Below are 71506 nucleotides of genomic sequence, written 5' to 3'. Positions count from 1 at the left end.
GACTCTTTTTGAATTATGGGTTTCTCAGGGTATATGCCCAGTAGTGGGGTTGCTGGGTCATATGGTAGTTCTATTTTTAGTTTTTTAAGGAACCTCCATACTGCTCTCCATAGTGGCTGTATCAATTTACATTCCCACCAACAGTGCAAGAGGATTCCCTTTTCTCCACACCCTCTCCAGCATTTATTGTTTGTAGATTTTTTGATGATGGCCATTCTGACTGGTGTGAAGTGATACCTCATTGTAGTTTTGATTTGCATTTCTCTAATGATTAGTGATGTTGAGCATCCTTTCATGTGTTTGTTGGCCATCTGTATACCTTCTTTGGAGAAATGCCTATTTAGGTCTTCTGCCCAATTTTGGATTGGGTTGTTTGTTTTTTTGATATTGAGCTGCATGGATATTTTGGAGATTAATCCTTTGTCTGTTGCTTCATTTGCAAATATTTTCTCCCATTCTGAGGGTTGTCTTTTCGTCTTGTTTATGGCTTCCTTTGCTGTGCAAAAGCTTTTAAGTTTCATTAGGTCCCATTTGTTTATTTTTATTTCCATTTCTGTAGGAGGTGGGTCAAAAAGGATCTTGCTGTGATTTATGTCATAGAGTGTTCTGCCTATGTTTTCCTCTAAGAGTTTTATAGTGTCCGGTCTTACATTTAGGTCTTTAATCCATTTTGAGTTTATTTTTGTGTACGGTGTTAGGGAGTGTTCTAATTTCATTCTTCTACATGTAGCTGTCCAGTTTTCCCAGCACCACTTATTGAAGAGGCTGTCTTTTCTCCATTGTATATTCTTGCCTCCTTTATCAAAAATAAGGTGACCATATGTGCGTGGGTTTATCTCTGGGCTTTCTATCCTGTTCCATTGATCTATATTTCTGTTTTTGTGCCAGTACCATACTGTCTTGATTACTATAATTTCTTTCTGTGTCTCCAAACTCCCTGTTTATTCATGATCTGTATTTGACACTTCCTATGTGTTTTGTCTATGTCTTGGGCTACCAGCTTACTTTACTTCTATGCTTAACACTTATTATGAGTTTCATTCATCCTGTTTTTCTTTCTTTCTTTTTAGGATTAGAATTGAATATTCTTAAGTAATAAAGCAAGCACCCATTACCTCAGGCTTCTGCTTTCCCATCTTTACAATGAGTAAGAATTTTTGCCCCATCTGTCTCTCAGGAATGCAGCTTCAGGTATTTTCAAGAACCATATGACTGGAAATCATTAAAGTGTGAGTGGGTCAAGAGACGCAAAGGGAGAGATACTCAGGGGTTGCTATAAGCTTTGTGATATGTGGACTGTGGTGGTTTGTTGACAAGGGATGAACTTGGCCTTGGAGTCAGATTTGAATAGACTTGGATTTAAACAAAATTGGATTTGAGTTGAATTGAATTAGAATCCCAGCTCTGTCTGCCACTGAATGTGGGCAAATTGCTTAATTAAATGCAGCTTCTGTTTTTTCATCCATAAAAATAGAATTAATAGTGTTTCTGTTTCTGGAACTCTCCCTACCCAGCAGTCAAGTGCTCTTTGGGACCTGGGATAACATAGTGGAGACAGAGGCTGTAGAATCTGAAGAGATTGGAGTCCAAGATGGTTTCAAAGAAATAAACTTCACACAGATTTCATGTGTGTTTTCTCCAGACTTTTTACAATTCCATCCCCTCTCATTTCCACCAGCACCTGTAACCAACAATACACACAACCAAAGCAGCAAGAGAACGAGTTGTCTATATTACCCTTGTGAAAAAACTGAATACACAGAAACCTCAATTAAATAGAGTCAGGAGACCAGAAGGGGAAGCTCTCACACCTTGTGATGATAGTAGAGCCCAATAAGAAGAAGAAGGAGTGCTTTTCTTTCCTGGCAACAAGCTATAGACTCTTTGTTTACTATAGCCCTCCCAACTTCCTTTTCCCTGCTGTAAAATTTTGAGTTCCCTTTCCCTTGTTGTGTGGAATTTTGCTCATGGCTCACCGTGGTTACAGACCCTGAGTTGCAATTCTTTGCTGATCCTGAATAAACCCACTTTTGCTGGGGAAATAACTGGCAGTCTATTTATTTTCGTCAACAGTTTGGTGGCCAGTACGGGGATCCAGAGAATACCCCTGATGATTCCAGGGCTGGTGGGTAAACTGGTGCAGTACCCACACTGAGCCCATTGTCACTCTCTGCTTTTGTCACCAACCCTGGAGGTGGAATGCTACTCTTTCTCCTGAATCTGAGCTTCTGCCCTCTTTGTGTTTGGAAGCTCTCCAGGTTTAATTCGAGATCTATTTTAAGATTATGTCTTTCCTGGTCAAGGTCTTGTTCTGTATGCAAGTGCTTGTTTGGCATTTTGGTCTGATTTTGAAATCAGACTGTTTCATTGGAACTGGCTAGCCTTTGACCCATTCCTTCAGGAACAGGGGCTGTTTCATTGGAACTGTGCCGGTTCAGCCTTGGGCCCATCCCTTTGGAATAGGAGCTGGTCTATGGGAACTGGGCTTAGAAACCTTCAGACTGGCTCCTCAAGGACCATGTTGTTCCCTTAGAACTGGCTGGTATTAAGCCTACAGTTTGTTTGAGGTATTTGAGCTGCTGGAGTTGCCCACTATTTCTCTTATTTGAATTGTTTAAATTGTTTTGAGATGTAAGCTATTTATGCTGTTTGAAAATTATTCTCTTTCTCTAGAGAAAGTCTTCTGAGAAATGGGATCCCAGTTATCTACATATTTTGAGGGTACCCTCCCTACAGGTACTCTAGCCTATTATATATTTAATAACCACCATCCTTCCTCATTCACATTTCTAACTAAATGGACTGACCTAGCCAAAGGCAATTTAGACTATCAATGGCTATTACAGGGAAGTTGTGAAAACCTCAAAATTACTTTTCTTAAAACTGAATTGGGGACTTCCCTGGTGGCCCAGTGGTTAAGACTTTGCCTTCCAATGCAGGGCATGTGGGTTCAATCCCTGGTCGGGGAGCTAAGATCCCACATGCCTCACAGCCAAAAAAACAAAACATAAAACAGAAGCAATATTGTAACAAGTTCAATAAAGACCTTAAACATGGTCCACATCAAAAAAAATCTTAAAAATAAAAACTGAATTGGACTACCATAGCTCTAAAATTTCCAAAACTGAATGGAATGCCTATTTCAGTTGGTATTTAGAGGATTCCATATGTTATCAAAACCCAAAATTGCCTCTCTGAAAAATAAGATTTTAAGATTAACTGAGGCAAACAAACAATTAAAGAAAGATCAATGGCTTCTAAAGTCTCAGGCTCCATTTCATTGGCTTTTAAATCTCAGGCCATACCTCCAGCGCCATCTTCCTCATTCCCTTCTATGCTGCCTACATCTCCTCTATACCCTTAGCTCCCATTACTAATTCTCTCAGCCAGCCCTTCTTTTTCTGTGAAACTCTTCCCATTCCATTTTCCTGTGAACTTATCAGAGCCTGTCCTTTTTTTAAAAAACACTTTTATTTTTTAAATTGAAATATAATTTACAATGTTGTGTTAGTAACATAATATTTTATTAATTAACTGCCAAACATACATCTTTGATAATTTTTTCTTCTAAATTTCTTGACTGCATACTCTTTTTTTAAAAATTAATTTTTATTGGAGTATAACTGCTTTACAATGTTGTGTTAGTTTCTGCTGTGCAGCAAAGTGAATCAGTTATACATATACATATATCCAGTCTTTTTTAGATTTCCTTCCCAGTTAGGTCACCATACAGCATTGAGTAGAGTTTCCTGTGCTATACAGTAGGTTCTCATTAGTTATCTATTTTATACATAGTAGTGTATATATGTCAATCCCAATCTCCCAATTCATCCCACCCTCCTTACCCCTTTGGTAACCATAAGTTTGTTCTCTACATCTGTGACTGTTTCTGCTTTGCAAATAAGTTCTCCTGTACCATTTTTCTAGATTCCACATGTAAGCGATATTATACGATATTTGTTTTTCTTTCTGACTTACTTCACTCTGCATAACAATATATAGGTCCATCCACGTCAGAGCCTGTCCTTTAAAATGAAGCCTTGCAAGCATACAGAGGCTAACCCCTTAATTTCTTATACTCCCAGGACTAAAGCTGAACTCCAACCATAGTCAAAGATTTTCCCAAAGTAACCAAAGATCCTCACAGTTTTGCTGAGGAATTTAATATAGTTATTCAAATTTATCAATCTGGTTTCTCTGACTTATATCAGCTAGTTCATATGCTTGTTGGTGAAGGCCAGGTCAAGCATTGGATGAAAACCACTAATGGCAAATATCCTGAAAGGTCTGTAAGTACAACCAAAAGACCAGCCCACTAACTTATATGATCAGGCTCAGGGAATTACTAGGCAACTTCACTGGGCAATTCCTGGGGATTTTCCAAAGCCTGTGGATTGAAACCAGATTTAGACTTCCTCACAGAAATCTGATGAACCCGTTCATGACCATTACAATGGATGTCAGGTTATTTTAAAAGAAAAGTCTGGTCTTCCTTCAGATATTGATTCCACCTGGATAGCTTTTAACCCTGTGTTTATTGATGTGCTGAACTGGGACCTTTTCCTTCTAGTAAAAAGGATCAGGATGGAATGGAAACTATGTCCATACCAGGTTTAGTTAAGTTGTCAAACCAGCTCTCTCTCATTCTAGATGAATCACCTCAAAGGAAGACTACCAAAGTTCTTAATCTTCAACACCAGCAAATGAAGGCACCCGCCCCCCTCCCCAAACCCAAAGGCTTCTAGTTTCTGCTATTATTGCAAAGAGCCAGGGCATTGAAAAAGAGATTGTTATAAAATTTAAGTGCTTCAGGCGCTTTCAGTCTTCTAACCAGACTTTCCAGTGTCCTCCCAGTTCTCAATAATGGGGCTCTGAGGAACTACAGGGGCTCTTTCCAGTCCTTCATCTTAATCAGCCTGGAGAACATTTCTCCAAGTTGAAGATGAATCTCTTCCAGTCCTAACTAACAGTGGAGCCACACTCTCAGTGCTCAACCCCACTACTGTAAAACTCCCTGCCATGGAGTCCTAAAAGAGCTCCAATAGTGGAGCTCTCTAATAAATCTGAAGAGGTTCCTGTCTCTGAACCTATTCCCTTTGGTTTAGCCCTTTGAGAGATGCACACCCTTTTCTCCTTAGTTCTTCTACCACTTTCCATTTATAAGGCCAAGACTTTTTAGATAAGTACCATGCCAACATTTCTTTCTCCCCAAAGGGGGAAATAATTCTAGGAATTGACAGTAGTCATAAAAACATCCAACCAGGTAAATTAAATGACCCTTTGATATCTTTTATTTGCTGTCTCTGATGGTACTAGAGCTGATTCTGGAAACACTGCTCATTTGTCCCTAGTGCATCAGCTACCAAGGCAAAATCTCCAACTGATTTTGGCACAATGCACAGCACATCTCCCATAAAAATTCAAAAAGGTCTCTTCAAACCTCTTTCCAGAATTAATCAATACCCAATAAATAAGGAGCACTTCAAATCCTAGCATCCATAATTTATTACAACTCTCAAGGCCTCATTATCTTGCACTATTCCCTGTTAATATTCCTATTTTACTGGTAAGAAACTTAAGGACCAAGGATGGAGGTTTTTCAGGGACCTCCACTCAATAAATATCATTGTCATCACTTGAAACCCTGCCGTTCCTACCTCCCCGACACTACTGACATCTATTACTACCGGAAGCAAATTCTTTACTATAATTGATTTATGCAGTACATTCTTCCCTATTCCAGTTGGTAGGGTTAGCCAATACCTTTTTGCCTTCACCTGGCATGGACAGCAATGCACCTGGACAGTAATGCCTCAGGGTTTTACTGAGAGTCCTTATTTCTCACAAGTCCTGAAGGCTGACCTATGATATAAACCTCCCTAGGAGTTCTATGGTATTGCAATATGTGGATGGTTGCTTTCTTTTTTTCTTCTTCTCAAGCTTCCTCACAGGAAGATAGCATCTGCTCGCTAAAGCTTTTAGCCATAAAGAGATATAAGGTCGCCAAAGGAAAATTGCAGCTTGACCAAACCCAGGTTCAACATTTAAGGTTTATGATATCAGAACAAGGGATACACCTAGATCCAGAGAGACTTCATGGTGTTTTAAGTTCCCCCAAATCCAAAACTAAGCACCAATTGTGAGATTTTCTTGGGCTGGTTGGTTATTGCTGAAATTGAATCCCAAATTTCTCTCATGGTAAAAACTTTGTATGTTTTACTAAATAGTAACAAGCTCAACTTATTTTTTAATGGGAAAACCAGACAACATAGCTTTCAAGGTCTTAAAGGAAAGTTTGATGAACCCACCTGCCCTTTGGCCTCCCAATTATCAGATTCCCTTTTCCTTTTTGTATATAAAAAGGAAGGGAGGACTTCCCTGGTGACACAGAGGTTAAGAATCTGCCTGACAATGCAAGGGACACAAGTTCGTTCCCTGGTCTGGGAAGATCCCACATGCTGCGGAGCAACTAAGCCTGTGTGCCACAACTACTGAGCCTGTGCTCTAGAGCCTGCGAGCCACAACTACTGAGCCCATGTGCCACAACTACTGAAACCCACACGCCCTAGAGCCCATGCTCCAAAACAAGAGAAGCCACCGAAATGAGAAGCCCACACACCACAATGAAGAGTAGCCCCCACTCACCACAACTAGAGAAAGCCCACACACAGCAACAAAGACCCAATGCAGCCAAAAATAAATAAATAAATAAACTTATAAAATAAATAAACAAATAAAGGTCTGAGCCTTTAGAATGGGCTATCCTGTATATTTACAAAAAAAAAAAGAAGGGAAGGGAATGCCCTTGGGGTACTCACCCCAAAACATGGAGACCATCACAGACCCCGGGGCACTGGGATACCCCTTGCCTTGGAGCTATTATAGCCACTGCGCTTTTGGTTAGGACCATGGAGAAAATTGTGGGATTCCCTTTAACCATTTTCGTACCTCACGCATTAGAAGCTCTCCAGAATTGCCATCACCCTCCACATTTCTCTTTCAGCCTCCTCACCTCCTATGAGGTCCTTTTGTTAACTGCTCCTCACATAACTCTTTTGCGTTGTAATAACCTCAACCCTGCTACTCTTCTCCCCTCTGTCACTGAGGAAATCACTCACAAGTGCTTGATGCTAATGGATCACATTCTGACTCCTTGTGGTGATCTACAAGAAGCTTCTGTGGGTAACACTGAGTTCTCATGGTTCACTGATGGTTCTTATTTAAAGGTGACGGTATTGTGCTAGGGATGTTATTACAGCTCCTTTTGATGCTGTTGAGGCAGCATCTTTACCGGTGGCTGCTTAAGCCCAACAAGCTGAATTACACAGTTACACAGGCGTGTGCCTTAGCCAAGGACAAAACTGCCAATATTTATACTGATAGTAGTTATGATTTTGGAGTAGCCCATGATTTTGGAATGTTGTGGAAACAACATGGTTTCCTTTCTTCCTCAACCTGGGCACTCCGTCTGTCATGGTTGTTAGTGAGAAGGGGCAGTTGAGGATGGCTGGCAAAGGAAACCCACTAGCCTTCCTAGCTTGAATGTTTCAAACCTTTCATTTTCTAGAAACTCACCATGGCTTACGCTGTCATTTGTGCAAGGAGAGTGACTCAGTGCTTCTAGCAGTTGGGTGAGTAAGGGGAAGATGGGGAGGTGCTGGGATTCCAGGAGTGCCGGGGCAATGATGGGGAGGGAGGCTGGGGCTGGGGGGACAGCAGGAGCAGGGGATGGGCTGTGAGAATCCAGTGAGCAGGAAGGCAAGGAAGAGGGAGAGGAAGGGAGAGACAGGGAGAGGCAGAGATGGGGCACTCCTTCCTGCGGGTGGCCCTTAGGTATGTTTCAAGGATGCCTTTTGAGCACTGCATCATCTGGAAACTGGACGGGGTCGGGGGGTGGTCTTCGTGAAGCAGATACAGTGCAGAGCTTCCCACCAGTGCACATCTCTTCATTGAGCAGAACAGCCTTGCACATTCCGGACTCTCAGCACCTCCCTCCGCTAAATGCCCACAGTGCCCTGTGCTGTAAGCCCGACAACTTCAAACACTGCTACATCATTTCCAAGTGCTCCCAAGAGGGAGGTCCACCCTGGTGAGAGCCACAGAAGGAAGCAGGAACAATTAAAAAGCCACTCTCTCTCTTAACCAATCTGGGAGTGTCACCCCACAATCTGGAGCTCGAAGGGGCAGGAGAGACCGGGGACGGGCCCTCCCTGGGTCTCCACATCAGGCAAACTGGACACATATGAGGAGCATACTGAACACTGTAGTGGTGTGGGCTCGCCCTCCTGCCCTGCCGCCTGACACATCGTCACCAGGGCCAGGGTGGCTCCTCCTGATCAAGCACTTCCTGAAGTTTCATTTAAATGCAACATGCCATAAAGAAATACCCACTGCCAACGTCTTCGTGGGAATACAGCCAGTGGAGTAAGTAAAAATTACAGAAGTCAGTCCTGGATGAGAGAGAGACTTGGAGAAACTCCTCACTCTACAATTCTTGGCTCCAAAACTATTTCTGCAATGGGATGGAAATCTTGAGCCAGTTGTTGTCCACTATATGCCCTACCGTTCTGGTTGTGCTGAAACAAGAGATCATCAGTAGAATGTACTAGCAAATCCCTGCAAGAAAGTTATTTTATGACTCCAAGGGAGATGACGTTTTGGAGTTGAAAGCGTTGTTGTCCCAGCCTGAACCTAGGGTAGCTTAGAACAGGGAGCATCAGAATAGAAATGGTTGACAGAAGATTTGTTGAGTCCATAAAGTATTTCTTTTTTTTTTTTTAAATTAAATTAAAAAAAAAAGTGAGGCCAGCACTTAAAATGGTAAAATTTCTTGCCAACCCCAGATTTCTGGAATCTCTTGAAAGATGAGGCGGCCTAGCACTGCCAAGCTGGCATAGCCGCATGAACATGGAGCCATGGTCTGGAGTGGGCATGGCTGATCGGGAGGGACGGTATGTTAGCTGCTAGCCCCTTCTGTTATTTAAGTCTTCAAGATCCTCCCACAAAACTTGTGAGCATGGCAGGATTACTTAGAATCTACACCCAAGCAAGCCTTATAAAAGAATAAAAACAGGTGTGAGTCAGGGAAGCAGCATCAGGTAGGTTCAGAAAGCTGGGGATCATGTTGGCGATAGCTAAGCTGTTGACCATTAGGTGGATGACAGGGCTCTTGTGGTCACAGACTGTCCCCCCAGTTGGCATCGAGACAGTGGGAATAGCACACCACTTTCTGAGCCTACGTGCCCGGCACTGAAGGCTTTACGTTTGTCACCTAGTTTAAGCTTTCTACCTTAACGTCACCTGCCCAGGCTTCAGAAAAAGAAGTTAATGGAAGAAATCTGGGCTGAAGGATGTTAGACACAGGTGTCTTTGGCTCTGTGGTGAGTGGAAACTGTGTTCCTTACTTCCTTTTCTGATATCACAGGATGCTCAAGCATAGGTTTCCGGTGATAGTAAGAGACTCCATGGTGGCTACCATCCACTTCTTGAAGTCCTTGAATACATATGGGGCAGATCCAGCCTGGGTCATGGTCTGTGGTGACAGTGTGGGTGGGGGCGTGGCAACAATAGTTTGTCAAAACCTTGTGGACAGTTCTGATCTCCCCAAGATCCGTGCTCAGATCCTGATCTACGCCGTTCTCCAAGCCCTGGATTTCCAGCCTCCTTCTTATCAGCAGAACAAGGACATTCCGCTGCTCAGGCAGAATTTGGCCTTCTGCCGTTGGTGTGGTTACCTGGACATCAGCCCCTCCTGGAAAAGCACCGTATTGAAAAGAGCCCACTTGCCTGCCAAAGTCTGGGAAAAGTACAGAAAGTGGTTGGGTTCAGAAAACATTCCAGAGAAGTTTAAGAAGAGAGGCTACATGCCCCATGAGCCCCTGAATGAAAGTGCCTATCTGGAGACAAGCGTCATCCTCGATTTGACGAACTCACCCCTGCTTCCAGATGATGAGGTAGTGTCTCAGCTCCGCAAAGCTGGCATCGTGAGCTGTGAGTATGATGTTCTCCAGGACCATTTGCTGCTGTACAAGAAGAGGCTGGAGGACCTGGGAGTCCCAGTGAATTGGCACCACATGGAGGATGGTGCTCATGGGATGTTGGTCACCCTTGACCTGGGCTGCTTGTACTTGCCCTGCTCCGTGAGGACTCTGAATGCTGCAGTCCATGTTGTGACCATCTTTCCTTCCTGCCGCGGTTGCAAGAGTGTGAATTCCGTCACCATCCGGTTCCCATTGGGGCTCCTTGTTGCCAATGTAGGTGACGCTGAGTAGGGCTGGGGAGAGTGTTGAGGATGCCATCTCCTCTCGCTTCAGGTTCTAGAATCCTAGAATGCATGTTTCTGATATCTAGAAGGAGTGCAGTAGAAGAGACAGGTTTGGGAGGAGGGTGGGGCTCTCTAGCCACGTTCACTGTAGGGAAAATTTGAGCTGACATTCTTCAGTGACCATTTGCAAGAGTGAATGAACATATAAAGACTGCTCATGGCCTCCCCAAGGGAGAGTCCAGGCTGCTCAGGCTGACCAGGCTGTGGGCAACAGGAGTGTCTACTTGGCTGGGTCTTGGAATAACCCAGGAACGTCATGTGCAGTCTCATGGGCCTCTTCCAATCTGGCTCAGAGGGCAGGGCTCTGACGTCCTAGTGCTGGGTGGACGTGGAAAAACTGATTTCACCCTCTTCCTCTGGGTACATGGTGACACTTCTCCCGCCGTTCCTCTGCCTCTGAGTTCAGAGTCTCAACTGCTGAGCTGCAAGACTGAAGATGGATTGGGTAGGTTTTTCATAATGGTGGACACCTAGTGGCAGATGAAGACGGGAGCCACCTGATTGATTGGCAGAGCTCTGGAGCTCTTGGAGTCAAAGTCAGGCTTCCAACCAAGGCCCCGGAAGCAACATGTTCGAGGAGCGGAGTCCAGAGGGAAGCTGAGTCCTGAGTCAGAGACCCATGAAGACAAAATCTGGCCAAACTCAACCATGTCCACAGTGGAAATCAAAGGAGGGCCCAAAGGACTGAAGATGTGTTAGTGAGAACTGTATCTGTTTTAAGACACAGAACCAACTCAAACTGGCCTAAATCAAAGAGAGAATGTATTGGCTAACGTAGCTACAAATTCCAGGGATAAATCGGGCATGATTTGATCCAGGAACTCAAACAGTGTCACCAGCTACCTTCTCTTCTTTTCTCTAGTCTATGCTCTTCTGTGTGAACTTCACCTTCCTCTCTCTATATTGTGGCCCTGAGTACCTCCATGCTTGTATTCTTCCGGAGTCAAATCCATTAGTATGAACCTAATTCTCAGCAGTCGCAGTGGAAATCACATTGCAACTCGATGGCTTTCTTGGCTTTCTGAGTGGCGTATCTAGTTGCTAAAACCAAGAGGACGGGATGTTACGACTGACTAGCCCCAAGTCCCATGTCATCCCTGGGGTGGAAGGTGGGGTCAACTCCACCTGGTGCTTGGATGGGCATGGAGGATGGAGTGAGTACTCCCTCACATTAACACTTACTCCACTATACAAGCTAAACTGAAGCCTGAGTCAAGGTCCTTGGAAGTGGCAAGAGATGTCAAGGACCACTGGGCAAGTTGACCACCTGCCACTTAGGAATAAAAATTCCTTTGAAGGGGATGGCCCAGGCTCTCATGCTGGCCCCACCTGGCCTTCAGGAGGCTCTGCTCCTGGTTGGCCAGTGGCTTTTATAGGCCAATATCCAAGTCAACTGCACAAAGGACCCCATGTTTGCCCTTACCTTGCTTTCATCCCATTGGGTGGCTTCTTGGTCCATTCGCAGCAGGAAGACCAGCTTTGTTGGAGAAATAGGAACACTCACGGAAAGCACATACTTTGGTGGCCACTCAGCTGTTGGGGAGCACTGTCCCTTCTGAGACAGGCCTCCGAGTTGAGTCTGGGTGGGTTCCCCTCCTGGATTGCTGTGTGGATTCACCCCTGCCTCTGGAGGTAGGTAGAGGGACATGAGCTGGCCTTCTGGAAATTTGGGTGGTCAGCCCTTCTACAGAGGGGTGGTGTGGAGTGGGTGAGCCACAGGAAGATGGTGCCCAGTGGAGATGAGTGGGTTACACTTTAGTGTCTGGAAGAACTGTTGGGTGGGCTCATTTCTGAAGCTGCTTCCTACTGCAGATCATGGGAGAAATAAAGCACTTTCACCCCCAATGGCTGGTTTGATCTGGAGACCCAATGCTCATCTCTTCTCCTTTACCGATTCATTGCTATCCTTCCTGCAGCCCGTCATGAGGCTCAGGGAATGGAAAAGGGATAGGAATAAATGTTCACTGAGAGCCAGCTGCATGCTAGGCTCCATACTGGGCTGTTTAAATCTACCACCTCATTGTGATGAGAAACAGATGTGCTGGGTTGCTGCCTAAGCATTTTATAGTATGACAGCCCTGCTCACATCGAGAGTCTGGACATTTTGATAAAGACGAGCTTAGGATTCCTACCACAAGTTCCTGCTTTGCTTTGCCCTGGTCACCTTTTAAAATAACCACTTAGAGTTGAGCCTGTGAAAAGTTAGTGACCTCCACCCCAGTCACCTTAGAAGGAACAGATGCTTGCTTGCTGCCCTGCTGGCCATATCCTGCTCACTCATGACCTGGAACAGAGGACTCTCCCCACTGCTCATTAATAATAATAAATCTTGTTACTTTACCTCCTTTGTGTGAGTGTATTGAAACTGCACCTTCAGTTGAAATGACCCCTGGGTTTTTGCTTCCCCAGAGTAGGAGTTCAGATGCGGGGCGGGGGAGCTCCCTGCTGACCCCGTGTGGGTGGCTTGTGCCCCCTCATTCATCAGGTCGTCATCTGCATAGTCTTAATTTAATACACCAGCTACACCGGCCCCCCCACCCCCACCCCCACCATATGTGCCTCACACGGATTCTACAAAGTGGGTATTCTTTTTAAAATTATTTATCTATTTTATACATATTAGTGTATATATGTCTTTTTTTGTTTTTTTTTTTGTATTTTTTTTTGCGGTACGCGGGCCTCTCACTGTTGTGGCCTCTCCCGTTGTGGAGCACAGGCTCCGGACGCGCAGGCTCAGCGGCCATGGCTCACGGGCCCAGCCGCTCCGCGGCATGTGGGATCTTCCCGGACCGGGGCACGAACCTGTGTTCCCTGCATCGGCAGGCGGACTCTCAACCACTGCGCCACCAGGGAAGCCCTCCGGGAGTGTTTTCTCAGTAAGTTCCCAGGACTTCCGCTGGAAAGATCTGCCAGTTAGCCTGGGGCAAGTGCCATCAGATAGAAAATAACGTGTTGCATCCCAGATTGCTTTCTTTTGTCAGAAGGCAATCGAGGACAAGATCTTAGGGCAAAGTAGAAAAAAACTGTGTCCTCCTCAGGGTACTCCTCACCCCCACCCAGGAACTCCTTGACTGTCTGACCCCAGACTTTGTCTCCCTTTATGCCTGCATCCTCTGCTCCAGAGTGCCTGCTCTCTCCTCCTGTCCTAGTACAGGTTAGGCTCCACTGCAGTGACAAATGGCCCGGAGGTCTCAGTGGCTTATGACAGTAAAGGTCTATTTCCTGCTCAATTACCTATTACATGACCCTCAAAGGTCAGCGACAGCTCTGCTCCACATTTGTCTACTCCTGGATACAGGCTCTATTTGAAATATCTCCAGTCTCATGGCAGAGGGAAAAAGAACCTGGCAAATCACACACTGGCTCCCCAAGCTTCTGCTCAGAAGTGATGCTCACCTTTTCTGCTCACCTTTCGTTGGCCAGAGCAAGTCCTATGACCAAGCTTGATGTTGACAGAACAGGGAAGCATAATCCTCCCTGGAGAGGGGCGACAATTACTTTTGGACAACATTACAGCTTTCCATACTCTCATTCATAATATTTTCATTTCCATTCTACCTTAAAAATTAATTTTAAATTATGTAAGTGATACACAAATATATTCTCCTTTTATTTATTTATTTTGGCCATGCCACGTGCACAAATATATTCTCCTTCTATTTATTTATTAATTTTGGCTGTGCCACGTGGCTTGCGGGATGTTACTTCCCAGACCAAGGAGAGAACATGTGTCCTCAGCAGTGGGAGCGCAGAGTCCCAACCACTGGACCACCAGGGAATTCCCTTTTTTAAAAAAATTCTCCATTCAGAGATAAGGCTAAAGTCCCTTTTGACCACCCTCCCTCAACTCTATTCCTTTTTATCTGGATTCATCCACTGTTACCTTTTTTAGGGGGTGGAGGGTAGGTTTTCCAACCCTTCAAAACCTGTTTCTATGCTTTCACATATGCAGATATGTACCCACAGAAAATATAGAGTATTATTTTGTGGGGTGACTATGACATATATTGTATATAACAGATACTATTCTGTACATGTTGTGCCACTTGAGATTTCTTTTTCACTCAACAACGTATCTTAGAAATCTGGCCTAGTAAACAGCATAGATATATCTTGCTCTTTTTAGCTACTGCATGGTATTCCAAGGTATGGCATATTACGATTCTTAGCCATTCCCTAGTGGTGGACACATTTAGTCTCTTTCCAGTTTTTCACAAACAATTCTGTAGTGAACATTTCTGCACATGCCCCCTTCCGCACTTGTGATTCTCTGTGATAGATTCAAGAAGGACTTTTGACCCTGCACAATTTTACGTGTTGATAGATGCTACCAAGAAGCCTGTCCCATTCCCTTTTTTTCCTAGCAGGTCTCAGCTTCGGGGGAAGTAGTTGGATCGTAACCACCAATGCCAAAAGCAAAAAGAAAATTGATTGGCTTGACAACTGGTCGAGTGGGATGGAGTTGGCTGGCAGGTCTGTATTTGAAAGGGAAAATTTCTTAACTCAAATGAACCTTTCCAAAAATCAGTTGAGGAGTTTGGGCAGGCTGCAATATTGCTGGTGTGTTGCCTCTAACATCCTTGTCTCCATCTAACAAAGCAAAGGATGCCAGAGTCAGCAGATTGGCTCCTGGTTCCCAGGTTGTCAAGGCTTGCTCTTGGCTAGAACACCCCTACTCCAACATTGTAGCTGGTTTCTTGCAAATTGCTGTGCAAGGTTGAATCAATTAAGGCAGTGCCTGGGGCTCAGTTTTCAAAGCACTTATGGTAGGAAAACCCCCACAAGAGTCTGACCTCCTTACAGTGAAACAACTCCCTGCTATGTCATCACCAAAGGATAGAACAGTTTTAATTTTAAGTTAAAGAGACACATTCTGGGTTTGTTATTGCTGCTTGTGCAAAGCCGCTTCTGCAAAGCCGCTTCCGGGAGGCAGAGTGATGGAGGACACACGGTCTGGAATCAATTAGAGGCCCAATATACCTCCTAGTCCCTCAGTTTTCTTGCCTTGAAATGGGGATAATCATATTGAATGCATAGGGGTGTTTGTGTAAAGCAGGCTGAATCCATGTAAGTTGTGATTAGGCATTTGCTGTTCAACAGACACAGTTACGGAGGTGCTGGTTATCAGACTCGCAGCATATCCGCTGATGGGGATAACAAGCTGCTTTTGTGTTCAGGAATCCCCTCTTCAAAGAGAATCTAGAATTGTTCCCTTTGGGATATTTCTGCCCCAATTTCCCAGATTTACTCCTCTAATATAGGGAAAGGAATGGATTTTGTTATTAAAATAAACTTGGTTTACGCACGAAGGGAAGAGAGGTTGAACATTTATTGATTCCTTATATGTGATAGACATTTTACGAAGTGCTTTGTAGGTGACATTTCACTGAATTCTCATCATCTTCTCTTATGAAGTACATGATATTTACTCCCAATTTACAGATTAGGAAACCAAGGCTGGCTTAACCCAGGAACTTGGCCAAAGTGAAACAGCTGGTAAGAGGTGGGACTGGAAGTGGAAGCCAAGTTTGTCTGAGTACCCAGCAACCCCCCACCCCATCCCGTTCCTTGTGCAATAACCCAAAGCTGATTGCCCACCTTTAAGAAGTATTTCTAGGATGTACTAGACCAGGAGAAGAGAAGTCAATTCGTTATCCATCTTTGAGGTCTCACCATAGAAGGGTGCCACCTTCTGTGGAACTAGACCCTCGTCCTATGGGCACAGAGTCTGCTGTAGCTCCTCCAGTGTGGTGCTGAGCACACAGTATTGTGATTATTCAATGACCAAAAGTGTCTGCTCCTAAACTAGATTAAAGTGAGCCCCAGTTTCTAATATGCACAGGTGATTGGAAAAGCAAGTGACAATCATCTCTGATGGAAGATAATATCATCCTAGACCTTACCATTTAGTTTTTCAGATACCAGGCATACAAGAAGAGAAGCGCTAGCAACAGAAACCCACAGAAACAACAGTTAAAAAAAAAAAAAAGGAAGCCACTGTAAAATAGCTCTGTTTATTATATAGATAAAATAGCTGTGCTGAGAATTTCCTAAGATGATTGAATGATTAAGTATTAAAAAGTATTTTATACTTTTCAACATACTTATCTTTATATACTTTTTAAATATATTTTGGGCAAAATCCTTAAACCATAAAATATTGACACAATAGAGGTGATCAACAATGCCACATCTTGGTTCTCTAAAAAGACTGATAAAATTGGTCAATATCTGATGAGACCAATAAGGAAGAAAAGGAAGAAGCACAAAGAGTAAATACTAGGAATAAAAAGGGACTTCAGCACAGATCCTAGAGATACTAAAAAGATGATAGGACATTATGAACAACATATGACCCCAAATTTGAAATTTACATGCAATGTGTAAATTCCTAGAAAAATACAACTCACCAAACTGACAAAAAAGGAAAGAGAAAAATCTGATTAGTTTTGTAACTAATAAAAGATACTAAGTCTACAATGAAAAGCCTTCAAACAAAGAAAAACAAAAGAGAAATCTCCTGGCCCTGATGCCTTGACTTATTTAATATTCATGGATGAAATACATTAATCTTATGTAAACTTTCCTAGAGAATATAAAAAGTAGGCATATTCTTTTATGAGGTTAACTTAATATTTTTAAAATTTTTATTTATTTAGTTTCCTATTAGTCATCCATTTAATACACATCAGTGTATACATGTAAATCCCAATCGCCCAATTAATCACACCACAACCCCTACCCCCTGCCGCTTTCCCCCCTTGGTGTCCATATGTTTTTTCTCTACTTCTGTGTCTCAATTTCTGCTCTGCAAACAGGTTCATCTGTACCATTTTCTAGGTTCTACATATATGCGTTAATATACGATATTTGTTTTTCTCTTTCTGACTTACTTCACTCAGTATGACAGTCTCTAGATGCATCCACGTCTCTACAAATGACCCAATTTCGTTCCTTTTTAGGGCTGAGTAATATTCCATTGTATATATGTGCCATATCTTCTTTATCCATTCGGCTGTTGATGGACATTTAGGTTGCTTCCATGACCTGACTATTGTAAATAGTGCTGCAATGAACATTGGGGTGCATGTGTCTTTTTGAATTATGGTTTTCTCTGGGTATATGCCCAGTAGTGGGATTGCTGGGTCATATGGTAATTCTATTTGTAGCTCTTTAAGGAACCTCCATACTGTTCTCCATAGTGGCTGTATCAATTTACATTCCCACCAACAGTGCAAGAGCGTTCCCTTTTCTCCACACCCTCTCCAGCATTTGTTGTTTGTAGATTTTCTGATGATGCTCATCTAACTGGTGTGAGGTGATACCTCATTGTAGTTTTGATTTGCATTTCTTTAATAATTGGTGAGGTTGAGCAGCTTTTCATGTGCCTCTTGGCCAACTGTATGTTTTCTTTAGAGAAACGTCTATTTAGGTCTTCTGCCCATTTTTGGATTGGGTTGTTTTTTTTTTAAATATTGAGCTACATGAGCTGTTTATATATTTTGGAGATTAATCCTTTGTTTGATGATTCATTTGCAAATATTTTCTACCATTCTGATGGTTGTCTTTTTGTCTTGTTTATGGTTTCTTTTGCTGTGCAAAAGCTTTGAAGTTTCATTAGGTCCCATTTGTTTATTTTTGTTTTTATTTCCATTACTCTAGGAGGTGGATCAAAACATATCTTGCTGCGATTTATGTCAAAGAGTGTTCTTCCTATGTTTTCCTCTAAGAGTTTTATAGTGTCTGGTCTTACATTTAGGTCTCGAATCCATTTTGAGTTTATTTTTGTGTACCGTGGTAGGGAGTGTTCTAATTTCATTCTTTGACATGTAGCTGCCCAGTTTTCCCAGCACCACTTTTTGAAGAGACTGTCTTTTCTCCATGGTATATCCTTGCCTCCTTTGTCATAGATTAGTTGACCATAGGTGTGTGGGTTTATCTCTGGGCTTTCTATCCTGTTCCATTGGTCTATATTTCTGTTTTTGTGCCAGTACCATATTGTCTTGATTTGTAGTATAGCCTGAAGTCAGGGAGCCTGATTCCTCCAGCTCCGTTTTTTTGCCTCAAGACTGCTTTGGCTATTTGGGGTCTTTTGTGTCCCCATACAAATTTTAAGATTTTTTGTTCTAGTTCTTTAAAAAATGCCATTGGTAAGTTGATAGGGATTGCATTGAATCTGTAGATTGCTTTGGGTAGTATAGGCATTTTCACAATACTGATTCTTCCAATCCAAGAACATGGTATATCTCTCCATCTGTTGGTATCATCTTTAATTTCTTTCATCAGTGTCTTATAGCTCTCTGCATGCAGATCTTTTGTCTCCCTAGGGAGGTTTATTCCTAGGTATTTTATTCTTTTTGTTGCAGTGGTAAATGGGAGTGTTTCCTTAATTTCTCTTTCAGATTTTTCATCATTAGTGTATAGGAATGCAAGGGATTTCTGTGCATTAATTTGTACCCTGCAACTTTACCAAATTCATTGATTAGCTCTAGTAGTTTTCTGGTGACATCTTTAGGATTCTCTATGTATAGTATCATGTCATCTGCAAACAGTGACAGTTTTACTTCTTTTCCAATTTGTATATCTTTTATTTCTTTTTCTTCTCTGATTGTCGTGGCTAGGACTTTCAAAACTATGTTGAATAATAATGGTGAGAGTGGACATCCTTGTCTTGTCCTGATCTTAGAGGAAATGCTTTCAGTTTTTCACCACTGAGAATGATGTTTGCTGTGGGTTTGTCATATATGGCCTTTATTAAGTTGAGGTAGGTACCCTCTATGCCCACTTTCTGGAGATATTTTTTTTTATCATAAATGGGTGTTAAATTTCTCAAGCTTTTTCTGCATCTATTGAGATGATCATGTGGTTTTTACTCTTCAACTTGTTAATATGGTGTATCACATTGATTGATTTGCGTATATTGAAGAATCCTTGCACCCCTGGGATAAATCCCACTTGATCATGGTGTATGGTTCTTTTAATGTGTTGTTGGATATGTTTGCTAGTATTTTGTTGAGGATTTTTGCATCTATATTCATCAGTGATATTGGTCTGTAATTTTCTTTTTTTGTAGTATCTTTGTCTGGTTTTGGTATCAGGGTGATGGTGGCCTCATAGAAGGAGTTTGGGGGTGTTCCTTCCTCTGCAATTTTTGGAGAAGGATGAGTGTTAGCTCTTCTCTAAATGTTTGATAGAATTCACCTGTGAAGCCATCTGGTCCTGGACTTCTGTTTGTTGGAAGATTTTTAATCACAGTTTCAATTTCATTACTTGTGATTGGTCTGTTCATATTTTCTATTTCTTCCTGGTTCAGTCTTGGAAGGTTATACCTTTCTAAGAATTTGTCCACTTCTACCGGGTTGTCCATTTTATTGGCATAGAGTTGCTTGTAGTAGTCTCTTAAGATAATTTGTATTTCTGCAGTATCTGTTGTAATTTCTCCTTTTTCATTTCTAATTTTATTGATTTGAGTCCTCTCCCTCTTTTTCTTGATGAGTCTGGCTAATGGTTTATCAATTTTGTTTATCTTCTCAAAGAACCAACTTTTAGTTTTATTGATCTTTGCTATTGTTTTCTTTGTTTCTATTTCATTTATTTCTGCTCTGATTTTTATGATTTCTTTCCTTCTGCTAAGTTTGGGTTTTGTTTGTTCTTCTTTCTCTAGTTGCTTTAGGTGTAACATTAGATTGTTTATTTGAGATTTTTCTTGTTTCTTGAGGTAGGCTTATATTGCTATAAACTTCCCTCTTAGAACTGATTTTGCTGCATCCCATAGGCTTTGGATCGTTGTGTTTTCCTTGTCATTTGTCTCTAGGTATTTTTTGGTTTCCTATTTGATTTCTTCAATGATCTCTTGGTTATTTAGTAACGTATTGTTTAGCTTTCTTGTATTTGTGTGTTTTACTTTTTTTCCCCTGTAATTGATTTCTAATCTCATAGCATTGTGGTCAGAAAAGATGCTTGGTATCATTTCAATTTTCTTAAATTTACTGAGGCTTGATTTGTGACCCAAGATGTGATATATCCTGGAGAATGTTCTGTGTGCCCTTGAGAAGAAAGTGTAATTCACTGTTTTTGGATGGAATGTCCTGTAAATATCAATTAAATCTATCTCGTCTATTTTGTCATTTAAAGCTTGTGTTCCCTTATTAATTTTCTGTTTGGATGATATGTCCATTGGTGTAAGTGAGGTGTTAAAGTCCCCCACTATTATTGTGTTACTGTAGATTTCCTCTTTTAGAGCTGTTAGCAGTTGCCTTATGCATTGAGGTGCTCCTATGTTGGGTGCATATATATTTATAATTGTTATATCTTCTTCTTGGATTGATCCCTTGATCATTATGTAGTCTCTTCCTTGTCTCTTGTAACATTATTTTAAAGTCTATTTAATCTGATATGAGTATTGCTACTCCAGCTTTCTTTTGATTTCTGTTTGAATGGGATATCTTTTTCCATCCCCTCACTTTCAGTCTGTATGTGTCCCTAGGTCTGAAGTGGGTCTCTTGTAGACAGCATATATTTTATTTTATCTATTTATTTATTTTGCCATACGCGGGCCTCTCACTGTCGTGGCCTCTCCCGTTGCGGAGCACAGGCTCTGGACACGCAGGCTCAGAGGCCATGGCTCACGTGCCTAGCCGCTCTGTGGCATGTGGGATCTTCCCAGACCAGGGCACAAACCCGTGTCCCCTGCATCGGCAGGCGGACTCTCAACCACTGCGCCACCAGGGAACCCCGACAGCATATATACGGGTCTTGTTTTTGTATCCATTCAGCGAGCCTGTGTCTTTTGGTTGGAGCATTTAATCCATTCACATTTAAGGTAATTATCGCTATGCATGTTCCTATTATCATTTTCTTAATTTTTGGGGGTTTTTTTTTAGTAGGTCCTTTTCTTCTCTTGTGTTTCCCACTTAGAGAAGTTCCTTTAGCATTTGTTGTAGAGCTGGTTTGGTGGTGCTGAATTCTCTTAGCTTTTGCTTGTCTGTACAGCTTTTGATTTCTCCATTGAATCTGAATGAGATCCTTGCTGGGTAGAGTAATCTTGGTTGTAGGTTCTTCCTTTTCATCACTTTAAGTATATTATGCCACTCCCTTCTGACTTGTAGAGTTTCTGCTGAGAAATCGGCTGTTAACCTTATGGGAGTTCCCTTATATGTTATTTGTCGTTTTTCCCTTGCTGCTTTCAATAATTTTTCTTTGTCTTTAATTTTTGCCAATTTGATTACTATGTGTCTCAGCATGTTTCTCCTTGGGTTTACCCTGTATAGGACTCTCTATGCTTCCTGGACTTGGGTGGCTATTTCCTTTCCCATGTTAGGGAAGTTTTCGACTATAATCTCTTGAAATACTTTCTTGGGTCCTTTCTCTCTCTCTTCTTCTGGGATGCCTATAATGGGACTGTTGTTGCGTTTAATATTGTCCCAGAGGTCTCTTAGGCTGTCTTCATTTCTTTTCATTCTTTGTTCTTTATTCTGTTCTGCAGCAGTGAATTCCACCATTCTGTATTCCAGGTCACTTACCCGTTCTTCTGCCTCAGTTATTCTGCTATTGATTCCTTCTAGTGTAGTTTTCATTTCAATTATTTTATTCATCTCTGTTTGTTTGTTCTTTAATTCTTCTAGATCTTTGTGAAACAGTTCTTGCATCATCTCGATCTTTGCCTCCACTCTTTTTCTGAAGTCCTGGATCATCTTCACTATCATTATTCTGAATTCTTTTTCTGGAAGGTTGCCTATCTCCACTTCATTTAGTTGTTTTTCTGAGGTTTTATCTTGTTCCTTCATCTGGTACATAGCCTTCTGCATTTTCATCTTGTCTATCTTTCTGTGAATGTGGTTTTTGTTCCACAGGCTGCAGGATTGTAGTTCTTCTTGCTTCTGCTGTCTGCCCTCTGGTGGATGAGGCTATCTAAGTGGCTTGTGGAAGTTTCCTTATGGGAGGGATTGGTGGATGGTAGAGCTGGCTGTTGCTCTGGTGGGCAGAGCTCAGTAAAACTTTCAGGTTAACTTAATCTTAATAATAAAATCCCACAAAAACTGAGGAAATGAAAACTGCAGGCTATGAAAATCTTACTCATGTATACAGAGACAAAAAAATTTTCTAAAAAATATTTGGCAAGCAGAATCCAGGAATATTAGAAAAAGGATACTGTATCATGATCATATATACTAGAGTTTATACTAGAAATGTAAGATCAGTTTAACTTTGCAAAATTAATCAATACAATTTATCACATTAATGGATTCAATGAAAGAAAGTGTGTGATTATCTTAATAGATGCAAAAAATCAAACATTTATTTATGGAAACTGTCTAAGCAAATTTAGAATAGAAGGAAACTTCTTGAACTCAATAAACGGCATTTACAAAAACATCATACTTAATGGTAAACATTAAACATTTTTCCTTTGGTATTAGGAACAGGACAAGAGTTGCTCACTACCATTTTTAATCAACATTGTTCTGGTGGTCTTAGCCAATGCAAAAGACAAGTATAAAACCAGTTAGGGTTGGAAAAGAGGAAATAGAATAGGTATTATTTGCAGATGCTATACTCTCAAAGAATCTACAGGGAAATTATTAGAATTCATAAGATAATTAAGAAGGTTGATGGACATAAAGTTATTGTTTTAAAAAATTAATTGCATTTTAATATATAGGGAAGAATCAGAAAATGAAATAAAAAATAATTCATTTAAGTAGCATAAAATACAAACTACATAGGAATAGATGATATCAAGAGAGTGAAAAGACAACTCACAGAATGAGAGAAAATATTTGCAAATCTTATATCTGATAAGAGATTAATAGCCAGAATACAAATAACTCCTACAACTCAAACACACACAGAGATACACACACACACACAATTAAAAAATGAGCAAAGGACTTGAATAGGCATTTCTCCAAAGAAGATATGCAAATGGCCAATAATCACAGGAAACGATGCTGAATATCATTAGCCATTGGGAAAATATAAATCGAAACTACAATGAGATACCACCTCACACCCATTAGGATAGGCTATTACAAAAAAAAAAAAAAAAAGAAAGAAAGAAAGAAAAAAAGGAAAAATAACGTGTTGGCAAAAAATGGAGAAACAGGAACCCTGTGCATTGCTGGTGAGAATGTAAAATGGTGTGGTTGCTGTGCAAAATAGCTTTGTGGTGCTGATTCCACTCTTAGGTGAATACTCAAAAGAGTGTAGCTCAAACAGCTATCTGTAAACCAATGTTCACAGCAGCATTATTCACATAGCCAAAAGGTGGAAGCAATCCAATTGTCCATCAACAGATAAAGTGTGGTATATATATACACACAGTAGAATATTATTCAGCCATAAAAAGGAATGAAATTCTGACATATGCTACAACATGGATGAACCTTGAAAACATTTGGTTAAGTGAAATAAGCTATAAGGTATCTAGAGTAGGCAAATTCATAGAGACAAGAAAGTAGAATAAAGGTTACCAGGGCTTGAGGGAAGAAGGAATGAGGAATTATTGTTAATGGGTACATAATTTTTGTTTCAGATGATGAAAAAGTCCTAGAAGGTGTGGACTAATGTAAACAAACACTCATACACTGTTGGGGGAGGATGTAAATTGATATAACTCTTTGGAAAATAGTTTGGCATTATCTAGCAAAGTTAAGACACACATACCCTATGACCCAGAAACCCCACTCCTAGGTATATATCTAAGAGCAGAGGTTTTCAAAGCATAGTCCACAGACCCCCAGAGATCCCCAAGCTCCTTTTAGGGGATCTTCAAGGTCAACACTATTTTCTTTTTTTTTTTGGTGTGTATGACTGTTTGTTTATTGGGGTATAGTTGTTTTACAATGTTGTGTTTGTTTCTATTGTACAGCAAACTGAAGTAGAGTTCCCTGTGCTATACAGCAGGTTCTCATTAGTTATCTATTTTATACATATTAGTTAGTGTAGATATGTCAATCCCAATCTCCTAGTTCATACCATCCCCCAACCCTTTGCCCCCTTGGTGTCCATATGTTTGTTCTCTGTCTGTGTCTCTATTTCTGCCTTGCAAACAGTTTCATCTGTACCATTTTTCTAGATTCCACATATATGCATTAATATATGATACTTGCTTTTCTTTTTCTGACTTCCTTCACTCTGTATGACAACCTCTAGGTCCATCCACATCTCTACAAATGACCTTATTTCATTCATTTTTATGGCTGAGTAATATTCCGTTGTGTATATGTACCATATCTTCTTTATCCATTCATCTGTTGACGGAGATTTAGGTTGTTTCCTTGTCCTGGGTATTGTAAACAGTGCTGCAATGAACACTGGGGTGCATGTGTCTTTTTGAGTTATGGTTTTCTCTGGGTATATGCCCAGTAGTGGGATTGCTGGGTCATATGGTAATTCTAGCTTTAGTTTTTTAAGGAACCTCCATACTGTTCTCCATAATGACTGTATCAATTTACATTCCCACCAACAGTGTAATATTAAGATGTTATTTGCCTTTTTCCACATTGTTGACATTTGCACTGATGGTGCAGAAGTGATGGAGGTAAAACTGCCAGAGCCTGTGCATAAATCAAGGCAGTGCCATTAACATTTGTATTCTTCACCACCACACACTCGCAGCTTTTTAAAAAAATTGCTAGTTTCACTTCGTCCCAGCTTACCCTTCACCCCTCCCCCATGCCGTGTCCTCAAGTCCATTCTCTACGTCTGCGTCTTTATTCCTGTCCTGCCCTTAGGTTCATCAGAGCCATTTTTTTCTTTTTTTTAGATTCCATATATATGTGTTAGTGAAGTGAGAGAGTAGCATTGACATATACACACTACCAAATGTAAAATAGATAGCGAGTGGGAAGCAGCTGCATAGCTCAGGGAGATCAGCCCAGTGCTTTGTGACCACCTAGAAGGGTGGGATAGGGAGGGTGGGAGGGAGGCACAAGAGGCAGGGGATATGGGGATATATGTATACATATAGCTGATTCACTTTGCTATACAGCAGAAACTAACACAACATTGTAAAGCAATTATACTCCAATAAAGATGTTAAAAAAACTGCTAGTTTCACATAGAGTGTGCTTGATGAAGAAGTAAAAATTATTAATTTTATTAAATCTTGACCCTTGAACAGATGTCTTTTTCACATGCTGTGTGATGAAATGGGAAGGACGCATGAGAAAGCTCTGCTGTTGTGTGCCCAAGTTCAATGGTTCTCTTGAGAAAGAACGCTGTGTGTGTGATTGTTTGAATTATGAGTGAAATTAGCTGGGTTTTTTTTTTGCAGCTTGTGGGATCTTATTTCCCTGACCAGGGATCAACCTGGGCTCCTTGCTGTGGAAGCTCAGAGTCCTAACCACTGGACCACCAGAGAATTCCCAGGGTTTTTTTGTTTTGTTTTTTAATGAAACACAATTTTTACCTGAAAGAATGACTGGCAGACAAATCATGGTTATTCGGATTGGAACATTTGGCAAATGATTTCTCAAAAATGAATGATGGAAGGCTGTCACTTCAAGGAAAACAATGGTCAGTAGTTGTTGCCAATGACAAAAATTTTGAGCTTTCAAGCTAAAACTAGAATTTTGGAAAACCTGTATCTACCACTGTGAGCTTGTCAACTTCCTAATAGGTGCTTTTCTGATATCAGTAGGGATATTAGCAAATGTGATTATTTTGGGATGTAGTATAATGAAACATGTCAACATTTGGAAGATCTGCTCAGTAAAATTATCTTTTCCAAATGACCACCATGATGTTACAAAATTACAAAAGGGTTAAAGATCTATCCAAAGCATAAGATCAATCAGTGGATTTTTTTTTTTTTTTTTGCGATACGCGGGCCTCTCACTGTTGCGGCCTCTCCCGTCGCGGAGCACAGGCTCCGGACGCACAGGCTCAGCGGCCATGGCTCACGGGCCCAGCCACTCCGCGGCACGTGGGATCTTCCCGGACCAGGGCACGAACCCGCGTCCCCTGCATCGGCAGGCGGACTCTCAACCACTGCGCCACCAGGGAAGCCCCAATCAGTGGATTTTAACGTAATAGGGCTCAAAGAGTTCACTGAATAGTTTCAGATCCCACACTGCAACTAAACTTTAAAAACTGCCACTTGTTGAGTTTTGGTGTAGTAGCAAAGAATATCCATGATTAACTGCAAAGGCTAGTAAAATAGTTCTCTCTCTTCTAACTACATATCTATGTGAGACTGATTTTCTCCTTTAAACAAAACAACATATTACAACAGACTGAAAGTTTGTTGTTACTTATAAATTAATAAACACTAATTAATATATAATATAATTCATTGGGTCGGGCAATTCTGTGGTGTAATATTCCTGTCATGACTGATGTCAAGCTACCAACATGACTACAGAATGTAGTGTTGGCTCTCATGAACTGGTACAATCTGGCTCCAGACCACTAATATAATCCACATTTTAAAAAGCCCTTGGGGTCCTCAATAGTTTTTAAGAGACTAGAAATTTTGAGAACCAGTGCCCTAGAGAAAGGGCTATATCTGGCTACTAGGAGACATGTTCTGTGTCCAAAAATATTTAGGAACCACAGCTACGTGCAACATGGATGATTCTTAAAAACATTAACCATATTGAGGAAAAGAATTCAGACTCAGATGAATACATGCTAGGGGATTCCATTTAAAGTCCACAATCAGGCAATACTAAGCTTTAGTGTTTAGGAATGCATCCTTTGGTGCTAAGCATATACAGAAAATCAAGGAAGAGATTGCCACAGAAGTCAGGTTGGAGTGGAAGAAGGCATATGGGAACACTTCTGGGGTGCTGGGAACGTTTTATTTCTTGACTGACATGCTGGTGGGGTTTTGTTTACTAGAATTCATTTTTTCTGTACATTTATTTTTAAAGTAATTTTTCATGTTTGTGTTACATTTTATAATAAAAAGTTTTAAAAAATGGAATTATACAGGACACGTAGCTCTCTTGGGTTTTGATTGAAAGGATAGCCCATCTTCCTGGCTCAAGACTTGCCCAGACTATGGTACCTGCCAAATAGAAGTTTGCTCTGCTCTATCTTCCATGTCCTTTCCCTGCCACATAATTAGTTTCAATATGGAACAAATAATTTCCTGGAGTTCCTCTATTTTTGTTTAAAAGCCATTGGAAAACACTTTCTCTGAATTGCTTTCTTGAAATGGAATGTCTTCATTTGTGGCAAGCAAGACTACAGTGTACTGCTTCTTTAACTTAACCATATATTGCAGGCATCTTCCTATGTCAGCATTTTTTAACAGCTACAGGGTACTTTTTTATATGATGTGTCACAATCAGCTCTCTGCTGATAGATATCTAGGTGGTTCCTGATTTTTTGGCTTAATGAATAAGCAAGATCATGGTCTTTATCCCATTGGACTGAGCTCTATAGGGATGGGGCCCTGGTCTAGCCACTGATGCATTGTAGCCCCAGCTCAGTGCCAAGGATGTGGCATATGCTTGCTAGAATGACTCTGGAATGAATGAATGGAGATGATCTGAATGAACAATATTTATTAGTTTGACCACAAAGATAGGATTCTTCCTCAAGCCCCTTAGGCAAAGGGGCAGATGGGCAGTGAGTAGAGCCCAGTGGTTTAGACCCGAATCAGAGTGGATTTAAATCCCAGCTCTCCACATGTGTGACTTGAGGCAGCTACTTAATCCTTCCTTGCTTCAGTGTCCTCATCCATAAAATGGGTACAATCACTGGCACCTGCTTCATAGGGCTGCTCTGAGGATTAAACAAGTGAGTACATGTAAAAGTCTCAGTATGGGCCTAGCACATCAGCACTCATTAAGTAGTAGAATGTGATCATCTCAAGTCGTTCTAGTTGTAAAAAGGCAGCAAAGATGATGCCTTTTATCAGGTGGTGACATAGAAACCAGGTTCTTCTGCCTCCTGCTTTTGTGGCGATTGTTGTTGGTTTGATTTGCTTTTGTGGTGCCCCTGAAGAATCAGCTGCCCCCTTAAGGAGAGTATTTATACTCAGAGTCTATCACCATGGAGACAGTCAACAGTAGGGAATCCAAGATCACATCACCTCTCCCTGGAGGCTGAAAGTGGACTCTCAAGGCCCTTTTATTCTGTGAAGTTAGTAGAGTTTCATCTACTACCACTCCTTTTGACTGATGAAAAGAAAAAAAAAAAAGGCATCCCAAACTCAGCAACTTCATAACATCTCCCACCCCCGAAACCTTAAACTGTGTTAAGTCAAAGAAGCTTGGGGCAAATCCTTACCATGCAGTTTCTTACTGCAGTAAGTCCACAGTCATTCTCCACTCCGAGCTGGAAGATTGAGGCCAAGTATTCAACCAGAGTGCTCACTGGAAACTGGTTGGAGGAGAGGAAGACGGTAAGAAAAGAGGAGGTGGACAGAGGGCTCAGAGGGAGACATGGTAGGGAGAGGGAGGAGTTAGGACATTATTATTTTCAAAGGGCCATAGGCGACTGCATCTTAAGAAGGTGGCACTGTGCTATACATAGAGGAGTTACGTTCAAGCAACAATCAAGGCCCCTGTTACATCTTGAAAACATCATAACACAGGTGTCAATATGGTTGTGCCTTGCAGTTCCATATTCAGTGGAGTGTTTCTAGGCATCCAGTGTTCCCTGTCCCTAATTCCACTGCACCTCGATTTGAAGAATGTCTGCTCTCCCTGGGCTGGCCCTTCCCAGGACGTGTTACCTGCCAAGGAAGGCTTGACACTCCTTGTGTTGCTGTCCAGGGATGAACTGCTGTTCTCTGGCACCTGTTATGCAACCTTGCCCTGCCTGTGCATTTCAGCTTTCACTTTCAAAACAGAACAAATGGGCTTTTGGTGTTCCCATGTACCTTAAAAGTCATCACAAAATACTTTGCCTGAATTGACCTACTTAAAATAGAATATCTTCATTCGTGGCAATCAAGACTGACCCACTTAAATTTCTGCAGAGACGTCTAGACATCCTCACGTCTTCTTGGAAAATAGGCAAGGGAAAGAGGGTGAGATAGAATCGGCAACTTTGATGCAAGTGCGGGGAAGGTTGATGGTGATTTCTGAGAACTGGAAAAGGCTGTTTTCATGGGGGAACATGAACATTTACCACCCCTCTGGTCAGATGTGGTTTTTGGCCATTTTAAGCTCTGACTGCACTTGGCTTTGTTTGGGGAGTAAGGGTGTGTAATCCAAGGGCAAGAAAGACTGGGTGAGCTATCCCTTCAGGCTCCTATGGGCAAGGCAGTACCCAGGGATATTATGGACTGGTCCAACGCCCAGAGGAGATTGCATAAAGAGAGCAGAGTTGGAGTGATGTCAGAAAGATGGCAGACTAAGAAGCTCCAGGTTCCTTGTTCTCCCATGGAAACACTTAAAAAGCAACTATAGCCTAACTGAAACAACTATATGGGAGCCTCTGCAAAGCAAAGGTCTATAGCAAAAAATCAAATACCCAGTAGAAAAAGCCACATTCAAAATAGTAGGAGATTCCATGGCATTTTTACTTGCCCTTTCTGCATTCCCTCCCCAGCACAGTGTGGTGCAGTGTGGGGGAAGCAGTGGCTCAGCTCCCAGTTCCCTCCCTGGAACCCAGAGGGAGTGGAGCAACATTGTAACCTGTCTGGAAGCTGCCTGAGGGATTGGTCTCTGTTCTGCCTAACTCAAGAGACCAGACAGGGAAAAGTGGGTAGTTCATATTTTAGGCTAGGAAGAGCTTGAAAAGCAGCAGTGGTCACAGTTAATGAAAGCTGCCAGGGGACTACAAACTTGCAAATGTCTGGGGGCAAGAAATTATAGGTAGAGGAATGCAACAGAACATCGAAGGCTCTGAGAAGAAGCCAGGGAGAGACTCCTCAGATAATTAAGGCATTTTAAAGCAGCCATGTACACAGGGGAAATAAAAAGTGTGCACATGCACGCACACACACACACACACACACACACACTCACACAGAGGCCTAAGGAGGATGCATGCTCATGTTCAGAAAAGTCCTGAGAAGAACTTAAACCTCCATACCTGGCTGATTCCAAGGCTCAGAACATGCCCTGCTACTTAGCGGAGAACTTTCCTTGAGTGGAGCCAGTCTGCAAAGACTAGGAGAGATGGCTGTTTTTTTCAAGTGCTCAGTGTTCAACAAAAAAATCATAAGGCATACAAAGAAACAGGAAGATGGCCCACTAAAAGGAAGAAAATAAAGTGGCAGAAATGGTCCCTGAAGAAGCACAGGCAATGGAAGTACCAGAGAAAAACTTTAAAAAACCTGTCTTAGGGGCTTCCCTGGTGGTGCAGTGGTTAAGAGTCCATCTGCCAATGCAGGGGACACGGGTTTGATTCCTGGTTCAGGAAGATCCCACATGCTGCAGAGCAACTAAGCCCGTGTGCCACAACTACTGAGCCTGTGTGCCACAACTACTGAAGCCCACATGCCTAGAGCCCGTACTCCTCAATAAGAGAAGCCACAACAATGAGAAGCTTGCGCACCTCAACGAAGAGTAGCTCCTGCTGGACGCAACTAGAGAAAGCCAACTAACAGCAACTGAGACCCAACACAACGAAAAATAAATAAATAAAGTAAATAAATTTAAAAGAATTAAAAAAAACCCCCACCTGTCTTAAATATGCTTAAAGATCTAAAAGAAAATATGGACAAAGAATTAAATGAAATCGGGAAAATAATATACAAGCAAAATGAGAATATTAATGAAAGATAGAAATTATAAAAAGGAACCAAACAAAAATAATGGAATTGAAAAACTCAGTAACTAAATTGAAAAAAAATTCACTAGAGACATTCAACAGTGGATTTGAACAAGCAGAAGAAACAATCAGAGAACTTGAAGACAGATCATTTGAAATTACTGAGTCCAGGGGCAAAAAGAAAAATGAATAAGAAAAGTGAACAGACCCCAAGGACTTATGGGACATCATCAAGCTGACCAGTATACAGATTATGGGATAAAAGAGAGAGAGAAAGGGGCAGAGAGATTATTTGAAGAAATAATGGCTGAAAACTTCCCAAACTGGAAGAAAAGATATGGATCTACAAATCCAAGAAGCTCAATGAAGATCAAATAAAATAATCCCCAAAGAGACCCACACAGAGACAATTATAATCAAACTGTTGAAAGTCAAAGAAAAAGAGATCATCTTTAAAGAAGCAAGAGGAAAATGAATCATCACATACAAGGGAGCCCTAATAAGATTATCATTAGATTTCTCAAAAGAAACCTTGCAGGTCAGAAGGCAGTGGAGTGATATATTTAAAGGGGTCAAAAACAGTAACAACAAAAACCCCCACCCCACTATCAACTGAGAATACTGTTTTAACCAGCAAAACTCTACTTCAAAAATGGAGAAATTAAAACATTCCCAGATAAACAAAAGCTGAGGGAGTTCATTACCACTAGGGCTGCCCTACAAGAAATGCTAATGGGAGTCCTTGACGTTGAAATGGAGAAATGCTAGACAGTAACTTGAAGCCATATGAAAACATAAAGACGTCTGGTAAAGATAAATACACAGACAAATATAAAAACCATTATTATTATAATTTTGGTTTGTAATTCCACTATTTTCTACATGATTAAAAAACCCAGGTGTATAAAAATAATTATAAATCCATGTTAGTGCGTACACGGTATATCAAGATGTAATTTGTGACATCAATAACATAAAATGGGAGAGGGCAGAGCTGTAAAGGAGTGGAGTTTTTATTAATGAGTTAAGGCAAGTTAGTTTCAATTTAAAATAGATTGTTACAAAGCACAGCTAACATCATACTCATGCAAAAGAATGAAGTTGGACCCTTACCTCACATCATATTAAAAAATTAATTCAAAATGGATCAAAGACCTAGATACAAGACCTAAAACTATAAAACTCTTAGAAGAAAACATAGAAGAAAAGCTGCATGATCTTGAATTTAGCAGTGATTTCTTGGATATGACACCCAAAACATAGGCAGCAAGAGAAAAAAATAGATAGATTGGACTTCATCAAAATTAAAAACTTTATGCATCAAAGAACTCTATCAACATTATCAACAGAGTGAAAGCAGGATCTTGAAGAGAGATATTTGCACATTCACGTTCCCAGCAGCATTATTCGCAGGAACTGAAAGGTAGATGTAATCCAATGATGAATGAGTGGATAAACAAAATGGAGCATGTACGTACAATGGAATATTACTCAGTCTTTAAAAGAAAATCATGACACATGCTACCGTGTAGATAAAACTTGAAGACACTATGCTAAGTGAAATAAGTCAGTCACCAAAAGACAAATACTCTATACTTCCACTTATCTGAGGTACATAGAGTAGTCAAATTCACAGAGACAGAAAGTAGAATGTTGGTTGCCAGGGGCTGAGGGAGGGGAGATTGGGGAGCTGTTGCTTAATGGGGACAGAGTTTCAGTTTGAGAGGATGAAAAAGTCCTGGAAATGGAGGGTGGTTGTGGTTGCACAACACTGTTAATGTACTTAATGCTACTGAACCACACACTTAAAAATAGTTAAAATGGTGCCTTTTCTTATGCATATTTTACCACAATGAATTTCAAAAAAAAATCAACCACAAAAATGTGGAAGAGTGAGCAACAAAGGAGAAAGAGAAAGGGAGGAGACAAGCAGGAGGGAGGAGCAGGGAGAGAGAGAAGAGAACAGAAACAGGAGTGACCATGAGATATGGTCAGATGACACCAAAACAGCTTTCTCAAGGGCTCTTGGGGGGGCTGCCAAGTCCCTGAGCACACTCCTTTTCAAGTACTGGAAGGGAGGGGGGCACAATTAAGCCTGTGTTGCGCAGGATGCCCGGGGTCCATATTTACCCTTTTCCTGCCCAGCTTCCAATGGTTGGGAGCTGAGGGGATGCAGCAGAAGTTAGAGAAGGGGCATCACAGAAACTGTCCTGAATATTTGGTCTTTTTCAGTTCACCAAAGCCACTGAGAAAACACCCCAGACCATTTATAGAAAAGAGTATATCCCCTTCCCAGGCCACAGACCGGACCAGATCTCCAGGTGGTACAGCAAGAGGAGAGTTGAGGTAAGAGGGTTCGGGAACCCCCACTCAGGCCTGACTCCCTCCCAATGCTCAGGAGACACTAACAGCCAGACTTTTTCTAGACCCATTTCCCTCTTAGAAACTCAGGAGTAACCTCATTAAATACCGTCCCCAGCCAGAGGGCTGCCAATGTCACTTACCCTTATTTACTGTGTGGACAGATGTTAATCTAATCTCAAGCTGGTAGCATTCCCCTTGGCTGGTATCCCAGCACTTTCCTGGGCCATTTCCCCCCTTCCTTCACGCTTTTCCAACAGGGTGCAGGCAAAGAATATGGGAAACAAACAAAGGTAAGTGTTCAGTTAAGGTGAATGTAGTCAGGAATCGCACAAAGTACTCCAAAAGTTACGTGGTGGTGATGTTTGAACAGTGTTTGTAGCAGCTATGCCCAAGCGTCCTGTTCTTTTGTATGAAAAGTCAAGGGCCGTTCAGTGCACTCTCACTTGTTGGGTGCCTGTTTGTGAGTGTGGCTGTGTTCCAGGCTTTCAGAACAGGGAGCAGGGCACTGCAACCTCAGAACATGACTTCCACGCCCAAGACCAGGCATTTGAGACATTTATCAAATTAGGTGAGAGTGTGCCAGAGGCTCAGAGATCCTGGCCCTTCCAGGAACAGGAGAGAAAGCCTCTTCCTATATCAACTCTCATGGGTACTTCCCACCAGGTTCAGCCTGGAGAGAATAAGCTTGTAGGTGCTCACCCACTGGGTGCACAACTATGCCCTGTCCCCACCATGATCTGGGTGTTCCCCCAAGTTATTTCTTCTGCCAGCCTGCTGCTCATAGAGGTGATTTCTGTCCCCTCACTCCTACCCCACACAACCCTACCTTTGCCTAAATTCAGGGTGGGGGCAGGGAGGCACAGAATGAGGGATGGACATCCTTCAGAATGGAGCATTTTAGAGCTGGAAGGGACCCAAGGGATTGTCCAGCTCAGCACGCTCATTTTCAGATAAAATATGCCCAAGGGTGGCGAGTGTCCTGTCTGAAGCTGTGTAGCCTGTCGGTAAGGGACTGAACAGGGGGCTGCTCAGCAAATCAAGAAATCAAGCAAAAAGTCTCCTCAGATCCCTTTTTACCACCTGCCAGAGTTGACTCTTCAACGTCTGCATTTGGGGATTCATGTCAGTATAAACAGTGCCAGATTTTCAGTTCTGTGCTAGCATCCCTGGACCATGATGGCATCTCTGGTTTGTGCTGTCATATCTGGGTCGCACTGCATGGTCCTCGGACCGTGCTGATGCTTTGGTGCTGCCAACCATTAGCATTAGTGTGCACTGAAGACACAAACATATTTGAATACAAGGAAGTCAAAATTAGAACCCACAATCCTAACCATCCCCTAACCATCAATGTACATGAGGCATTTGGCCTAGCTCTCAATACACATTTGGTGCCCTTTCTTTTCTTTTTTTTTTTTGCGGTACGTGGGCCTCTCACTGTTGTGCCCTCTCCCGTTGCGGAGCACAGGCTCTGGATGCGCAGGCTCAGCGGCCATGGGCTCACGGGCCCAGCCGCTCCGCGGCATGTGGGATCTTCCCGGACCGGGGCACGAACCCGCATCCCCTGCATCGGCAGGCAGACTCTCAACCACTGCGCCACCAGGGAAGCCCCTTGGTGCCCTTTCTTAAAGACATTTGTTGTCCCATCACAAACCCTGATGAGGGATAACCACACATACATAGAGCCTGGATAAAATTAAGATACCTCCTCCAACACATACACAAAATAGAACCCAGCAATTGGATATCCGTTTCTAGGGATTCTGTTCAAATAGCCTGTTTGTGTGCTGAGGACACTGGATAGAGCATCACTTCCACATCGCTGCTTCAGTTCTGTCAGCTCCTCTGTGTGCTTCAGCCTGTGCTCCCCTACTGGGACAGCCTCCATTTCCAGCTCCCTCCCCACTTTACTCTCCTCCCTTTGGCAAATGCTGCAACTGCTCTTCAAATTGACCATGGATCAATGGAGTTTTTATCCCCTAGGCAGGTGTTTTAGTCATGTTTTTTATCTTCTGTATTTTACTTTGATATTTTAGGGGTCTTGCTAATCCTGGAGAGGCTGCCCCTCCCAGGGTTAGCTAATTCCTAGGGACAGTAAACAACTTGCCTGCCATCATGCCTTTCAGATGCAAACCAACCAATCCAGAGACCATCCCTCCAATCACCTCCTTTATCTAATGCTCACATGCGAGGCCAATATTCCCCATTCCAGGCCGAGGCAGGGACAACCAGAGACACCCTGAATTTATTCAAACTGTGCAATCCTATGTTTCTCAAACATGCCTACCCTGCTTTGCCCATTCCTTTGTTGGAAAGCACAACGAAGGCTCTGGGCCATGTTCTATCTTCAGTCCTTCTGCCTCCTGACTGACCCTTGTGCTTCCCATGTGGTCCTGTGTGATGTGATATGCCCCCTCCTCTTGGGAGTTGTAAGTGATAAACTCTTCTTTCAAAGGCAGTTGTCTCTATGTCTGTCAGCTTACCGTACCTGATCAAAACAAAAATCTTGTGTGCATGGTCAAGATAGCTGAGAACCCCTCCAACTTGCTTTCCCTGACCTTGGAAATATACTCCAGACACCTGGTGATGTGGACCTTGGGAACCCCTGCTTAATGTCTGTGCCCATCGCCCTTTGTCTCCTTCTGGCCTTGTGATCTGACAGATTCATGGAACCACCACTTGAAATATTCGGTACAGCCAGTGTTTTTAGGCCATAGTAGGCACAGACCTCCCCACAACTCCAGACAAGAGGACGAGCATGGAAATCCACATTATCTTCCCTGTAAATCAGCCCAGTCCTCTAGGATTCCCTTTTAGGGGCAAGAGGATTTTCTTAGGAAAAGCACCGATTCAGGCAAACGTCCCAGAGTCGGAAGAACACGGCTTTCTTCTCCCTGTAAATAACTCCCCACCAAAGAAATCACTCCCTGAGTTGCCAGCTGAGGGAGACATAAATCCTTTGCAGGAGAAGGCAATTTATGGAGCATTCTCTGACTCTTCCCATAGTAACTGATTTAAATAGAAGGTGCAGACGTCAGGCTCGGCATTTAACATCTTTCACTTGCCATGGAAATCGGCACTTGGAAGGATGAGACTTGAGACAAATCAAAGGGGGTAATTTCAGATCACCAGGGCATGCAATGAGATGGCTCGGACTCTCCCTATTCAGCTGGGTATCCTGACTTTCATTGCATCCTCCTAGCTCGTTCTCGGGATGAGTTGTCTTGGCATAGGCTGGGAGCTCCTCACACAGAGAGCTGACTGCAGCTGAGGTGGGATGTGTGTTTGAAGGTGAACTGTGTCATGGTGGGCAGACAAGTGTGTTTCCTGTTGGTGGCTCCCAGGGCTCAGGCAGCCATACTCCCATGGGGGACCCCTCTCCTTCAGCACCACAGATCTCCATGGCGGGCAGATTCTGTCTCCAGCCACAGCCAGGTGGATGCCTTCCTCTGATTGGTAACATGTGCCCTGTGTCTGTCCTTCCAGGGGCTCCCGTACAAACACCTGATCACCCACCACCAGGAGCCCTCGCACCACCATCTGATCAGCACGTATGATGACCATTACAACCGGCATAACTATAACCCAAGCTTGCCCCAGCTCCGCACGTGGGATAGACATAAGTTGCTGTGGCTCCCAGAGAAAGCTGACTTCCCCCTTCTCGGTATTTTTATAATTCGGGATCGCCTCCTTTATTGGGCTCTAAAGGGTTCATAGCTGCATAGGGCTGAGGTGTGCCCACCTGGTGCGGAAGAACCTCACAGGTTACTCAGACTCCAGAAAAGCATTAGAATGAGAAGATAGGGAAAGAGTCCTATTTACCCTCCAGGCCACCTGCCCTCTCCCTGTGTTGCTGGATGATGTTGCTGTGTGATGAAACTGTCACCTGCAGCACCATGTTTACCTGGAGCACAGGTGGTGGGGGGCAGCGTCACTGCACACTCAGATCCATCATCCATTTCATAAATACTACTGAGTAATCCCCAGGTGCCATGCCCTATTGTAGCATCTGGGGACACAGCAGTGACAGATAGGGAGGAATTGACACCCTCATGAAGAGACACAGAAGACATCATTAATGAATAAAATAACGTAAGATCCAGTGCACTGCACCGGGGTATGCGGTATGAAGAAAAGAAAACGGGTAGCGGAAAGACAGTGAGGCCGGTATATTGATTCTCATTGGGATGGGATGACAAAGGACGGTCTTTCTGGAGGAAATAACTGAATTGAGAAGGAGGGAGCCGTGCAGGAATTGGAGGGAAGGATATTCCAGGGGAGGCAAGAGTGAGTGACAAACTGCTAAGCAGGGGTAGAGGAAGGCCAGGTAGGGGCTCACAGGCCACAATAAGGAGTGTGGACTTTGTCCTTCTTTCAGTAACAAGACTTTGTACAGATTTACCAGGAGAGTGCCTTGATCTGATTTACATTTCAAGCTGCCCCTATCCTTTGCACTTATCTTTTTGTGGAGAGTGAGCGCTTGTCACAACGCATTACTTTGCAAGGGTTTCTCTCAAGGTCACTCTCGCAAGCTCACGCTGCTCCCTTCCCTACTGGGGTGGGGCAGTTATTATCCAGGAACTGATGGGGCCACTTTCAATCAGGTCATGGGGCTGAATTTTCCAAGACTTCTCACAGTGTCTGGTCCCTCCTAGGTACACAGGGAGCAGGCCACACCCTGAGGCTCTCGGGGGGTTGGCAGGACCACCACCCTCCTGCAAGCCTCCTTCTCCCCTCTGGTGCACGGCCAGCCTAGCTCCCTGGTACGGCAGCCTGGGAGAACCTGCAGGGTCCAACCAACCATTCTCCTGTCCCATCAACACTGGCCTCCTCCTCTAAGCCCTGTTTACCCAGACTCTGGTTTGCCTTGCAGCTCCGCCTACAAACTACGGACTCTATGAGCAGCTGAAGCAGAGATGGCTCCCATCACCCGAGGCCACCTGGAGGGAGAGCATTTACACTTCTTCCTGCCCCAGACCACCTTCTGGTGCTATGTCGCAGCGGGAACATGCAATTCCAGGGCCTCCCCCTCGCCTGCAGCCTGTCCCACACTCCTGAGAACTGCCACCCCATCACAGCACAGGTGGAATCACGTGGAGACCCACCACACCGTCGGACCTGCCAGACAGCAGGCGGCTGCACATACGTCCAGAGTTTTAAATCAGGCCCATCTGAGTGGCCCTTGGAATCATGGTCTGTGTTTTATACTTTCTACCCCTCCTCCAAACCCACAGGTTCCTTTCTTTTCCAGCCCACAAATAAAGCCCTTTGACACAAGGAGTGTCATGTATGTGCAGAAGACAGACCTGAAAGTCAAGAGTAACTGGAAGAACCCATAAGTTCCCATATTTCACACAAGGGGAAACTGAGGCCCAGAGAGGTAATATGATTCCAAGTTCCCACAACTCGGTACATATCCTCCAGGAATGTTTGTTGAATGAATGAGTGACATGAGGAATGGGGAGTAGAGGAATGTTGTGGTAGAAGACATAAGAGACAGCTGACATGGAGCCGGCGGGCCTCCTCATGCCTCCTGCACCATCCATTCATCCCAGAAACATCCATTGAGCCGTGGTCAAGGCAGCCTCTGGCCTCACAGCCTTCTGTCCAGCAGGAAAGGGATGTTGAATGCATCCCTGTCCTGCATTCAGGAGAGGGTGAAGTTGGGGGACAGGCTTACAGAAGTGAGGACCCTGGGGGCCAGTAGGTTATAAGGGAGATCACTGGGGTTGTGCTGAACTAAAGGGGTGCATGAGAGCAGTAATGGGGGCATGGAGACATGAGCTAGTGAGCAAGGGCTTCCCTGAGGAGGGGACATTTAGGCTGAGACTAGAATGCTGAGATGGATGAGCCAGGTGCAGGGACAGGTGGGAGGGAGGACAGGGTGGCTCAGGCTGCAGGAATGGCATATGTGAGACTTCGAGTTGGGAAGGAGCTCGGCAGGCTTGTTAAAAGTCCAGAAATGTGGTGTACTAGCTCTTATTGCTGCTGTAACAAATTCCACAAACTCACTGTCCTAAAGTAACACGAGTTTATTCCCTTACAGCCTTAGAGGTGAGAAGTTCACAGCGGATTCTCGGGGCAGGGTTCCCTCTGGAGGCTGTAGGGGTCAATTCTTTCCTTGCCTTTTCCCGCTACTGGGGGACACCTACATTTCTTGGCTTGTGTCCCCTTCCTCCATATCCAGACCCAGCAGTGTAGCATCTTCTTTCCTCTCTGTCTCCCTCTCTAAGGATCCTTCTGGTTATGTGAGGCTCACTGGATAACCCAGCGTCATCCCCCATCTCAAAATCCCTCAATCCATCTAATCCTTTCCAGGCAGTTGAGACGGTGGAGGGACAATGGTTAGGGGTGGAGGTGGGACTGAGTGGGTCCCAGAGCCCATGGATGTCCATACGTGGTCAGCGTTCCATGACCTTAAACACACACACACACACACACACACACACACACACACACAGACACAGAGTCTAAAAAGTGGCTGTTAACACTGTAGTGACCGGAAGAATCTGTGGGATGTGCATGTGTTTGGTTGTGGCAGGTGGAGGAGGGGACAGGGAACAAACGTTCAGGTCATAGCAACCCATCACCGTAAAGACAAGACCCCAGTGGCCGCATTCCAGCAGCCCTCCTCCTCTGGAGGCCACCCTCAAGCCTCCTGTAAACTGCCAAGGCTATGGGAACTCCTGTGTCTTTCCACCTCTGTGGGTCTCCAACACAACTGCTCTGTCCAGGCCAGGATGCAGGCTGTGCTCTCTCCCTTCTTGCTCCTTTGTCCACTGACAACATTATCTCTAGGTACCCATGACAGTGGGTGTGAGACTGTTAATCAGATCATGGAAATCTTTCAAAGGATTCCGTCTTCATTCCAGCTCCCACGTGACCTGCCTGTGCTCTCCCTGCCCAGCATCAGTGACTTTCACCTGTTCCCAAGTTGGCCGCACATTTCACTAAATCAGCGTTTGCACATTCCACCCAGTGCCCCAACACAATCCCCTCAAATGAAAACGTTCTTTGTTTGAGCAAAATTTATTCAGCCTCCTGAATCCTCTCCTGGGATTGTCTGTGTACTTCCTTGTAAAATCTAGTTTCAATAAGAACCGTAAGTCAGTCCAGCAAGAATCCCCATGCTTGATATCTGATGACCCCAAAAATCTGATCAAATTTCCTCACTGCCCACTATTGGTATCAGATCATGCTGGGCTGCCTTTAGCAAGAAATCTGTTACATTGGTTCAGCCAGAATCCCTCCCAGACTTTATTAATTTACCAGCCAGTAACCCCCCTGCTTTTTGGATGTGAATCCCTATTCCTATCTGTTGAAGTTTGAATGAAGCCAAGTCACACGCTGGGGTATCTTTCCCTCTATTGTCATAGCCCTGAATAAAATTCGCCTTCACCATGTAAACCTGTGTCTGTCTCTGATTTCCTTCTGACACGTCTCGCTCAACAGATGACTGCTCAGGCAGGAAATCTCCTTCTGATTTTCCCACAAATGCCCACAAATCTGACAACGACCAACTTGGAGTCCAGCCACTTTTGCTATTTTCCATATCAGCCCTCGAGTTTTTTTCAGAGAATTAGTTTCAACTTCTCACTTTAAAACAATGGTCTTTTTGGACCTCATAGAAACTGCCATCCCATAGAAACATCCCCAGCTTAAACTCTGCACTTTCCGCATTTCCGCTAACATCATGTGAAGGCTCTCTGTCAGTCCTTTGCAACATTTAGGTTGTCTGACAATTTGAGGGGTCCTTCTGATCCTGTCACCTAATTATTCACTGCACAGAAATGGGAAGATTCCTCTACCTGGAAGAAACCTTGATTCACCAGCCTAAAAATGGAGAAAATAGCAGCGATGTTTAGATTTTCTGTGAAGGTGATCTGAGGTAGTGAATAAAAAGTGTCCGCACCATTCTTACCCAGTTTTTGTTCAATAAACAGAGATGTTTATGATTATCATTGGTACTAATCTCACTCTACCGCAGGTATTTAACAAACGGGATGGTTGGCCTGGGAGTTAAAATGCCTATTGAGTAGAATCCAATTTAACCCTATTTTATGCAAAGGTCATTTATACCCATGGCAGAAATGTGGTGAAAGGAATCTTCCGGAATGTGACCCAGAGGGAAAACACCCTTAAAGAATCTTTGACTTGGTGGCCAGTGCTATATAAGAATTGTTTGGGCATCAAATAAATGGGGTGGGAGAGAGGCATGGAAAATTCTTAGAGATAGAGAAAGGGTCTCCCTTTATTTGTGAATTTAAACTTCAAAAGAATCTCTGTGTGATGCAGCCCAGGTGGGAGTCATCCCTGAATGTGGTAGAACCTTAAACGCCAAATAGAAGAGAAAAAAATTTCTCTCTTTATGAAGAGAAAAGAATTTTATTTCTGTGCCTAATGGTGTCTCCTTGTTCAGAATCTGTCTTGAACTTAGCTAAGTTTGAGAAAACAGTAATTATCTAAATACATTTGCAAAGTGGCCAATGGGATTATGGTTCGGCTTCCAATAACCATAAAAATGTCTGGGGCTATTTGCCATCTGGAAAGTGTCTTCAGTGAGGAAAAAAACTTAAAGAAAACCTCTCCTGGTAGCACCTGCCCCTGGATGACCGTGTTATTTGCTACTGACCCACGTTTATTTCTTCCCTGGCTCCAAGTTCCCAAAGAGCCCACAGTGCCCACCCTCAGTGGCTCTCAGTCTTGGAAATGTCTGATTCCAGGACTCACATCTCTTCCTCTTGTCACATTCTTAGATTTAGTCTTTTCATGGTGTTTGCTGTGCTGATCCCAACTTTCTAGGAGGAAACACCCTCAAAGGTGACACTGTTTCCTCCGAGCCACTCTCTTTTACTTTCCAAATATCATCCAGAGAAATGTCTTTAAGTCTCCATCCTCCTTAGGAGAATAAGAACTCTTTATTTTCAATTGTTGTAGTCATTCAGTGGTCCCTTCAGGAATGCTCAGCTCCAAGAGGTGAAGCCCCCACCTTTACTTCTCACTGTGATCTTGACATGCCCACCTTCACAGAAGGCTTGGCTTAAGGCTGGAAAACCAGCCACATCCACAAAAGCTCTTCCCTTGCTCCCTGAATAGGGTCATCATCTCGTATCTTTGCTACATAATATCTAAGTGACAAGTTGATACAGAAACACGTTTATTTTGTTTACTTTGGGAACAATACCACTGTCTTAATGAAGCTGTTTTAATTCAGGGACATTTCGATAACTTTGATATGGCCAAAGATCCCTCAGTAATGATGGTTTCAAGTTATGTTTTTTTCTTGTCCGATGTCAGGAAGCAATAATCCCTTTCCTGTTTGACCCCCCAGGAATATAACTGTCTGTATTGGTAGAATTCAGTCAATGTTTGTGGAGTGAATCCATGAATGGGTCCTTGATTCCCCCTCCATCATTCTTTCTGTTTCCTGAATGGATATCTGATTCAATCAAGTAATCTGGAGAAGAGCGGAGATCCAATCAGGATCAATCCAATGGGCAGTATGGAATATAATCAAGGATCCTTTTCTGATTGAGTTAGTAGTTGGCCAGAGGGATGATGGGATTAGAAAGGTGTATAAAAGCCTCAGCCTCTAAAGAAGGAATGCAGAATCTTCTGGCTCCAGAGTCACTGGCTGGGGTCTCCACATGGTCTGAGGTCTGAGCACCCCGCCAACCCCATCACAGCAGTAAGTTACCAACCTCAGCTAAGGACACCCTCTTCTTACCCATGGTAAGCTGATCTTGAAGGGTAGCATGGATCTCTGGATGGCACAGAGAGTTTTTGAAAAATCATTTTTTTCAGATGAACACATTTAAGGATTTGGTTTTGCCTCTCAGTGTAGTTTTGCCTAAATCTCAAATATTCTGATTTGTTCTTTGGCTTATCTCATTTTTAAATGTCCCCACCAAGAAGATATTATTTTTTAAAATATTTATTTATTTATTTATTTGGCTGAGCCAGGTCTCAGTTGCAGCACGTGGAATCTTCGTTGCGGTATGAGGGATCTTTAGTTGCAGCATGTGGGATCTAGTTCCCTGATCAGGGATTGAACCCCGGCCCCCTGCATTGGGAGCACAGAGTCTTAACCACCGGACCACCAGGGAAGTCCCTCAAGCAGATATTCTTAATAAAAAACATCTGTTTGGAATGTTATTTCTTGAAATTTAAAATATATATTTTGTGGACAAATAGCATTCATTGTAGGAGTATCTCCTTAATCTTTACCAGGCAAGTTAACTGAGGTAACTGAGGATGTAGGCTGTGTTGGCCCACCTGACACTCCTCTTCCCATAGATTTAGGGCTCTAAGTCATGGTCTGAAAGTCTTTCCCACATAAAGATTGGAGTCAGCTCTCAGGCTCCTTGGTACCCACTTCCCAGTAGGACAGGAATTAAGCAAAGCAGTGGATGGAACTGAATGAGCTAGTGGTTGCCTTTCCTCCTCATTGGTACTTGTGAGATGCTTGTTCTGGATCCAGTAGGGAACATGTTATAGTTTTCTGCCTCCTGAGTCCACAGTGTAATATGGGCTAATTGAGGCACTTCCGCCTCTGCCGGGGCAGTGACCTTGGCCTGAGCAGGTACTTCTGAAGGTTTGGGAGACAGTCTGAGGTGTGCTCCTGCTTGGCCTGAAATCGATGCCTTGTTCCCTGGCAGTTTCCACAGGATTCCTTTCGGAGCAGGGTCAGGATGAGTGTCCAGACCCCACCCAGACTCCTGGACCTGGCGGGAGCAAGCCTGCTGAGGGATGAGGCCTCAGCCATTTCTGCTGTGGAAGATCTGCCCACTGAGCTCTTCCCACCACTGTTCATGGAGGCCTTCCATGGGAGACACATCGAGACCCTGAAGGCCATGGTGCAAGCCTGGCCCTTTGTCCACCTGCCCCTGGGGGACCTGATAGACATGCCTCATGTGGGGCCCTTACAAGCAGTTCTGGAAGCACTTGATGTCCTACTTGCCCAGAAGGTTCGCCCTAGGTGAGTCTGATTTGCATAGCCTGGTAAAATCCTGGGCTTCCTGGAAGAGACAGGTGGGATGAGGGAAAGTAGGTGGACAAGGGATGGACAAGAGGCCTTGGCTCACTACGGGAAATGCCGTCCTGATACGTAAGGGTACCTAAGATGCAAGGCGGGTTGAAAGAACATGCCCCATCTCCTTCCTGTGACGCTTAACAGTACTAGAAGTGAAGAACTAGAAAGGGGGGGAAGGGAAAGGGAGACGGAGGAAAGTGAGGCAGAGAGGGAAGAGGGGGAGTCAGCAGGTGACGACAGGAATGTGAACTAAAAACATAGGTGGCCAGTCTGTTGTCAATTCTGAGACAGTGGTTTTATTCTGTGTGGATTTTAATGCACCCCCACTAATCTGTTCCTCATAGGAGGTGCAAACTGCGAGTGCTGGATTTACGGGATACTGGCCAGACTTTCTGGAGCATGTGGTCTGGAGCCAGCACTCACGGGTGCTCAAGCTCAGGAATGGTACCAGTGGCTGAGCACAGGTCAATGACACAGCAGCCCGTGGCTCCCTTGGAGGTGTTCATAGAACTTTGTCTGAAGAAAAGGACCCTGGATAATTTCCTCACCTACCTCATCAGGTGGGTGGAGCAGAGGAAAGTTTCCATACACCTGTGCTGTAAGAAGCTGAAAATTGTTACAATGTCCACGGAAAATATTATGACGGTCCTGAGTATGGTGCAACTGGACTGTATCCAGGAGGTGCAAGTGAATTGCACCTGGCATCTGTCCACCCTGGCCGTGTTTGCTCCTCTCCTGGGCCAGATGGGTAATGTGCAGAGACTCTTTCTCTCCCCCATTCTTGTGTCTGCCTTTGAGGAGCTGGAACAGCAGCACGTTGTCCAAATTACCTCTCAGTTCCTCAGGCTGCACCACCTCCGGGATCTCCATATGGAATCTCCCTCCTTCCTTGAAGGCTGCCTGGACCAGATGCTTAGGTGAGAGTGGGCCACTGACCAGGTAACAGTGAACACAACACTAGAATGTCACGTGAACTATGTCATTTGCTGCTCTATCCTGAAGTGTGGTATCCCATAACCACACAAATCAAGGTAGAGGAACAAACTGCTATAGAGGTTCTGTAATGGGACACCATAGTAGAAAGCTATAGATCATAGGGTTAGGATCCAGTGAGGGTGGACATAGGTTCTTCCTTAGAAAGAGATATCTATGTCAGATGACTTAGGAAATTAGGTAAGTGAAGAGGGAATTAAAGAAGGGAAACTACCTCAGACCCGAGCAATTCTAAGGAGAAGCTCTGGGGAATTCCCTGGATGTCCAGCGGTTAGAATTCTGCACTTTCATGGCTGAGGGCTTGGGAAACTCCCATCCCACAAGCTGCATGGCAGAAAGAGAGAGAAAGAGAGAGAGAATCTCTGTGCTTACCAGGTTTGTGAACACATTGAGCTTGTCTGAAATTCCCAGTCTCTAAAAGGCTGTCTTCTGCTCCAGAAAATTGATATTTAAGAAATGCATGATTCTGAGAGGATGGCAGTGGAGCAGCAGCCACAGATAATAGAAGGTGGAAGGTGGTTTGCAGATGGTGCAGGGATGTACCTGAGCCCCTGCAGACTGGCAACCCCTGTTGATGATGTGGGATCTTGTCCAGTTTGATTCTCTATACATGTCTCCCACCAGCCTCAACTGGCCCAGAGATACAGGTGCCTAGGGCTTAAGCATGGTCTGAAAGAAGCCTGAGTTGAAAGCATTTTATATTTTCTCTCCCAATATTCAAATTCAGTGATGCACACACTTGATTGAGACTCAGTGTTAGGCTCTCTGCTGAGTAGGTTCTAGTGCATTTCATTATCTTCATTCATCATTTAAAAGAGGCGAAGTAAGTTTCACCCTGCTTGACCCATGATGAAAGAGAGCTTTCAAGATACTGTAAAGTTGACCCACTCACACAAAGAAGATGACAGGAGTCAGTCTAAAATGAGACTGGTCATTCTAGGTATTGGCTTTCTTAGGGCAGTTAGTAGGACCTTGGCTTTGGGCAAATCAGCTATCTGCCAACTTCAGCTCATGCCACCCTGGATTCTCGACCTAATGGCTTGTTTTCCCCCCAGATGCCTGAAGACCCCCTTGGACAACCTCTCAATAACCAACTGCCGGCTTACAGATTCAGACTTGCTCCATCTGTCTCAGTGCCCAAACATCTGTCAGCTAAAAGGCCTGGATCTGAGTGGTGTCACGCTGACCGACTTTAGTCCTGAGCTCCTCCAAGTTCTCCTGGAGCAAGTTGCAGCCTCCCTCCAGGAACTGAACTTAGAGCAGTGTGGGATCAGTGACTTTCAACTTGAGTCCATCCTGCCTGTCCTGAGCCACTGTTCCCAGCTCAGGACCCTTAGCCTGTGTGGGAACCTCCTCTCTATGACCATCATGGAGAAGCTGCTGTGTCACACCACTGGTATGCCCCACTTAAGTGATGAGTTTTATCCTGCCCCTCAGGAAAGTTACAGCCCTCATGGAGCTCTCCACCTGGGCAGACTTGCCCAGCTTCGGGATGAGCTAATTGAGATTATGAGGAATTTAGGATGTCCCAGGGCCATCTGGCTTAGCTCCAGCCCATGTCCTCGCTGGGGCAATAAGACATTCTATCAAGAGGAGCCCTTTCTATACCACTGCTATATCTCTGCCTAGTTGGGTGCATCTATCAAAAGCTTTCTTCTGGGCATTTGGAAATAAAAATCTAGACAATAGATGCATCATGAAAGGAAAACAGACCTGTGATTTCAGATATCAGCTCAATGTGAATGGGAAAAGGAAAGGTGATCCAGCACAGGTGTAGGGTTGCACTGGAAATGTAGATGCTGGGAGGTGAGGGGACTTTCAGGGACATGTGCTTATAGCATCAGAAATATGAATCTAAATTTCTGGATGGGAATTTGGGCTGGAGACACACATGTTGGCATTATCCCTTGGAGCGGGGGTGATTGTAAAGAAATGGTCAGAAATAAAGAGACCTTCAGTGTAAATGGACTAATGTCCTCCATGGTATATTATCCTGTTTTCTCTGTTTTCACCTCAGTAATCTCCAGTTACTGATGAAAGAAAATGCACCAAATGGTCTATGATTGGGAATCCTACTATTCCCATCAGTTCTCTATTCTGTCTTGGACATCTTTGACCTCCTTACATACGTCTGTCATCAGGTGATGACGGGAATGTGAAAACAAGCTCTTGACAGGGCCCTAACTGCTGACTCAGGCCATGACCCTGGACATGAGCAGTCCCCATAGTTCTTTAAGTGGGTCCATTAGTCCCAGTTCCTGGCCTTCGTGTGTGCTGGGAAAGGGCTTCACTACACAAGTCAAGACCTCCAGTTCTGAAAGGGGTCGTCCACACTGCAGATGAACCAAAGTCTCTTGTCCTTGTCAACCCATGCTTGTCATGAGGGGGTAGTCATCTTCCTTGAATTAAACTAGTTGTGACCAGTAAAGACACACAATTTCCTTTTAGCATAATACTAAAATCATACGGGCATATAACAGGGTTTTAGTACTTCCAAACCACATTAAGAAATTATATCCTTTTGTAGGGTTATGTCATGTCATTGAAAGACTGACATTAATCCTATAACACCTACTATCTCTCCCTATCAGGGAAGACTAGTATAGCATGCTTTATTATCAACATATCAGCATGTATAAAAAAACACCTCCTATATACATCTTATAACTCATAGTCAACCTTCCCTACCCTCAGTTCCACATCCTCAGATTCAGCCAACTGCAGACGGTGTAGGGCTACATTTACTATAGGAAAATATTCACGAGTAAGTGGATCTGAGCAGTTCACAGGTATGTTGTTCAAGAGTCATCTGTATATACAGATATATATTAGGAGGGATTTATTATGGGAATGGATTTACATGGTTACAGAGACAGAGGGCTCACAGTCTGAAAGCTAGAGTATGAGCAAAGCCAGTGTTATAACTCAGGCCAAAGCTTAGGGCTGAAAACTGGGGGAGATGATGATGTAACTCCAAGTGTGAGGCTAAAGACTTGAGAACCAGGGGGCCACTCATGTAAGTCCTGGAGTCTCAAGTCTCAAGAGCCAAAGCTTCTATGTTCATGGTCAAGAAGAGAAAGAGGGAGAGAAGAGTGTCTTGTTCACTCAGGCCCCCAAGATATTGGATGATGCCCACCCACATTGGTGAGGACAGATCTCTTTACTCAGTTGATGGATTCAAATGCTAATCTCTTCCAGAAACACCATCTCAGAAATACCCAGAATCAATGTTACATAAAATTAACCATCACAGAGACCATAAACAAAGGGCACCCAAATAAAGGTTCCTTGCTGAGAATTCAGGGGCTGGTATTGTTGGCTCAGGGGATGGAGTGGATATTGGGCTAGGGGGATCTTAGGCAAGAGGCACAGCTTCTCCATAAAATGGAGGTAATCATGCACAAACAGCATATGAGGTTCCTGTAGAATGAATGAGATGATGCATGTTGAGGTCTTAGCGCTGGACCTGGCATACAGTAGGAGCTCAAAAAATGACTTATGTCCTTCTTTTCACCTGCTAGCAGACATCCCCAGGATCCTTCATTCCTCAAGCTTACCCTCTATTCTTACAACAGGAAGGAAAGAGGAAAGGGCTCATCATTTACATGAGGCCAGCAATGAATCATCATTCACCCAAGCTGCTTTGGCAGCCAGCACTGGGAGGGACAGGGGGAATGTCATAGGAAAGATTCCATTCCTCTCTGGTGATAGACATTCTGAGCCTCAGGACTCCTAGGCCACCTGCTGGTAGATCAAATGACATAAACCAGTGTTGCAAGCAGGTCTGTAGTGTTCAGCATTCTGAAAACATCTGCTGTAATGTAAATGCTCGTTTAGTATAAATATTTGTGTGTAATTTATATAAATATAGAAGATATAAATTGTCTTTTATTTTTATTTTTTTACATCTTTATTGGAGTATAACTGCTTTACAATGGTGTTAGTTTCTGCTTTATAACAAAGTGAATCAGTTATACATATACATATGTTCCCATATCTCTTCCCTCTTGCGTCTCCCTCCCTCCCTCCCTCCCTATCCCACCCCTTTAGGTGGTCACAGAGCACCGAGCTGATCTCCCTGTGCTATGCGGCTGCTTCCCACTAGCTATCTACCTTACGTTTGGTAGTGTGTATATGTCCATGCCTCTCTCTCGCTTTGTCACAGCTTACCCTTCCCCCTCCCCATATCCTCAAGTCCATTCTCTAGTAGGTCTGTGTCTTTATTCCTGTCTTACCCCTAGGTTCTTCATGACATTTTTTTTCTTAAATTCCGTATATATGTGTTAGCATACGGTATTTGTCTTTCTCTTTCTGACTTACTTCACTCTGTATGACAGACTCTAGGTCTATCCACCTCATTACAAATAGCTGAATTTCGTTTCTTTTTATGGCTGAGTAATATTCCATTGTATATATGTACCACATCTTCTTTATCCATTCATCCGATGATGGACACTTAGGTTGCTTCAATCTCTGGGCTATTGTAAATAGAGCTGCAATGAACATTTTGGTACATGACTCTTTTTGAATTATGGTTTTCTCAGGGTATATGCCCAGTAGTGGGATTGCTGGGTCATATGGTAGTTCTATTTTTAGTTTTTTAAGGAACCTCCATACTGTTCTCCACAGTGGCTGTATCGATTTACATTCCCACCAACAGTGTAAGAGGGTTCCCTTTTCTCCACACCCTCTCCAGCATTTATTGTTTGTAGATTTTTTGATGATGGCCATTCTGACTGGTGTGAGTTGATATCTCATTGTAGTTTTGATTTGCATTTCTCTAATGATTAATGAAGTTGAGCATTCTTTCATGTGTTTGTTGGCAGTCTGTATATATTCTTTGGAGAAATGTCTATTTAGGTCTTCTGCCCATTTTTGGATTGGGTTGTTTGTTTTTTTGTTATTGAGCTGCATGAGCTGCTTATAAATTTTGGAGATTAATCCTTTGTCAGTTGCTTCATTTGCAAATACTTTCTCCCATTCTGAGGGTTGTCTTTTGGTCTTGTTTATGGTTTCCTTTGCTGTGCAAAAGCTTTTAAGTTTCATTAGGTCCCATTTGTTTATTTTTGTTTTTCTTTCCATTTCTCTAGGAGGTGGGTCAAAAAGGATCTTGCTGTGATTGATGTCATAGAGTGTTCTGCCTATGTTTTCCTCTAAGAGTTTGATAGTGTCTGGCCTTACATTTAGGTCTTTAATCCATTTTGAGCTTATTTTTGTGTATGGTGTTAGGGAGTGATCTAATCTCATACTTTTACATGTACCTGTCCAGTTTGCCCAGCACCATTTATTGAAGAGGCTGTCCTTTCTCCACTGTACGTTCCTGCCTCCTTTATCAAAGATAAGGTGACCATATGTGCGTGGGTTTATCTCTGGGCTTTCTATCCTGTTCCATTGATCTATCTTTCTGTTTTTGTGCCAGTACCATAATGTCTTGCTTACTGTAGCTTTGTAGTATAGTCTGAAGTCAGGGAGCCTGATTCCTCCAGCTCTGTGTTTCGTTCTCAAGATTGCTTTGGCTATTCGGGGTCTCCTGTGTCTCCATACAAATTGTGAATTTTTTTGTTCTAGTTCTGTGAAAAATGTCATTGGTAGTTTGATAGGGATGCATTGAATCTGTAGATTGCTTTGGGTATCAGAGTCATTTTCACAATGTTGATTCTTCCAATCCAAGAACATGGTATATCTCTCCATCTATTTGTATCATCTTTAATTTCTTTCATCAGTGTCATAATTTTCTGCATACAGGTCTTTTGTCTCCTTAGGTAGGTTTATTCCTAGATATTTTATTCTTTTTGTTGTAATAGTAAATGGGAATGTTTTCCTGATTTCACTTTCAGATTTTTCATCATTAGTGTATAGGAATGCCAGAGATTTCTGTGCATTAATTTTGTATCCTGCTACTTTACCAAATTCATTGATTAGCTCTAGTAGTTTTCTGGTAGCATCTTTAGGATTCTCTATGTATAGTATCATGTCATCTGCAAACAGTCACAGCTTTACTTCTTCTTTTCCAATTTGGATTCCTTTTACTTCCTTTTCTTCTCTGTTTGCTGTGGCTAAAACTTCCAAAACTATGTTGAATAAGAGTGGTGAGAGTGGGCAACCTTGTCTTTTTCCTGATCTTAGTGGAAATGCTTTCAGTTTTTCACCACTGAGTACGATGTTGGCTGTGGGTTTGTCATATGTGGCCTTTGTTATGTTGAGGAAAGTTCCCTCTATGCCTACTTTCTGCAGGGTTTTTTATCATAAATGGGTGTTGAATTTTTTCAAAAGCTTTCTCTGCATCTATTGAGATGATCATATGGTTTTTCTCCTTCAATTTGTTAATATGGTTTATCACATTGATTGTTTTGCATATATTGAAGAATCCTTTCATTCCTGGAATAAACCCCACTTGATCATGGTGTATGATCCTCTTAATGTGCTGTTGGATTCTGTTTGCTAGTATTTTGTTGAGGATTTTTGCATCTATGTTCATCAGTGATATTGGCCTGTAGTTTTCTTTCTTTGTGACATCCTTGTCTGGTTTTGGTATCAAGGTGATGGTGGCCTCGCAGAATGAGTTTGGGAGTGTTCCTCCCTCTGCAGTATTTTGGAAGAATTTGAGAAGGATCGGTGTTAGCTCTTCTCTAAATGTTTGAAAGAATTCGCCTGTGAAGCCATCTGGTCCTGGGCTTTTGTTTGTTGGAAGATTTTTAATCACAGTTTCAATTTCAGTGCTTGTGATTTTTCTGTTTATATTTTCTATTTCTTCCTGATTCAGTCTTGGTAGGTCATGCATTTCTAAGAATTTGTCCATTTCTTCCACGTTGTCCATTTTATTGGCATAGTTTCTTGTAGTAATCTCTCATGATCTTTTGTATTTCTGCAGTGTCAGTTGTTACTTCTCCTTTTTCATTTCTAATTCTATTGATTTGAGTCTTCTCCCTTTTTTTCTTGATGAGTCTGGCTAATGGTTTATCAATTTTGTTTATCTTCTCAAAGAACCAGCTTTTATTTTTATTGATCTTTGCTATTGTTTCCTTCATTTTTTTTCACTTATTTCTGATCTGATCTTTATGATTTCTTTCCTTCTGCTAACTTTCTGAGCTTTTGTTCTTCTTTCTCTAATTGCTTTAGGTGCAAGGTTAGGTTGTTCATTTGAGATGTTTCCTGTTTCTTAAGGTAGGATTGTATTGCTATAAGCTTCCCTCTTAGAACTGTTTTTGCTGCATCCCATAGATTTTGGGTCATTGTGTCTCCATTGTCATTTGTTTCTAGGTATTTTTTGATTTCTTCAGTGATCACTTCGTTATTAAGTAGTGTACTCTTTAGCCTCCATGTGTTTGTATTTTTTACAGATCTTTTCCTGTAATTGATATCTAGTCTCATGGCGTTGTGGTCGGAAAAGATACTTGAAACAATTTCAATTTTCTTAAATTTACCAAGGCTTGATTTGTGACCCAAAATATGATCTATCCTGGAGAATATTCCATGAGCACTTGAGAAAAATGTGTATTCTGTTGTTTTTGGATGGAATGTCCTATAAACATCAATTAAGTCCATCTTGTTTAATGTATCATTTAAAGCTTGTGTTTCCTTATTTATTTTCATTTTGGATGATCTGTCCATTGGTGAAAGTGGGGTGTTAAAGTCCCCTACTATGATTGTGTTACTGTCGATTTCCCCTTTTATGGCTGTTAGTATTTGCCTTATGTATTGAGGTGCTCCTATGTTGGGTGCATAAATATTTACAATAGTTATATCTTCCTGGATCAATCCCTTGATCATTATGTAGTGTCCTTCTTTGTCTCTTCTAATAGTCTTTATTTTAAAGTCTATTTTTTCTGATATGAGAATTGCTACTCCAGCTTTCTTTTGGTTTCCATTTGCATGAAATATCTTTTTCCATCCCCTTACTTTCAGTCTGTATGTGTCTCTAGGTCTGAAGTGGGTCTCTTGTACACAGCAAATATATGGGTCTTGTTTTTGTATCCATTCTGCCAATCTGTGTCTTTTGGTGGGAGCATTTAATCCATTTACATTTAAGGTAATTATCGATATGTATGTTCCTATTCCCATTTTCTTAACTGTTTTGGGTTCGTTATTGTAGGTCTTTTCCTTCTCTTGTGTTTCTTGCCTAGAGAAGTTCCTTTAGCAGTTGTTGTAAAGTTGATTTGGTGGTGCTGAACTCTCTCAGCTTTTGCTTGTCTGTAAAGGTTTTAATTTCTTCATCAAATCTGAATGAGATCCTTGCTGTGTAGAGTAATCTTGGTTGCAGGTTTTTCTCCATCACTTTAAATATGTCCTGCCCATCCCTTCTGGCTTGCAGAGTTTCTGCTGAAAGATCAGCTGTTAACCTTATGGATATTCCCTTGTGTGTTATTTTTTGTTTTTCCCTTGCTGCTTTTAGTATGTTTTCTTTGTATTTAATTTTTGACAGTTTGATTAATATGTGTCTTGGCATATTTCTCCTTGGATTTATCCTGTATGGGACTCTCTGTGCTTCCTGGACTTGATTAACCATTTCCTTTCCCATATTGGGGAAGTTTTCAACTATAATCTCTTCAAATATTTTCTCAGTTCCTTTCTTTTTCTCTTCTTCTTCTGGAACCCCTATAATTCGAATGTTGGTGTGTTTAATGTTGTCCCAGAGGTCTCTGAGACTGTCCTCAGTTCTTTTCATTTTTTTTTCTTTATTCTGCTCTGCAGTAGTTATTTCCACTATTTTATCTTCCAGGTCACTTATCCGTTCTTCTGCCTCAGTCATTCTGCTATAGATCCCTTCTAGAGTATTTTTCATTTCATTTATTGTGTTGTTCATCATTGTTTGTTTCATCTTTAGTTCTTCTAGGTCCTTGTTAAATGTTTCTTGCATTTTGTCTGTTCTATTTCCAAGATTTTGGATCATCTTTACTATCATTATTCTGAATTCTTTTTCAGGTAGACTGCCTATTTCCTCTTCATTTGTTAGGTCTGGTGGGTTTTTATCTTGCTCCTTCATCTGCTGTGTGTTTTTTCTGTCTTCTCATTTTGCTTATCTTACTGTGTTTGGGGTCTCCTTTTTGCAGGCTGCAGGTTTGTAGTTCCCGTTGTTTTTGGTGTCTGTCTCCAGTGGCTAAGGTTGGTTCAGTGCATTGTGTAGGCTTCCTGCTGGAGGGGACTAGTGCCTGTGTTCTGGTGGATGAGGCTGGATCTTGTCTTTCTGGTGGGCAGCTCCACGTCTGGTGGTGTGTTTTGGGGTGTCTGTGGACTTATTATGATTTTAGGCAGCCTCTCTGCTAATGGGTGGGGTTGTGTTCCTGTCTTGCTAGTTATTTGGCATAGGATGTCCAGCACTGTAGCTTGCTGGTTGTTGAGTGAAGCTGGGTGCTGGTGTTGAGATGGAGATCTCTGGGAGATTTTCACCATTTGATATTATGTGGAGCTGGGAGGTCTCTTGTGAACCAGTGTCCTGAAGTTGGCTCTCTCACCTCAGAGGCAGAGCACTGACTCCTGGCTGCAGCACCAAGAGCCTTTCATCCACACTGCTCAGAATAAAAGGGAGAAAAAGTACAAAGAAAGAATTAGTAGAAGTAGAAAGAAAGAAAGAAAGAAAGGAGGGAGGGAGGGAGGAAGGAAGGGAGGGAGGAGGAAGGAAGGAAAAAAAGAAAGAAAGAAAGAAGCTAAAGTAAAATAAAATAAAGTCAGATAGGGCTTCCCTGGTGGCGCAGTGGTTGAGAGTCCGCCTGCCGATGCAGGGGACATGGGTTCGTGCCCTGGTCCGGGAAGATCCCACATACCACGGAGCAGCTGCGCCCGTGAGCCATGGCCGCTGAGCCTGCGCGTCTGGAGCCTGTTGCTCCGCAACGGGAGAGGCCACAACAGTCAGAGGCCCCTGTACCACAACAACAACAACAACAAATAAAGTCAGATAAAATATAATAAAGTTATTAAAATAAAAAAATAATTATTAAGAAATAAAAAGAAAAAAACAAAATAAAACAAACAAACAAAAGACAGACGGATAGAACCCTAGGACAAATGGTGGAAGCAAAGCTATACAGACAAAATCTCACACAGAAGCATACACATACACACTCACAAGAAGAGGAAAGGAGGAAAAAATCATAAATCTTGATCTCAAAGCCCACCTCCTCAATTTGGGATGATTCGTTGTCTATTCAGGTATTCCACAGATGCAGGTTCATCAAGTTGATTGTGGAGCTTTAATCTGCTGCTCCTGAGGCTGCTGGGAGAGATTTCCCTTTCTCTTCTGTTCGCACAGCTCCCAGGGGCTCAGCTTTGGATTGGGCCCCGCCTCTGCGTGTAGGTCGCCGGAGGGCGTCTGTTCTTCGCTCAGACAGGACGGGGTTAAAGCAGCCGCTGATTCGGGGACTCTGCCTCACTCAGGCCGGGGGGAGGGAGGGGCACGGAGTGCGGGGTGAGCCTGCGGAGGCAGAGGCCGGCGTGACGTTGCACCAGCCTGAGGCGCGCCGTGCGTTCTCCCGGGGGAGTTGTCCCTGGATCTCGGGACCTTGGCGGTGGCGGGCTGCACAGGCTCCCCGGAAGCGGGTGTGGAGAGTGACCTGTGCTCGCACACAGGCTTCTTGGTGGCGGCAGCAACAGCCTTAGCGTCTCATGCCCGTCTCTGGGGTCCGCGCTTTTATCTGCGGCTCGCGCCCGTCTCTGGAGTTCCTCCAAGCAGCACTCTTAATCCCCTCTCCTCGCGCACCAGGAAACAAAGAGGGAAGAAAAAGTCTCTTGTCTCTTCGGCAGGTACAGACTTTTTCCTGGACTCCCTCTCGGCCAGCCGTGGTGCACTAACCCCCTGCAGGCTGTGTTCACGCCGCCAACCCCAGTCGTCTCCTGGCGCTCAACGGAGGCCAGAGCCTCAGCTCCCAGCCCCACCCACCCCGGCGGGTGAGCAGACAAGCCTCTCGGGCTGGTGAGTGCCGGTCGGTCGGCACCGATCCTCTGTGCGGGAATCTCTCCGCTTTCCCCCCCGCAGCCCTGTCGCTGAGCTCTCCTCCGCGGCTCCGAAGCTTCTCCCCTCCGCCACCCGTAGTCTCCTCCCGCGAAGGGGCTCTAATGTGTGGAGACCTTTCCTCCTTCACGGCTCCCTCCCACTGGTGCAGGTCCCGTCCCTATTCTTTTGTCTCTGTTTATTCTTTTTTCTTTTGCCCTACCCAGGTACGTGGGGACTTTCTTGCCTTTTGGGAGGTCTGAGGTCTTCTGCCAGCGTTCAGTAGGTGTTCTGTAGGAGTTGTTCCACGTGTAGATGTATTTCTGGTGTATCTGTGGGGAGGAAGGTGATCTCCGCGTCTTACTCTTCCGCCAGCTTGAAGCTCCCTCCAGTAGTATTGATATTTTAATAGCAATTTAAAGAAATAAGATCACGAGTAGTCCCCACAAGACAACGCAAAGGATGTAAGCTTCACAAGGTCTAGAACGTTTACTCCTAAAAATAGTCTCAGAAAGTAAAAAGTCTTTGTTGTATAGGTGGAGGCAACAAAGGTTAAGATGACAAAGACCTCTGAAAGTTGGCATAGCCAAAAATGCTGCTCAGAATCCCAATCTATTTGACTGGTTGTCATATGGACACAATATGTGTACCTTTTGGATGGCAGGGACCAAGCTCTCAAAACCCAGGGGAAAAATAAAAACACCTAAGAAGATCAGATAGAACATTTACCTCTCAAAGAAATGGGGAGATAAATGCACCTTACTCCTAGAAGGGCTTTTGTTTATGTAAGTTTAGGATTCTGAAAAGATATTTTATCAAGCTGGCTTTTCCTGACTGTGTGTGCAAATCTATTACATTTGGAATGTCAAAAGAACCCCATTTGGTCATTTAAAATTGAGATCTCAGGCTTCCCTCGTGGTGCAGTGGTTGAGGGTTTGCCTGCCGATGCGGGGGACGCGGATTCGTGCCCCGGTCCGGGAAGATCCCACATGCTGCGGAGCGGCTTAGGCCCGTGAGCCATGGCCGCTGAGCCTGCGCGTCCAGAGCCTGCGCTCCGCAACAGGAAAGGCCACAACAGTGAGAGACCCGCGTACCGCAAAAAAAATAAAAAATAAAATAAAATAAAATTGAGATCTCCCTTAATATAATTTCCCCAAGTAAGTAGTTTCTTGCAAGTGTAAGCTCCATGCATATTGTAAGTGAATCAGGCTCGGGTGTTAGTCGGAAGTCGGCTTTCTAACACCCCTCATTTCTCTATTTGAGAGACTTTGTTTCCCATTTTAAACTTGAATTTGTTGGGAATAAAATTTACTAAAGAAATTGTGTGGTGAGCCAATGTGCTGCTGTGAGCTTACCTCCTGTAGGTGGCACTGTAGAGTGATTTCAGCTGTCTTTTGCGTCTTTGTTTCTCCCTCTGGCCATGTAAAACCACTGTGGGAGCTCAGATCACTGAATGGTCAATTCATATACATGATGTGAGGATGAGCAAGTCTTTTAATTAATGAATGGTTGTCCCTATGGGACCACTGCACAGTGTGAGGACTCTGCCTCCACCACTCCCTCAAATTTTTCACTTTCCAGAGAAAGCTGTGACTGAGTGGGAGGAATCTAGTCCCTCTTCTTCAGAGCAAGTCTCTCATGTCATATTTTCACTTTTATCCCTACAAATTCTGTTAACACCAGGGAAATATGGAAATTAAATCATTATCTCAAAAAGATTTCTGGAACCTCATATTCAGTGCTGCATTATTTACAATAACCAAGATTTGGAAACAACCTAAGTGCCCATCAATGGATGATGGAGAAAATATGATATATTACTATAGAGGAATATTACTCAGCTATAAAAAAGTAAGAAATCCTGCCATTTGCATCAACATGGATGGACCTTGAGGGCTTTATGCTAAGGGAAATGAGTCAGAGAAAGACAAAAACTGTAAGATCTCACTTATATGTAAAATCTAAGAAAAATAGAATCATAGATACAGAGAACAGATTGGTGGTTGCCAGAGGCAGGATGGGAGGATGTAGGAAATAAATGAAGGTGGTCAAAAGATACCAACTTCCAGTTATTAAAAAAATAAGTCATGGACAAAGCGAGAGAGAGGCATGGACATCTATACACTACCAAACATAAGGTAGATAGCTGCTGGGAAGCAGCCGCATAGCACAGGGAGATCAGCTTGGTGCTTTGTGACTGCCTGGAGGGGTGGGATAGGGAGTGTGGGAGGGAGGGAGACGCAAGAGGGAAGAGATATGGGAGCATATGTATATATATAACTGATTCATTTTGTTTTAAAGCAGAAACTAACACACCATTGTAAAGGAATTATACTCCAATAAAGATGTTAAAAAAAATCTAAAAAAAAAAATAGTCATGGGGATGTACTGTATATAGTACTCTATAGTGTGTTTGACAGTTGCTAAGAGAGTAGATCTTAAAAGTTCTCATCAGGAGAAAGAAAAGTTTTTGTAACTGTATGAGGTTATGGATGTTAAGCAAATTAATGGTGGTAATCATTTTGCAATATATACATATATCAAATCATTATGTTGTAACCTGAAGAAGAAAAAAATCATGTTTTTTTCTACTCCACCTTTGAGAACAATGGTTCCTTTCTTCAGATGCCAGCATTTCAATTTTAAGATTAATTTTTTTCACTCATAAAGCAGGTCACATTGATCAAAGACTTTCTCTGTACAGGCATGACTGGCCAAAAAAAATCTTTGAAGAAAGTTATGTACAATAATAACATGTCAATATGACACACAAATTCTTTGTCACAAAAATGTATAAAATTGCATCTTACCTCCCGAGCAATGGAAGAGTTCTCAGAGCTTCTGAGGATCTGTTTCCTGGTTATAATCCTCAGTTTGGCTGAAATAAAAATCTCTTTTCTTTCTTCTTAGTTTGTTTGTTATTTGACTTATTGTCAACATCTTCTTAGTATAGTTGGCAGGATATCAGAGACACCCACCAGAGGATACCTGGAGTCTATCCCAAATCGGCACTTGGTGTCAGCATGGGACCTTTGGGCTCCAGTGGCTTCTTCATACTCCTCAGGTGCTTTGGTGAGTTCTCCTGATACCTGTTTTAAATGACATCCTGAATTTCATTTGAAATGTTTTTGCTTTAACTTGGAATCTTAAGGGTCACCAATGAATTTCCCAAAATGGGGACCTAGGACAATCTGGGCAGGAAGCCTAGAGAAACATAAAATCTTTGTTAATTTTGGCTTAAATTGAGAACAAATTATCATACGGTCAGAACAAACTATTTGCTATTGAAATAAGAGACTGTACCTGCTCAGCTCCAAAGAAAATGTGACATCTGCCCCTTCTGGCCACAAGGCATTCTCAGGCAATTGAGAACCTAGCTCTGAAGTGTCTGAGGGTCAATTCTCATGACATTTAACAGTCCCACAGAGGATCCCGCTACAATCATTAAGTAAATTCTGCTTGCCACGTGACATAAAAATGCTGATCCCCTAGTATCCCAGGCACCCATGGCAGTTTTAGATTGTCAGAGGGAGAAACGAAGACATTTAAGACAGTTGAACTGACCCAAAAGTAACTCATTGTGAGCTAGATTCAGAAGCAGCACATATCCAATCCATCACATTGTCCTAGAAATTTGTTCAGATCATATTTCATATCTGAATTAGACTACCAAATGAATAACGGGAAACTGTGCCTTGAAAGCCAAACAGCTCCCAGAGGGATAGCCACCTATGGAAACACCAGCTAATTTTAGATATAATACTTATGGAACAGACACTTGCAAGTATTTAACTAAATGGGAAAATCTGACCAAAGATAACTTTTTCCTGAGATGGCCAAAACTGGACATTTCTTATTTATCTGAATTGATTTATTTGTATGATAAATTAAAAAGAGCCAGCAATAAAATCAAACAACCAGAATGGGATGTATATTTTAATTGTTACCTGGAAGCCTCAATGAGGGAATAATAAAATGGCTTCATTGCAAGAAACAAACTGAAAATTTTTAGAAATGGTGGCTAAATTGGAAAAAGCCTCAGAACCAGTGTTTCTTTTCTACAACTTTATCCTCAACCTCCTTCTCAGGCTTCTTTATATCCTCTCCTCTATGAGTTCCCCAGCCCTGACCTTCCTGCCCTCCCTCCCACCAAGAGAAAAAGAAAATTATTGAGTCCACAGTAGAAAATGAAAGGAATTCCAAGGTAATGGCAGCTCCCTTAAAGGGCACAAGCAGAGGGGAGAACTGCCATTACTTATACCCTTTGGACAAGGACAGGACTTAGGAATTTAACTAAGGATTTTCCAAATCCTTTACGTGATCCTTTAGATTTTGCTAAGGAATTTGATCTTACATAAAGAACTCAGGAGCCTGGATATTCAGACTTGTACCAAAAGAATGGCTCCAAGACATAAACTGAAAGACACCTATGAAGGAGTTTTATAAACATGAGGCTACAGATCACCAGAAATTTAAATAAAGCCCAAAACTTGTATCAGGCTATCCCCAAATTTTCCCTCAGAAGATAGATTGGGCCAAGGTCGATCAACACAATCAGAGGCCAGGAGAAACTATTTGATTATTTTAAAAGGTTTGAAAAGACATACAAACAGCACTCTGGCATTGATCCAGAGAATTCCTTGAACCATCAGAATGATCCAATATTAAATTCCATTGTTCTAGAAGGATTAGATGAATAATTGTCCAGACTAGTGAAAAGACATGAACTTTATGGGACTTCCCACTGGTGGTCCAGTGGTAAAGAATCCACCTTCCAATGCAGGGGACGTGGGTTCGATCCCTGGTTGGGGAACTAAGATCCCACATGCTGCAGCGCAACTAAACCCACATGCCACAACTATTCAGCCTGTGCGCTACAACTAGAGAGAGAAAACCTCACGCCATGACTAGAGAGAAAGCTGAGCACCCCAACGAAGAGACCACGCACCGTAAGGAAAGATCCCACGTGCCTCAACAAATATCCCGTGTGCTGCAGCTATGACCCGACGCAGCCAAAAAATAAAAAAATAATAAAAAATAATAAAAAATAAAAGGCATGAACTTTATTGTACTACCGTGCGTACTAATGCCCTATCACAATTGCTGGCAAATTTCTAAAACCTTACAGAAATGAGAAAATGAAAGAACTGCCAAAATTATGAATGTACAGATACAGCAGTTTGGGGGCCTTCCAAAACTAACCTGCCCAAGTTCCAGCCAGGCTTGACATGAGTGCACCTGTTTTATTGCAAGAGACCTGGACATTTAAAAAGAGTTTGCCACAGATTCAAGCGAGACTTTAAACAGGCAAAATTAAAAAGGAATCCGAACCCTTTGAGGATTGTGAGAGGGCATTCCCCTGTTCCTCATGAATACCTTAGGGGAAATTGAAATAACAATTAGAGGAGAAACTTTTAAAGCTCTTGTAGACACGGAGGATACATTATCTGTTTTTAACCCTTCCCTTATTCATTGCCCTCTCCCTCAGAATAATCAATCTATTCAAATTATAGGGATTTAAAATATTTCTATGCAGGTTTTAAAATCAGAGTTAATAACCTTTCAGCTAGGAACTGTCACAGAAAGACGTGTTCCTTTTGGTGAAATGTGTTCCAATTCATTTCTTAGGAAGAGGATTTTTAGAGGCATATAATAAGGTGAAATGATTTTAGATTTAGAAGATGTAGGTGCAGATCAGAAGAGAATTACTGATAAATCGATGGTTATGAAAATGAAAATTCAGACAAATCAAGAGGAAGTTAATGATTTACTGTTACAAATGCCTGAGGAATTATGGTCACTTCTTTCATCAGGTACTGGGAAAATTAAAATAGCTATTCTTATTAAAGTAACTATTGATAATTCCAAGCCTCTACCCAATATCTGACAATAGCCACTCAGACCAGAGGCATTAAGTGAAATAAGACCCATTATTCAGAAATTCCTTAAGAAAGACTTATAATTCGTTACACCAGTCCTTGCAATACTCCCATTTTACCAGTAAGAAAGCCAAATGGAAAAGGCTGGAGATTGTTCAGAACCCGAGAGCTATAAATAACACTGTGATCCCTCGCCAATCTGAGATTACTAATCCTCTCTCTGCTCTCAGCCGTTCCAGCAGACACTTGTTATTTTTCAGTAACAGACCTATGTAGTGCATCCTTTAGTACTCCAGGAGAACAAGAAAACAATACATGCAAAGATTGTCAGTGTACCTGTACGGTTATGCCACAAGGCTATACTGAGAGCCCTATTTATTTTTCTCAAACACTTAAAGCTGATTTAGCTGATGTACACTTTCTTAATGTCTCTGCTTTAATTGAATAGGTAGGTGATTTGTTTTTCGCTCTAGAACTGAACAGGACTCTCAAAGAGACACTATTCACCTATTTCAACAATTAGCTTCTATGCGGTATAAGGTGTCCAAAGACAAATTACATTTCTACTTATCAATTGTGAAATATTTAGGTCATTTAATATCTAAAGAAGGATTATTGATTCATTCTGAAAGGATTAAGGGAATCCTAGCTTTCTCATTTCCCAAAACAAACAACAAAGAGGATTTCTAGGTCTAACCAAGTATTGACATAATTGAGTACCAATTTATTCCCTCATTGCCCAAACTCTCTATGCATTACTTAGGTCTGACCAACTAGACCCAATTGAAAGGACAATGGAAAAAGAAAAGGTTATAAATGCTTTAAAATCTGCATTAGCCCAGGCTTCAGCATTAGGCCATCCTAATGATAAATTTTTCCATTTTTCCTCTTTGTGCATGAAGATAGAGGAAATGCCCTGGGTGTATTAACTCAGTGGTATTGTGACAAGCTCCAACCCATAGTATGTTATAGTCCATATGTTTAATTGCTGTATGAGGGCTATATCATTGACATATCTCTTATGCAAAGCTACTGCAGAACTCATAATGGAGTTTACGTTTCTCACTCAGTTGAATCTCTTTTCAATTCTCATCATACTCAAAAATATTCTGTGACTTGATTGGTCCCTTATGAAGTATTGTTATTCTCTTCACTCAATGGTACTTTGGTTTGATTTCATAGACTTAACCCCGAAACTTTACTTCCCACAACTCAAGATGACAATAACCATGATTGCATTGTGCTAACTGACTATCTTGTTACTCCTAGGACTGACTTACAGGAAGTTCCACTGCTAATGCTGATTTAAGTCGGTTTACAGATGGATCCTATTTAAAGGATGAGCAGGGACATTATCAAGCTGGGTATGCAATAACTTCCATAGTAGAAATAATCAGAAGTTCTTATTTACTGGACACCAAATTGACCCAAAAAGCTTAATTGATTTCATTAATTAGGGTTTGTCAGTTAGTCAAGGATCAACGTGCAAATATTTATACTCACAGCTGCTATGCCTTCGGAGTAGCTCAGAATTTTGGAATGCTATGGAAACAGAGAGGCTTTCTCACCTTTTCTGGCCAGCCCATAAAGAATGGACAGCTAGTCTCAAAACTATTAAAGTCCGTTCAATTGCCCAAACAGCTGGCCATCATTAAAATACCTGGACATTCCAAATAAAAATATGATTCAACAGAAGCCAAAGGAAATTGATGGGCTGACGCTGCAGCTAAACAAGCTGTCTTAAGCCTTACCTCTGCCCAGTATAGAAGATGTCCTCTGCTCAAACATAACTGTTATGAAACCGTTAGGAAACTTCCTTTTCAGGCTCAAGGACTTGTTTCAGAAAATAAAAAGTAGACCTGAAAGAAAAAAGGGGGATTTGTCAATCCCATATCACAAATGAGGTCTGGACCAAATAAAAGGCCTATAATACCCATAAATAACCCAATACCCTTCCTCCAGCATGTACATTCCTTGACCCACTGGGCACCTGAAAGCAATATATTTGAAGAACTTCTCTCACTATAGCCCATAAGGTTTATGACCAATGTTCTATTTGTCCTAAATGTAATCCTGGTAAACTCCTTCATGGTTCTCAAGGTCACTTTCCCCTCCCCAAGGGACCTTTTGAAGTTTTGCAACTGGACTTTATCTAGGTGCCTTCCTCTCAAAGCCACAAATACATCCTGGTAATGGTACACATGTTCCCACACTAGGTGGAGGCATTTCCTTGCAGATGAACACTGGCCTTAACAGTAGGCAAATTACTATTGGAAAGAATATTTCCAGTTTGGGGAACTCCTTCGGAGCTGTGTAGTGACCAGGGAACCCATTTTACTGGACAGATTATTTTATACAATTGTAAGATTTGGCCGAAAATGTACCATTTTCACTGTGCCTATCACCCTCAAACCTAAGGCTTAGTAGAAAGGAACAGCAGCACAACTAAAATACAATTGGCTGAATTTTGAGAGGTATTTAATATTCCATGGCCAAAACCTCTTCCTCTGGTACTCCTTAACCTGAGGTCTACCCCCTTTGATAAACATCAATTGTCTCCTTTTGAAATAATGACTGGGCAACCTATGCATCCGATGAACCAGCACTTCTTGAATGTGATATTTCACATTATTGTCAGGGACTCATCAAAGCACTTAAAGAATATGAAAAATTAGTAACAGTTCCTTCCACAGTGAGCTTCTGGGAGACCAAGACCTTGAGCACCATGGGTTACAACATGGAGATTTTGTCTACTGGAAAAATTTACCAAATAAAGGACACTTTACAACCTCATTGGAAAGAATCATATCAGGTATTGTTAACAAAACCCTGTACTGAAAAAAGTCAGCACCTCTTTAAAGAAGTAAGGTCTTGGGCTTCCCTGGTGGCGCAGTGGTTGAGAGTCCGCCTGCCGATGCAGGGGACACGGGTTCGTGCCCCGGTCCGGGAGGATCCCACATGCCGCGGAGCGGCTGGGCCCATGAGCCATGGCCGCTGAGCCTGCGCGTCCGGAGCCTGTGCTCCGCAACGGGAGAGGCCACAACAGTGAGAGGCCCGCGTACTGCAAAAAAAAATAAAAAGAAGTAAGGGCTTGGATTCACATTTCTCACCTCAAAAAGCCTCCTGTCCTGAATGGGCTGCAACTCCTATTTCTGACACCTGGATATGATTAACCAAGAAAAGCCCCACCATGCCAGGATGAGAAGATTACAGCAATTGTAGACAGCTAACCCAAGAGTCCAGACCGGGCTTGTAAGATGGATCTTACTAGTTCAAAGTGTACTATTTATCAAATGTCTGCTCTCTGTCAAAATTGAAAGTTATTGTTTACTTACTAGCTATGTTTTATTCCCAATGTTTGGGATGGAAAGAAAACTCTTTAGTAAAACATCACAAAGGATAGCTACTAAGATAGTTTGATATTTCATCAAATTCCTTGGTCAATACAAGGTCGAATTAAACACCTCATAATTCCTGTCACTGACTTTTCAAATGTTCCTAATGTTACCACGTATTTAGATCAACCTCTGTCTGGCTTAACCTTTCATGTTCAAATTCTCCAACATATTAATATGTCCATCTCTTGTCTGACACTTGTTCTTAGAGACCAGTCACAATTTACCCTGGGACCTCACTCCATATCTGACTTCTTAAAGAGAAAAATACCAGTCACTCGTGTCAGCAACTGTCTCGCATCAAATATCATACTGATAGCTCTTAGAAAGCCTGCAAGTGAGATGACCAATGGTCTCATACTGTCTTAACAAAATTTTCAATTAACAAAACTATCAATGAAAGCATTCAGGGAGGAACCAGTTGTGCTCCTCCAGACTTTGCCTTTATATGTGGTATGGGAACTGACCCACCTTCCCAAGGGTGGACACATATGTGTCTTAATAGATGGCAAGTAGAAGGTTTATGCTTATTGGGACATTATGTTACCCCATTGTCTAAATACAAAGAGACAGATGGACCTACTTTTTTCCCCCCATTACAGAGTCAAGAGATCCATGCTAGCAGGATACTAAGATACCTGATTGCAAAGTCTTTTGGTAATCTAGGTTCCAAGTGCATGAGTATATGTAAACAGGGATAGGCTTAGAAATCAATTAGTCACCATTGGTCAAATGGCATAAGAAACCACAAAAAGCATTCCAGGACAACTGAAATGTGTAAATTCCTTAGCCCAAGTAGTGTTAGATAATAGAATTGCCTTAGACTTTCTACTGGCCAAACCCAAACGCATTTGTGCTGTTGCTCACACCACTTGTTGCACCTTCATCAATACCTCTGAAGAAGTTGAGACATGCCTAGAAAAAAAATTTCCAAAAGGCAAAAAGGTTACAACATGTAAGAAAGCCTTGCCCTTTGGATGACCTGTTCAGATGGTTCCCCTCCGGTCCAGGCAACGTTATCTGCTCTGCTTTACAGACAGTATTTTCATGATATGTATTATTACTCATTTCCTAGCTATCAACTTACTCATGATATATACCACTGCTTGCTTTAAGGCTGCTGCCAAAAGCACACATACAATGATCGTACAGCAAACTGAGATGATTGAACTAGCGTATAACTATAAAACTTCTTTCCCTCTCTAATATACACACAGATATACACATATATACATATATATTTCTACGTTTGCTTACTGAATTTAGTTAATAGACTACTTCTAAAGTGCTGTGATGAGAAAAATAGTAATGCTTAAATGAATTGTAACTACTGAGCACATCTATAGTTCTACGTAAGGTATTGGACATACAAAAAGGACATAAAAGTTAACATTAAAATAAGGTCTATTGGATAGACCTTATTAGAATTGACTGTCAGTCCTTGACAAGTATCCTACTAACATAACCCCCTAAAAGGAAAGAAATAACTGGGCTATCAAGATCAAGCATTGAGAGACATAATGGATCCAGAGCAGGTATGCAACCACCTTGCCATTCTAAGGGTTGTCTTTTTGTTTTGTTTATGGTGTCCATTGCTGTGCAAAAGCTTTTACATTTAATTAGATCCCAATTTGTTTAGTTTGTTTTTATTTTCATTACTGTAGGAGGTGGATCAAAAAGACCTTGCTGCAATTTATGTCAAAGAGAGTTCTGCTTATGTTTTCTTCTAAGAGTTTATAGTGTCCAGCCTTGCATTTAGGTCTTTAATACATTTTGAGTTTATTTTTGTGTATGGTGTTAGGGAGTGTTCTAATTTCATTCATTTACATGTAGCTGTCCAGTTATCCCAGCACCACTTATTGAAGAGATTCTTTTCTTTACTGTATATTTTGGCCTCCTTTGTTATAGATTAGTTGACCATAGGTGTGTGGGTTTATCTCTGGGCTTTCTATTCTTTTCCATTCATCTGTTTTTCTGTTTTTGTGTCAGTACAATCCTGTTTGATTACTGAGGATTGGAGTATAGTCTGAAGTCAGGGAGCTTGATTCCTCCATCTCCATTTATCTTTCTCAAGATTGCTTTGGCTACTTGGGGTCTTTTGTGTTTCCATACAAATGGTGAAATTTTTGTTCTAATTCTGTGAAAAATGTCCTTGATAATTTGATAAGGATTGCAGTGAATGTGTAGATTGCTTTGGGTAGTATAGTCATTTTCACAATGTTGATTCTTCCAATCCAAGAACATGGTATATCTCTCCATCTGTTTGTGTTGTCTTTATAATTAATAATAATTATAATTATTATAATAAATTTTAAAATCTTATAATTTTCTCCACAAATGTCTTTTGTTTCTTTAGGTAGGTTTATTCCTAGGTTTTTTATTTTTTGATGCGATGGTAAATGAGATTGTTTCCTTAATCTCTTTTTCTCATCTTTCATTGTTAGTTTATAGGAATGCAAGAAATTCCTGTGTACTAATTTTGTATCCTTCAACATTACCAAATTCATTGCTGATCTCTAATAGTTTTCTGGTAGCGTCTTTAGGATTTTCTATGTATAGCATCATGTCATCTTCAAACAGTGACAGTTTTACTTCCTCTTTTCCAATCTGGATTCCATTTATTACCTTTTCTTCTCTAATTGCCATGGCTAGGACTTCCAAAACTATGTTGAATAATAGTGGTGAGAGTGGACATCCTTGTTTCATTCCTGATCCTAGAGAAAATGCTTTCAGCTCTTCACTGTTGAAAATGATGTTTGCTGTCATATATGGCCTTTATTAAGTTAAGGTAAGTACCCTCTATGCCCACTTTCTGGAGATATTTTTTTTTTATCATAAATGGGTGTTAAATTTTGTCAAGCTTTTTCTGCATCTATTGAGATGATCATATGGTTTTTATTTTCAATTTGTTAATATGGTGTATCACATTGATTGATTTGCATATATTGAAGAATCCTTGCATCCCTGGGATAAATCCCACTTGATCATGGTGTATGATCTTTTGAATGTGTTGTTAGATTCGGTTTGCTAGTATTTTGTTGAGGATTTTGTGTCTATGTTCATCAGTAATATTGGTCTATAAATTTCTTTTTTTGTGATGTCTTTTTCTGGTTTTGGTATCAGGATAATTGTGGCCTTGTAGAATGATCTTGGGAGTGTTCCTTCTTCTGCAATTTTTTGGAAGAGTTTGAGAAGGGTGGGTGTTAGCTCTTCTCTAAATGTTTGATAGAATTCACCTGTGAAGCCATCTGGTCCTGGACTTTTGTTTGTTGGAAGATTTTTAACTGCAGGTTCAATTTCATTACTTGTGATCGGTCTGTTCATTTTTTCTATTTCTTCCTGGTTCAGTCTTGTGATGTTGTACCTATCTAGGAATTTGTCCATTTCTTCCAGGATGTCCATTTTATTGACATATAGTTGCTTGTAGTAGTCTCTTATGATCTTTTGTATTTCAGTGGTCAGTTGTAACTTCTCATTTTTCATTTCTAATTTTATTGATTTGAGTCCTCTCCCTTTTTTTCTTGATGAATCTGACTAAAGGTTTATCAATTTTGTTTATCTTCTCAAAGAACCAGCTTTTAGATTCTTTGATCTTTGCTATTGCTTTCTTCGTTTCTATTTCATTTATTTCTGCTCTGATCTTTACGATTTCTTTCTTTCTACTTTTTTGTTGTTGTTCTTCTTCTTTCTGTAGCTGCTTTAGGAGTAGGTTGTTTGAGATTTTTATTGTTTCTTGAGGTGGGATTGTATTGCTATAAACTTCCCTCTTAGAACTGCTTTTGCTGCATCCCATAGGTTGTGGGTCATCATGTTTTCATTGTCATTTGTTTTTAGGTATTTTTAATTTTCTCTTTGATTTCTTCAGTGATTTCTTGGATATTTAGTAGCACATTGTTTAGCCTCCATGTGTTTGTGGTTTTTTACAGTTTTTTTTTTTTGTAATTGATTTCTAATCTCATACCTTTGTGGTCAGAAAAGATGCTTGATATGATTTCAATTTCTGTAAATTTACTGAAGCTTGCTTTGTGGCCCAAGATGCGATCTATTCTGGGGAATGTTCCGTGTGCACTTGAGAAGAAAGTGTATTATTCTGTTTTCAGATGGAATGTCTTATAAATATCTATTAAGTCCATGTGGTCTAATGAGTCATTTAAAGCTTATATTTCCTTATTAATTTTCTGTCTGGATGATCTGTCCATTGGTGTAAGTGGGGTGTTAAAGTCCCCCACTATTATTGTGTTACTGTTGATTTCCCCTTTTGTGGCTGTTAGCATTTGCTTTATGTATTGTGGTGCTCCTTTATTGGGTGCAGCAATATTTACAATTGTTATATATTCTTCTTGGATTGATCCCTTGATCATTATGTAGTGTCCTTGTGTTTTGTAACAGTCTTTACTTTAAAGTCTATCTTTTTTTTGATATGAGTATTGCTACTCCAGTTTTTTGGTTTTTTTTTTAATTTCCATTTGCATGGAATATTTATTTCTATCCCCTCACTTTCAGTTTGTACGTGTCCCTAGGTCTGAAGTGGGTATCTTATAGACAGCATATATACGGGTCTTGTTTTTGTATTCATTTAGTCAGTCTATGTCTTTTGGTTGGAACATTTAATCCATTTACATTTAAGGTAATTATTAATATGTATGTTCCTAAAGATATTTTCTTAATTGTTTTGAGCTTGTTCTTATAGGTCTTTTTTCTTCCCTTCCTCTTTTGTTCTATTCTCCTGTGTTTTTTATCTAGGGTACTTCCTTTAACATTTGTTGTAAAGCTGGTTTGGTGGTGCTGAATTCTCTTAGATTTTGCTTGTCTGTAAAGCTTTTGATTTCTTGATCGAATCTGAATGAGATCCTTGCTGGATAGAGTACTCTTGGTTGTTGGTTTTCCCCTTTCATCACTTTAAATATATCATGCCACTCCCTTGTGACCTGCAGAGTTTTTGCTGAAAAATCAGCTGATAACTTTATGGGGATTCTCTTGTATTTTAGTTATTGCTTTTCCCTTTTTGCTTTTAATATTTTTTCTTTGTATTTAATTTTTGTTAGTTTGATTTATATCTATCTCGGTGTGTTCCTCCTTGGGTTTATCCTGTATGGGACTCTCTGCACTTCCTGGACTTCCTTCCCCATGTTAGAGAAGTTTTCAAGTATAATCTCTTCAAATATTTTCTCAGACCCTTTCTCTTTCTCTTTCTCTCTTTCTTCTTCTTCTGGGGCCCCTATACTTTGACTGTTGCTGCATTTAATGTTGTCCCAGAGGTCTCTGAGACTGTCCTCATTCTTTTTTTCATTCATTTTTCTTTATTCTGTTCTATGGCAGAGATTTCCACCATTCTGTCTTCCAGGTCACCTATCCCTTCTTCTGCCTCAGTTATTCTGATAGTGATTCCTTCTAGTGTATTTTTCATTTCAGTTATTGTCTTGTTCATCTCTGTTTGTTCCTTAGTTCTTCTAGGTCTTTGTTAAACTTTTCTTGCTTCTTCTTAATCCGTGCCTCCATTCTATTTCTGAGATCTTGGATCATTTTTACTATCATTACTCTGAATTATTTTTCAGATACATTGCTTATCTCCTCTTCATTTAGTTGTTCTTGTAGGTTTTTATCTTGCTCCTTCCTCTGCAATATATTTCTTTGTTGTCTCATTTTGTCCAGCTTACTGTGTTTGTGATCTCCTTTCCACCGACTGCAGCATCATATTTCTTCCTGCTTCTGGTGTCTGCCCCCTAGTGGGTGAGCTTGATCCAGAGGCTTGTACTGTTATCCCCTTGATAGAGAGTTTGATTTGTGTTGTGGTGATCAGAGTCTGCCCTAGATATTGAGCAGGGCCTCTCCTTTGCTCTGTGGTTGTCACCGCCCTGTCAGGGTCAGGGTCTGCTCCCTATTTATTGGGGTAGGGGCCCCCAGATCTGTTTCTTA

At 42.1% G+C, this 71506-nt stretch overlaps 3 protein-coding genes across 3 annotated transcripts; all 3 read left to right on the top strand.

Moving 5' to 3' along the window:
* The first annotated feature begins 7163 nt into the window (after nucleotides 1–7163).
* LOC111187070 (arylacetamide deacetylase-like 3) lies at nucleotides 7164–10271 on the top strand. The gene is made up of 2 exons (XM_089916291.1): nucleotides 7164–7630; nucleotides 9415–10271. Exons 1-2 carry the CDS (start codon nucleotides 7543–7545, stop codon nucleotides 10269–10271), a joined length of 945 nt encoding a protein of 314 aa, XP_089772417.1. The 5' UTR covers nucleotides 7164–7542.
* Nucleotides 10272–28227: 17956 nt separating this feature from the next.
* CFAP107 (cilia and flagella associated protein 107) lies at nucleotides 28228–38455 on the top strand. The gene is made up of 4 exons (XM_022598799.2): nucleotides 28228–28682; nucleotides 33236–33349; nucleotides 36854–37031; nucleotides 38241–38455. Exons 1-4 carry the CDS (start codon nucleotides 28569–28571, stop codon nucleotides 38423–38425), a joined length of 591 nt encoding a protein of 196 aa, XP_022454507.1. The 5' UTR covers nucleotides 28228–28568; the 3' UTR covers nucleotides 38426–38455.
* A 5603-nt stretch (nucleotides 38456–44058) lies between these two features.
* Nucleotides 44059–47021, top strand: LOC111187069 (PRAME family member 15-like). Its single transcript, XM_022598356.1, has 3 exons — nucleotides 44059–44345; nucleotides 44744–45316; nucleotides 46448–47021. The coding sequence occupies exons 1-3, from the start codon at nucleotides 44059–44061 to the stop codon at nucleotides 47019–47021; spliced, it is 1434 nt and encodes a 477-aa protein (XP_022454064.1).
* The last annotated feature ends 24485 nt before the right edge of the window (nucleotides 47022–71506 follow it).

This window comes from Delphinapterus leucas, chromosome 1, assembly GCF_059928025.1.
Source record: "Delphinapterus leucas isolate spDelLeu-1000000601 "Yukka" chromosome 1, BTC_Dleu_Yukka2, whole genome shotgun sequence".
Lineage (NCBI taxonomy): Eukaryota > Metazoa > Chordata > Mammalia > Artiodactyla > Monodontidae > Delphinapterus > Delphinapterus leucas.
Note: the sequence above shows the minus strand (reverse complement) of the source record. Positions and strands in the feature narration are given on the sequence as shown.

Bases quoted from the DNA above. Each gene is read 5' to 3' on its own strand.
- CFAP107 (XM_022598799.2), top strand. From the start codon at position 28,569: ATGCAGTTTCTTACTGCAGTAAGTCCACAGTCATTCTCCACTCCGAGC. The intron at 28,683-33,235 runs GTAAGAAAAGAG...GGTCTTTTTCAG, and splicing joins GGTTGGAGGAGAGGAAGACG to TTCACCAAAGCCACTGAGAA. The intron at 37,032-38,240 runs GTATTTTTATAA...TTTGCCTTGCAG, and splicing joins AGCTGACTTCCCCCTTCTCG to CTCCGCCTACAAACTACGGA.
- LOC111187070 (XM_089916291.1), top strand. From the start codon at position 7,543: ATGTTTCAAACCTTTCATTTTCTAGAAACTCACCATGGCTTACGCTGT. The intron at 7,631-9,414 runs GGTGAGTAAGGG...ACTTCCTTTTCT, and splicing joins CTCAGTGCTTCTAGCAGTTG to GATATCACAGGATGCTCAAG.
- LOC111187069 (XM_022598356.1), top strand. From the start codon at position 44,059: ATGAGTGTCCAGACCCCACCCAGACTCCTGGACCTGGCGGGAGCAAGC. The intron at 44,346-44,743 runs GTGAGTCTGATT...TGTTCCTCATAG, and splicing joins GCCCAGAAGGTTCGCCCTAG to GAGGTGCAAACTGCGAGTGC. The intron at 45,317-46,447 runs GTGAGAGTGGGC...TTTTCCCCCCAG, and splicing joins TGCCTGGACCAGATGCTTAG to ATGCCTGAAGACCCCCTTGG.